Below are 54,432 nucleotides of genomic sequence, written 5' to 3' on the forward strand. Positions count from 1 at the left end.
CCCTCCCCGGGGGCGGCCGCAGCGGCGACGCGGCCGGCGGGGTCCCCGGGGGGAGGCGGCGGGGTGCGCCGGTCCTTGCGAGCCCCCGTTGCCGGGCCCTGGGGGAGACGCAGGGGCTCCCTTCCGAAAACGGGCTACCCAGTACCCCGTGCCGGAGCAGGGCGCGGTGCCTTCTCCTCCGCAGCACTACCGAGGAGGGCTCTTGGCTGAGGAAAGCGTCGGCCCGCTCGGCAAAACGAGGGCGCCCGCCCAGGGGTGCCAGCGGCCGGGTGCGCCGCCCGCCCGCCGGTAAACGCCCCGCAACGGCAGCGCCTCGGAGGGTCGAGGACATCCTCGGGCAGGGCAGGGCAGGGCCGCGTCCTTCGCCCCAGCACCGCCCAGAGCTGCCGGTGCCGGCGGTACCAGGCACGGGGCGAGGGGTAGCACACCCCATATCCCTGGCTCTGTCTCGGGTCTCTCCCGTCTCCGCGTCTCCCTCCCGCACGCCCCCAGCCCCGGCCTCTCTCCTCCCTTGCCATCCTGCCTGCCGCTCTCCTCTTCCTGCCCTTTTCTTTCACATCCCTATTTCTTGCAGAGACCCCTATGGCCTTCCACTCTTTCTGCTCCACTTTGACTCCTCACCACCCCCCATTTCCCCATTTTTCCCTTTCCAAGGGGCTTCTCTCTTTTCACAGCTGCCCCCTTAATGCTTTCCATCGCCTCCATCTTAAGACCCGAAGGCTTTTGGCGGACCCTCTCCCTGCAGGGCTGCCCTGTGTTTTCCAGCCCTGTTCCTGCTCCCAGCCGCTGGTGATGGCCCCCGTATCCCCCGAGGATCGTGTCCCTCCCAGCTCACCTCCCCATCCCCATCCTCCTGCCAAGGTCATCCAGAGGCTGCAAAAATGTTAGTGTTGGCAAAAAGACAGGGTGGGGAACAAGTAATGTGGGATACTAGAGAGTGGGACGCTGCAGCTCAGGCTTATTAAAGTGACCCTGGGACTACCTTCAATCTGTTTTTACTTGAGGATTAATATTTAAGGATGCAGGAAGCCACTTGACGTGTAATATGATCTTGCTCAAAAGTTTCACTTCATAACAAAACAAACAGGTACTTAAATAGTAGATGATTAAGTAATCTGCTATTTGCAGCCTGAGCAAAAGTCATGTCCAGTATTTATCACACCAAGGGAACATTTTCTTCTATAAAGTAAAAAAAAAAATCTCTGCAATTCTTTTGCAGTCTTTGTGCAATAGATTGGTATCATGTTTCTGAGGACGAAATGTATATGAGCAGCAGTCCCGAGATCCCACACAGGCAACCTGAGATCCCACACAGGCAACCCGATTTATATCGACAGAGGCACATGAGAGAGGGAAGCGTTTGGCCCATCGTCATCCGATGGGACTGGGATGGATGCTGCAGCATTTGCGTCACTTACCGATCTAAAAGGGATTTCTACTTGAAAAAAAGAAACTGCAAATCTGCACTATCAGATTGGAGAGGCATTGCAGTGAAATCTGTGGCAAGTAAACCACAATCAGATCAAAGCAAACTGTTGTTTGTACAGCAAAGACCCACGCAGCCGTGGCCAGGGGATTGAATGCTGTTCGTACAATTTCAGGTAGCATAGTTCACAGGGCAGTAACATTTTCATGAGGCAAGAAGAGAAGGATAAGTTTTCCCATTTTTCGGAGAAACTAGATGAACTAGAGAATGGGAAGAAATTTCACAGCTTTTCCCAATGAAGGCTTCGCCCTGCTGAAATCAAGGGGGACAGTCCCTAGTGGAAGCAGCACAAGGATACAGAGGTATTTAGATGTCAAAGGCTGCAGATAATTTGATACCATATGGGATTTTCAGAAGGACCAATGGACTCTCAGGACTCGGGTTCCTAATTGCTTTTGAAAATCCTTCTGGGAGCTTGATTATGTCTTGGCATTTAAATACCTCAAAAAAAAAAAAATCTGCCCCTTGGTCCTTAGCCAAACTCTTATCCTGGCCTTATTCAAGTGATGAGCCAGGCAGTGCAATGGGTAGCGGCTTGTTCAGGCATTGTCTCTGCTGCTCCAAAAGTGGGAGATGATATTAGCATGGATGCAGTTTTGCATTCATTCTTTTTTCTAATGCAGTGTCTGTCTCCACTGGTTAGCAGCTGAAACTTCGCCTGGTCTCGCAAATGAGGTATTTCTCTGCGTCTTTGATGCAGACATTCAAAATACATTAACGCTTGGGAGTGGGTTTCCTTGCTATGTTATAAGCTCGAAGAAATTTATCAGAAGTGAAGGGGAAACTGTGTGCATGTCCTGACCTTCCCATCTCAAACAGGCACTGGGCAACTCAATCTCATTAGTTTTGCTTGGGAGGGGGTTGACCTTATGTGATTTCCAGACAGTTCCTTCCACAAACCTTTTAAAAATAGAGATTCAGAAGTCCTAGTGGCAAATATGGTATTTGTATGTAATAAAGATGTGGCTCCTGTGACAAAGATTTTGCAACTTGAATATAAGGTGAACATTTTTTGTTCTTGTTGTTTATTTAATACTAGATTAATTTCATGTGACTAACAAGATTATTCACGGGATGACATCCATTTTTCCACTATTAAAATAAATGCTACATTAATGATAAGTAATTCCTTGTAAGTAAGGTACGCCTTGGAGTATAAATTAGGAATTTGGATAGAACAGAAATGTTTTACATTTCATTTTACATTTTATCTAAATTACATTTTATCTGAATTATATTTTATCTACATTTTATCTAAATAACAGAAATATTTTACATTTAATCTTAGTTAGGGGCACCTTGGAGTATAAATTAGGAATTTGGATAGAGCAGAAATATTTTACATTTTATCTAAATGCAAACTCCGATAGAATAGGTCTTGGCAAAAATCCATTCCCACTGTAGAAACACCAATCAACAGATGAAGCAAGCAAAGGGAATACAGGATTGATGGCTTTATAACACAGTCAGATTTGTCTTGGTCTGTGCATGCCACACTTTTGGTGGGGTTTTTTTGCTGGTGGTGTTGCAGTCTCCTGTCCTGACCGGTGCAGGCAAGAGAGATCTCATGTGACCCATCACAACATTTTGTTCTGTTGGGATTTAACAAAAAATAGAAAATAGTTCTAATTTGGGGTGTGTGTGGTATTTATAACTTGCTATCAGTAGGCAACCAGGGAGCAGTAATTACATGAGCATAAATTTATGGGGGCTGGGAATAGCAAAACAGAGCGTTAAGTACTTGTGTGCATGCTTGTGCTTGAGAATGATTCTGCTGGGCCATGTTTGTGGGGGGGAAAAAGCAAGCAAGAGAAGTCCCATCTTTAGCAAGGCTGCCACACAGCCAATTTTTGTCTGAAGGATCGCATGTTGTTCAATCTACTGCACATAGCCCCGTGGCACCATGTGTGCAGTAGCTCCAAGTCATCTCTTTGCAGACTGCTCCGAGCCCCGTGCACCCAGATCCTGGGACGGCCATGTTCATATCAGCTGCTGCAGGATACATCCAATGTGGCTCTCTATTTTGTCATATCCAACTCTATTTAGGCCCGTTTGTGGTTTGCATACTGGTCCTTGCAGTAGTTTCTGGTACTTTTCACATCAAGTAGTCTGATGTTTCCCCCCTGCACATGAGGACGTACTGGGCTGTTTCCTCTCTGTACAGATTTATTTCCTGATGACTAGACAAATTCAGCAAGTGTCTTGCCTTCCCTCATGATGGCAATTGCCATAACAGTAATAAACATAAAGTATTAAATTTAGACTGCAGAATTAACATCTCAGTGAAATAAAGAGGGGATACTGCAAATTCACACCTCCTGAGAGACCTTTTTCAGGCTCTTTACTGAGCCAGAAAGGCAACACATCATCTATTTATAGGCTTTGTATTTGAAAGTTTTCTTCAAAGGCATAAAATCAATTTGCTGTTTGGGCTTAATAAATGCTGTGTGTACGTATGTGTGTACACGTATATGGAAAAGTTAGTATTTGTAGAGATGAGCATCTATATAGCTGCAGGATCCAGAATGCAGGTCCATTATGGGACTTTGCTTGTTTGTGATTGGTTTATATCCTAATAGCCATCAAAACTAGCACATTAAAATCTTGCTAAAAGATTCATAGGGAAGGAGCAATATTGCCCATTTTTTAAAATTCTCCATTCTACAGCATGGAAGTAAATCATAAAATCTAAAATGGTTATAGAATCATAGAATGGTTTGTGTTGGAAGGGAAGTTTAAAGATCATCTAGTCCAACCCCCCCTGCAATGGGCAGGGACAGCTTCCACTACATCAGGTTGCTCAAAGCCCTGTCCATCCTGACTTTCAACACTTCTGATCATGAGGAATCCTCAACTTCCCTGAACAACCTATACATAAGCAACCTCATCATAAAAACCAATTTCTTTCTTGTAACCAATCTAAGTCTACCTTCTTTCAGTTTAAAAACATCACCCCTTATCCTATAACTACAGGCCTCAGTAAAAAGTCTCTCTCCATCTTTCTTACATACTAAAGGGCAGCAATAAGGTCTCCCCAGAGCCTTCTCTTCTCCAGGCTAAACAACTCCAACTCTCTCAGCCTTTCCTCACAGGAGAGGTGTTCCAGCCCTCCGATCATTTTTGTGGCCCTCCTTTGGACCTGCTCCAACAGGTCCGTGTCTGTCTTGCACTGAGGACCCCAGAGCTGGACACAGTACTCCAGGTGGGGTCTCACCAGAGTGGAGTAGAGGGGCAGAATCACCTCCCTTGACCTGCTGGCCATGCTTCTTTTAATGCCGCGCAGCGTACGGTTGGCTTTCTGGGCTGCGAGCACACATTGCAAGCTCGTGTCCATTTTTTCTTTTCTCAATCTCTTATCCCCCAGCCTGTCTTGATACCAGGGGTTACCCTAACCCAGGTGCAGGAGCCTGCATTTGGCCCTTGTTGAACCTCATGAGGTTCACATGGGCCCACTTCTCACCCTTGCCTAGGCCCCTCTGGATGGCATCCCATCCCTCAAGTGTGTCAGCCTCACCACTCAGCTTGGAGTCATCTGCAAATTTTCTGAGTGTGGACTCAATCCCACTGTCTATGCTGTTGATGAAGATATTTAACAGTACTGGTCCCAATACGGACCCCTGAGGGACACCACTGGCCACTGATCTCCATCCAGGCAGTGAACCATTAACCACTACTCTCTGGATACAACCATCCAGCCAATTCCTTATCCGCTGAATGGTCCATCCATCAAATCCACATCTGTCTAGTTTAGAGAGAGGGATGTTGTGGGGGGCCTTGTCAAAGGCCTTACAGAAGTCCAGATAGATGACATCCGTAGCTCTTCCCTTGTCCACTGATGCAGTTGCTCCATCGTAGAAGGCCATTAGGTTGGCCAGGCAAGACTTGCCCTTGGTGAAGCCATGCTGGCTGTCTCAAATCATCTCACTGTTCTCCATGTGCCATAGCTTCTAGGAAAATCTGTTCCGTGATCGTCGCAGGCACAGAGGTGAGGCTGACAGGTATCTTTCACTAGATCGTGTTGCTCAAAGGCCTGGCCAGCCTCACCTTGAACACTTTCAGGGATGGGGCATCCACGACTTCTCTGGGCAACCTGGTCCAGTGTCTCACTCCCCTCATGACCAGAGGCAGTTCCCTCAGCCTGCCCTTGTGTGCCATGTGCCCTGTCCCCATACCAACTTGAATGCCCTGGGCTGGGCCCCCACCCCACTCATCAGTGTCTTTCAAGGACTGGGGAGACCAGGAGGGGACACAGGAGTCCAGACGCAGTTGCCAAAGTACCAAACAAAAGAGGAGGAAAGCATTTTTACTGTTGTTTTCTTGGTTTATTGGTGGTCTGTTTTTCTTTGATAGGGGGAGGAGACAAGGGATGGGAAAGAAGGGCTCACTCCACCCATGGCAATCAACATAGTAATTGTTGATGCTGGGAGATGGAATGGGTGAGCAGGATGGCCAGGTGCAGAGGCTGGGCCTCCCAGCTAATGGCAGGTGCTCCAGCGACGCAGGGCGCTCCTGCAACGTGGGGCACTCCTGTGACACCACTGCCGTGGTGTCATGGAGGGGAGCCCTTGCATGGTGTAGTGGTGCCAGGGGAGCTATGCTGGAAGTGGATCCACTTCCATCAGTTCCTCCTGTTCTTCGGGTGGCTCCACCTCCAAGGGTTCCACACCACCAGCCACATGGTACATGTGGCTGATGGTGCCCTCTTTCTGAAGCCGCCTCCTCTTCCTCCGCCTTCTCCATGTCAGTTGTCACTACTTCTCCTGTCTTATTTACTGTGTGCTGGTGGTACCTTTTCTTTAATCTTCCTTTTCTGTGCATTGTACCTCTAGAAGCCCTTAGTATTCTTCACATCCAATGACAAATTCATCTCCAATTAAGCTTTAGCTTTCATGATTCCGTCCTTATACATCCAGGCAGCATCCTTATGTTCTTCCCTGAATACATGTTCCTGGTTCCAGTGCCTGTGCTTTGCCTTCTTACACCAGGAGGTCCTTACTCTGCCATGCTGGTCTCCTGCCTTCCTTTCCTGATTTCTTACACGTGGGAATCAAGAGCTCTTGTGCTTTAAGAAAAATGTCCTTAAAGAGCTGTAAGTTCTGTTCAGCTCCTTCATCCCTGAGGGCTGTTTCCCAGGGGGTCCCATCCAGTAATTCCTTAAACAAATTAAACTTTATTCTCCTAAAATTCAGGGTCCTGACTCAACTCTTAATTTGGCCGATATCCCTCAAGACTGTGAATTCCACCAGCGTATGGTCACTGCAGCCCAGGCTGCCACCAATCTTGTCATCTCTAATTAGTTCATCCGTGTTAGTAAGCAACAGGTCTAGTAATGCTTCTCCTCTGGTCGGGCTGTCTGTCACCTGGATTAAGAAATTATCCTCGATGCACTCCACGAGTCTCCTGGATTGCTTCAGCTTGCTGTGCCACTTTTCCAGGAGATGCCAGGGTGACTGGGGTGCCCCAGCAGGATCAGAACATGCGAGCGCAATGTTTCCTGTAGTCAAAGTAAGAACGCTTTGTCAGCAGGCTCCCCTTGCTCAGGTGCCCTACAGTAAACACCAACCACGAGGTTTCCTTTGTTGGCTTCCCACCTAATTTTTACTCATAAGTTCTCAACTTGTTCATCACTTTTTCAAAGACAGTTCTGTGCAGTCAATCCATTTTTTTTACATGGAGGCCAATCCCCCTGCCCCTCCCTCCTTGCCTGTCCCTTCTGAACAGTTTACAGCCATCAACTGCAGAGCTCCAGTTGTGTGATTGGTCCCACCGCGTTTCAGTGATAGCCATTAGATTGTAGCTTTCTAGCTGCACAGTGGCTTCCAACTCCTCCTGTTTGTTTCCCAAAATAGTTAGTTTTATATCTCTGTACTGTCCTTTAAACCTATTGCATGTAACATGTAACAAGTTAAATGAAACTGAGAAGAGTTGAACAGGAGCTCTTAAATAAGCTAAAAAAATCAGAACAGCCTACCTCAAATAAAAATTCTGATGCAGTTACAATTTCTGTTCCTCACTCAGGTGCCCCATTTCCCAGGTTAGAAACCCACCAAAAAGAGCTCTGATTTATCTACTGATCAATTCAGTAATGATTTAGTGATATACTTCTTTACAACCAGGAGATGGTAATAGCTGGAGTGTTACAACATGCACAAAAGAGGTGAAGGCTTGTCCCGGGAAACATAATTAGATGATTTGTAAGGAAAGAATATGATGCAATTATGTGGTTAGATTACAAAACAGAATATAGGTAGGGTGTTTCATTAAAGCAAGCTGGCTGAGCATCTGTCAGAAGAATTGTACTCATGATGAGGGAGAACCTTTAAGGATGAAGAGGGAGAGGATCCCAGCCCAACCCAAAGCTAAGTGCTGGTGGCTGGTGGATGAGACCAACTTTTGGTGGCATTTTAGATTTTGGTGGGCTTATACCCATCATGAATGCATGGGTGTCACACGGGACAAGGGCCAGCCAGAAGCTGGGATGGGAGCAAGGAACTGGCCTGGAAAAGGTGCATGGTGGTCATCAGAGCTGTAGTAATCTGTTATTGTTCATCTCAGGTTTTCAAAAGTGACCAGTGGCATTCGATGGATGGTCTAGGTACGTTAAATACCTATTTTTCAGAGGGCATTTTCAGAAGTTCTGCTCCGTTCTGTGATATTTTCCAGTGGCCCACCATAAATTGCCGTATCCAAAGTCACTGATCACCTCAAAGTCTTCTCTGTGGGCATTTTCTGAATGTCTCTAAAATCTGTCTGAGTCACTAATGAGTTCAGATAAAGTTTTTTACCACTATGTTTATTTAAAGCCAATCACTGTTACATTTCCCAGAGGAAAACACTGCCAGCACTGTCAGCAAGCAATACATTGATTTTAAATCAGCAAGACTGCCATTGATCTTAGCAGCTATTTATTGCACATGTTCCCAGCAGCCACTTTCTAATGGAATTTTAACAATTCAGTGGGGTCGTTCGAAGGTCTCGAGGAAGCAAGGGAAAATTTTGTCTCTTGCAGGAAATACCTCCCTGAGATGGTGCCTTCACTCACAATCATAAGAGAGTGGTGCACTTCTTGAGTTTTGGTGAATCGTAATGATTCATTTTAAAGATATACATTCTTATTCAAGACAGTTCTTATTTTATTCAGCTTGTCCTGGCAATATGTACATAGTTTCACCTCTGTCTTATTAAATCCCTGAGCTGCTGGTTGCTGGCGGCTGGGAATATACAAAGGAAATATGTGTAGCCTCTTGGCCTCTTCTGGGGCTCCACAGCAGTTAGCTGCTGTCAAGCTTAGCGCAGACGAACCCTTAGTCTGGTGCACTACATCTACCCTTACGTTAGAAATATTGTTATCAGAACTGGTCTAAATATGCCTCTCTTTCTGCTTTCTTTCCTATAGAACATGGCCTTTTTCATTTGAGTTAAAATCTTGCACCAGAGGACAATTTTTTGTTTGGGTATAGCATTTCCAGTGGCTTAACAGCAAATAGCGCGCAAAACATTCTTCTCTGACAAAAACTATATCTTGTACCAATCTCACACTGTTTTCTTGTGTGTGCTCTCAGCTCCAAAAGTGTCACACAGAAATGCGGACAAAAATAGGAGTAGGAAGGGAGTAGTGATTGTAAAGTATTTAAGAAAAATGCTAGTTTATCATAAAAGTGAAAGGGAGCGTGCTTGGTTTGGGGCTGGAGAAGGTAGCCGGTGTACACCTTGAGTCAAGCTGGTGCCCTGCCTTTAGTGCCAGAAAAGCCTTGGCCAGCTCCATGCCACAGCTCCTTTCTGTTTTGAAATTTCAGCGCGCACAGCTGTACCTGCTGGGGCCATTACATCCTTGTGCCCCTTGGGCAGGCATCATTGTCCTTATCTGGTTGGCTGGGTCTGCTGAAAAGCGGGGCGCACCCAGAATGGCTCCACAGGCCACAGAGACCCTCACTGACATCCGTGGCCTCAGATATTCCTGAGGAAAGACATAAGTGCCAGACCTACTGAAAGGGTTCCTGAGATTTGTACAAACAGCACAACCCCACTTTTCTCTTCCTCTAAGTAATGCACGTTACCTAAAAGCTACAAGTAACATAAGCACTTGGCAGGTACCTGTAATTTTAGCTGAGACTTGACCTGTAGGAGTGCTGTGATCGTACTTCTTCTCATACTACAGACTGCAACATAATCCAGCAGATAACGAAGGATGAGGCCAAATGAGCACTTTGAATAAGTGGCAGCACCCGTCACTTGCAAACCTCCACCACCTGGCATTGAGCCGAACCTGGCGGATGTTCTGGGCCACTCTGTCACGCTTCTTATGTGTTATGGCAAGGACCAGAAGAGAAATATGATTGTTTGAGATTCCCTAGGTCCTTTTATGAGGTCTGGATTATAGGCATGGGTGGAAGTACCCCATACGATGAATAGCAAAAAGGAGGGAGGGAGGCAGCGCATTCTAGAAAGTAAGAATTAAACAGGACCTGGGCTTTTAGCCGGGCTCCTCTGCTGACTCGCTGGATGATCATGAGCACATTTTGGTTTTTTACACCAGTCTGCATCAGGAAACAATGTTTGAAATCTGTCTTCAAATCTGGCATTTCCCTTTATGGCAAAGTAAGCTTGAATACAGCTAAACCCAAACCAAAAAGCACAAGCCAGAGAGCATATCCCTTTTTTGGAAATACATCATTTTACCTGGGATTAAGTGAAGCCGTAGTGCTCAGGGGTAGCACAGCCCACAGGCAGCTAAAAGTGTGGCTGGTGGGCAGGAAAAGCGTTTGAAGCAAAGTCCCACTGTGAATACAGCAGAGGCTGGGGGCAGGCAGCTCTGGAGCTGGCTGCACTGATGAATTTCTGGCTAACACCCACCCTGGGCTTTTTGGACCTTCACAATGGTGCCACAGTTTCCTGTCACTATGGAAACTGGTTTCTGAAAAGGCACTAGTTTAAAAAAGTGAATTGAAACCAAAACTTGTACTTTGTCTTCGTCCTTGGCTCTGGGGTTCCCCTGGGAACAGGGAAAGGCTCCTGGAGGCTGGCCTGGCCTCCTCAAAACCCAAACTCAGGTTCCCCTTCATGAGAGAGCCACAGCTGAATCAGCAGCTGATTTTTCCACAGATATGGGCAGAAACCACAAGAGCTGTTAAGTGAGCAGGAAAGACCCCAAGAATAGCTCAAGAGGAACCAAAACCAGTGCCAAAGTAACACCGTGTGGTCTCTCCCTCCTGACATTACGTGGCCCGCTGGGAACCGCTGCACGGTATGCAATAAAATTCTGTACACCTCAGACAGGTTCATCTGAGAGTGCTAAATAAATTCAGGAGACGTTTCTTAAAATTACTTTGTTCTCTACAGTCTTGCCCAAGCTTAGATATGGGAGCAAATGCTACTGTGTGGTTATTGAAGGAATAGAACAACAGAATGGTGGGGCTTTCCCCTGTCTATGTGCTCAGCGTTCCTGACTGCCGGGCCTTTCACAGTCTAATTCAAACCCAGCAGAGAAGAGGGTAACCAAAAGGTAGTTTCTTTTCCCATATGTGGGCTGTAAAAAGGCCCTTACTGAAAATGGCTTTGTCTTGGAGCCTACAGTTTGGACTTAGCTGTGTTCATCACACTCTGAATGGGTCATGCTTGGCTCCAGTGAGCCAGCCATGAGGGAAAAAACCCAGCATTTTAGGCCTCTCACTGCAAAAGTCACACAAGAGACCTGCACTTGGGTGCTGGTTCCAGACTAGACCTGGTGGCACAGTCCTCATTTTAATGGTAAGTATTTATGCATTACGACTCACCATTAGAGAATCATACCTGAATCTTGACACTAACTCTGCCACCTGAGAATCATAAAGCACTTGCAACCTGTATTTTCAGCCCTAGAGGCGTCACTGAAACCTAAAAGCCCTTTGGAGAGCTTCAGTGAGGACAGGCACTTCTCTCGCTGCTATTCCTGCCCCTTTCCTGATTTCATCATTGTGCCCATGTAACTCTTTATGGGGCTCTGTTGAATTGAAAAGAAAAAACTGAGTGCTGGAGAAGTCCATGAGGGGGGAAATGAGCAACCTGAGGTGGAGAAAGGAGGCAGGGAGGTTTTTGAGTGAACTTTGACACTAGAGGAAATCCTTAACTTAACTACCTTTCTGTGATGAGTTCAGGAAGCCCTACGTAGGGCACTTGCAGCCCTTACAGACACCTAATTAGCAGGTGCCAGGATCCAGGATGTGAATCAGGGTAATTAATTTCCGTATACAATTGGCAGAAGGAAGTGAAGACTCCCCCAGGGAAGATCCAGAAAGCCAAATAATTATAAAGAGCTGAAAAGACAAGGAACAGTGTTTCCTTCTCTGTCTGAAATTTCAGCACCCAAACACCACTCCCTCATCACGTCCTGAAACAATAAATTCATGTTTAGGACAAAGAAATGCAGTACTGACCCAGTAAAAACAACCGAAGTAGGCAGCTGGGCTTGCTTTTTCCAACAAACTTAATGCTCCATTATCATGTGACCATTCTGGATTTCTTGGACCTCTCAAGCCTTTTCACCATCCCATCCCACTTGCCGTGTCAACCTTTTGCCACCAAGCCCACAGATCTGCAAAGAACCTGCAAGAAGCCCAAGGAGAACCATGAGCAAGTCCATATGGGAAGGTGCCACTGCAACGAGGTGCCTGCTCACATGCAGAATTATGGTGCAAACCCTGTTCCAGAGCAAAGGGGCAATTCCCAGCCCAAATGTCAGAGGCTGCCCCTTGTCCAAGGCCAATGCACTATGTCCAGAGCAGGCAGGACTGCCAGAGAGGAAAAAGTCAATGGTGGAAAGGGCTTTCTGAGTCCCAGGTGCCCCCAGGAACCCCTGCACCAAAGGCACGAGCTAGCAGCTACCAGCCCCTGTAAGGGAGCCTTTGCAGGCCCCTTCCACTCGCATTTATTTTCGGTCTGTTTTGCTTTCTCTCCCTTAGGGTTCTCTCTTTTCCTGGTCGTGCTGTCAGGCCCTGGGCGCTTTGCCAGCAGTGCAGTTCAGCGTTGCTGGTCATGCCATGCCCCAGCCTGGGAACTTCTGATCCCAACATCGTTACTCCAGTCTCCTCCAAACAGAACTGCACAGTGAGTTTTCAACAAGCCAACTCACCCACGCAGCCATCCACAGAGATGCTCATTCTCATCAGAAGCATGTTTGGAAAAGAGAAGAGAGGCAGGATCCATGTTCAGCTCCTCTCAGAAACTACCAGCCTGCCAACATATCAGGAAAGGAGAGACTGGAGAGTAGCTTAGGGCATTTACCAGCCCTCTTACCTGGAATAGCACATTTTTGTCTATGAGTGTCCTGGATGCTGCAGTACACAAACTCATGAGGAGCTCCTTTTTCAGCCACACTTGCCCCTGTTTTAAGTTGATAAGCTGGAAGGCATAGCCTTGAATTTGGACCAGCATTTCTTTACCATGAGTATCTGTGATAGCAGCCTCAAGGACAATGATTTTCCCCTGCCATCCTCAGTGGGTTTTTTTTTAACATTTCAGTATGCTAACATGTCATTAGACTTCAAAGTACTTTAGCGTTTGTGGTTCCCACATCTGCACAGGGAGGACAAATGCTACAAATAGAGGGCAAGAGTCTCCTGATAGGAAGGGGAGACGCTGGCACTGGTGCCAGTCCTTTCCACCTGGTGCACCGAGGCTTTACCACAGCAGCCAAGAGCAGAGAGTGAAGGCAAGAGGAGATTTTAGGTTAAGCAGCAGTGCGGTAGCACCAGCCTGGCACAACGAGGTTGCTAGAGTGCGTCCCGACCCACCTCACACTCCTGGGGCATCAGGTAGAAGAAAGACAGCAAGCTCATGTTGCCCCTGTAAAGGCTCTGTCTTGGGAACTTGGGGATGTGAGGTAATTGAATAATTATTTTTTGTTCTTGCAAGTATGGAAATATTTTAAGCTCTCCTGGGACTTTTTTCAGCTCCTCCACAGGTATACCTTATAAAAATGCCCAAGCTTCAGACATTTGCGTGTGGGCAAAATACAGAGGAACATTGGAAATAAGATCTGAAGTAGGCAAAGCTGACATTAACTGATGCCTTTGGAAAATAATTTCAGGCCCTGAGAAACATAAAAACCTCGTTACTGGTGGTTCCCTTCTTGGGGTGTCTGAATCTGACTGCCTTACCAGAAGATTGCTTTTTAACAAGCACTTTTAATTTTAGGAAAGAATACAGTGGTTGTACCTTGCTCACATGACCATAGCCAATTTGTGTGATCTCAGTTGCCCTTTCGTTTGTCCTGTGCCTCATCTTATGCAAGATTGAGATGGTTAAACTAGAATTTTTATTTACGCTATTGAAGATTTTTAGCTGAAGAACTGAAGGCTAAGACAATTATTCAGAAAGCATGTTAAACTGCACTCCAAAGTCACTCTTATTGATCAAGTAAATAATGCGTCCTTGCAGTTATCATCTTCAATATTTCTGCTAAGCACAGAGATAAGTTGGCTTTCTCCTAATCTTTCTTCCATAGGGCAGAAAGAAATGCAAACAGACGATAATGAAGATCAGTGTACCCTTTAGAAGTCCAAAGTGCTTCTCTGCACTACTATCAGTATTGTCATATCAGATAAATAGTTTTAAATTTTTCCTGTTTGGCACATAGGAAGCTCTGTGTGTCACCAGAGTTCACGTAGACTCCGAGACAGAGTCAGCAAGTGGCCAAAGCGTAACAGACAATAAATCCAGCATAAATGACTGAATCTGGATTTAGATCAAGAGGCGAATTACAAATGCTTGAGAAGCTTAAAGAGATTTGAAACTTATCTTCATTGCTAAAAATACGTTTTAAAATTTTTTTAAAGCTTTTTTAGTTTTTAAAACTTCTGGATAGTTGACATTCATTTGTTTTCCTGAGGTGGAAACAGTCAGAAGGCGACAATGTGGTTTTGCTGTGAAGTAAACGTGCTGAGATCAGCTCATATGTCTGTCCAGAACTGCTGACTTCAGGGTACACTACTAAGTGCCTGCTTTTCATCTCATGATAACTCACGTGTGTTCATGCTGCTGCTGTGAAAAAGTACAGCTCTTTTATCAGTTAAGGCTAACTTTGTAGTTACATGAGAGTATGATATACTGTCCAGCAGGGACAGTGCACTAACACCGATGTTTTGTTTTGAGTAATTAATAGGAACAAGGATTTTCTTCGACTTGACCTGGAATTTTTATGTTTCTACTACACTCGGTCACGGATGGCTGCTTTCTAGCAGGACCATATAAATGCGGCGGCAAAAGTCCCTCCAGCTCAAGCCTCTCCTCCAAGCCTGGATGCTGCAGTGCATCTGATAATGCTAAAAAATGGAATGGCAAGAGGATTTGGAAACCTTGAGCCCTGTGAGCCAAGTATGGCATGATCTGGCCAAGTATGGCATATGGCAAAGAGTCTTCTTATCAGGGAAACACTGGAAAGTCTTATTCAGCGCTGTCAGTGACAGAGTCCATAATTGCTGCTGTGCAAGCAAACAGCACTGGGGTTGATAGAAACACCCAAGGGTCAGCCCTTCCTTTTGGATTAATGTTCTGCCTCCTGTAACATTATCAGACAAGGAAATTATTAGATAATATTGCATTTGTACAGGTGCATGTGCTGTGGCACCTCAGCAGACTGAGAGGCGTAGCTGGGGGCGGGGAGGGGGACAGACACTAAACTTGCCCTTACGTTGTTTGGATTTAAGTCTCAGTTCTGCCACAAACTGCCTGTTTGGCTCTCACCATCCGTCTCTTGCTGGGTGCATGAGAGAGGCACAGTGCAACCTGTGCTATGGTTGGCATTTCTAAGTACTGTTGTAAAAAAATGTAATATAGACTTTTACTTTCTGGTGTTGTGCCTAAAGGAGTTTGCATTTCTGCATCAATATCGTTAGTCTGATGAAGCTAGCTGAAATAATAGAAACACACAGTAAAACAGGTGTTCTTCCTTTCAAGTCCTTGACCCGTGCCTACTAAAGCATTTACAGGCGGTCTGATCTGCATCCTATTCAAGTCAATGAAAGTCTGTGCGTTCACCTTCATGGGCTTCAGATCAAACCCAATGAAATTAATTACAGAAACAATTTGCAGAAAAGAAACAATTGAAAAAAAACCCATAGTGCTGAAGGATGCAAAAGAGAATAGTGGCAACAAAGCTTAATCGCTCAGAACTGCTTAAAGGCTTTTTTAGTTAAATGATCAAAAGCGTTGATGTAATTATTGTGAATATGATGACGGGAAAATGAGATTTTGTATAGAAGAATTATTAGAATAGATTAGATTAGACTGCTACACACTGACTTTTGAATAGCTGCATATAATTGACTTTATAGCAATGAACTAACCTAGAGAATGACCAACCTGTTGATAAGAAAAAGGCTGTAAGCAAAGATTTAAAGATGGGAGAGCCTTGCTAAACTACAAGTTACAGGAGCTAATTTGACTGCCCTGGTCTAAGGCAGTGGCTTCGGAAGGTACAATATTTGGCAGCAATATCAGTTAGCGATATTTTCCTTCCCAGCTCCTGGGGTTGCTTCACTTCCCCCCTTGCGCCTGCCTGCCCTCGTGCCAGCACAGACCTTGGTACAGGCTTTCCATGAACCACAGGTGGAAACCGAGCCTGCTTTCAAACGTGCACACACGGAGACAAGTGAACATATTCTGCTGGGTTATTTTTTAACCCAAATCACCCCCCTGGTCTGGCTCGGAGCATGTTTTTTCGAGCGCTGGTGTTGACGCCAGCACCAGGATAGCACAAGGTGAGGAGAGACAGGATGGCTGGGACGGGCACGGGGCAGGGGCTGGTGGGGAGCCCTGCAGCCCCAGCCAGCCGTCAGCGTTTCAAGTCAGCTTCTCCGTTGCTAAGGGGTCTGCAAAGCTTTCACATGATCTAAAGATCACCAGAAAAACCTATTCTTGCGTTTCCGTTTGTTTGCTTGTTTTAATGCAGCCAAATGGTGTTATTACCGTAACCATTTGCTTAAAAAAATGTTTAAGCTTATAGGAAGTGATGGAGTGTTGATTACTCATTCACTGAAATTCAGGAGTCTGAATATAAATTCTCCTCACACTACCATTCCTAGCATGTCATTATTCCAATTAGGAAAGTGTTTAAAATACTTAAATAATCTCCCATTCAGCTACATGTATGAGAAAATGCATTCACTCAGTACAATAATGCAATTGTGCCTTTCCTCTGAGATGGCAAAAGAGGGTTGTTGGAGCCATTTTGAGGAACAGTAACAGAAAAGCAAAGGCAGTCAGACAGACTGGGCATGAGAAAACATAAAATCAAATAGCAAACGTGTGAAAAAGCCCCTCTGCGCGCACAGACAGGGGAGAACAAAGCTAACAAATCAACCTGTGTGAGATGAGAAATCGTACCACTCCACCAGCCAGAGAAATATGTCGATTTGGGTTGACTCTCTTTCAAACTGTCCAAGAAAGGAGGGTGTGAGTGGACTGATGCTGTTCTGACTTTCACTGATGCAAATCAGGAGCAACTATGCTCAAGCAACTCATTTCAGCACAGGTACACTAATGTAAAAATGATTTAAGTGAAAGAAAGGTTCAGGCCCAAAAGAATAGGTGCAAAACCTGACAGTCTGCCCTTGCACTTCATAATAGCCATAATATTTTTGTGGCACTGACCTAAAAAAACCACAAAGTTCCTGCGACAATTATTCACAGCACGAACACTGGGACATTTACTATACAGCCAAAAGATCATCAGCAGAGGAGGTCTATGTTTAACCAAAGAGAAAAAAAAAAAAAGACATCATTACAGTTGTTTATGTTCATTTGTTCTATAAATATTGAGACAGGATTCCTTTTTGGCCAGTCTGTGGATCCAAGTAATTTGTTTTTCAGTTTCATTTTTGCGACAATAAGTTCAGAGGTGACTTAAGGTTGCAATACGCAGTGACCACAGCTGCTAAAAATAGACCACAATAACATAATACATACACCAGTGTTTGACCGCCACATTCCCCCGTACCTCAGGGTCCCTATACATAGGCAGATTAGTGTATTTGGAGGCATGTGAACCTGCTGCGGTTGTGAATTGCCATGTCCAGGGTGACATGGGGAAGGAGACAAGATGTAAACAGCCTATCCAAGAGGCATCCTGAGCTGCTGAACAGACACATGGCTGAACGCTGCCCTGCCCCGTAGGGATGGGTGGGGGAATGTTTTCCCTTGGGGAAGCTGGGATTTCAGCCTTTTCAGTGTTGCATGGCATTGATTTCAACTGCAAAGAGTTATTAAAATAGCAGTCTCTAAAACCAAGACAGAAAAGAAAGAAAAGGGTGTGACGGGAACCAGAATTATGTGATTTTGATTTGCAAAGTCACAAGCCTAGAAATAAATCTTACACAGCAAAGTAAAAATACTTCTCCTTTCCAATAGCGGGCTGTGGACGATTTTATCCTTAAAATTTTCAGACCATCAAGTATAAAACATCTCTGAAGAAGAGCTATTAACTCAACGATGGCCTCTGTTATACAGGGTTTGGCCCACCTTGGTGGGTGAGGGGAGATCCTGGTGAGGTCTGCAGTGGGTGCCCCAAACAGAAGGCAGTGCGTCACTGCCCCGGGAGCCGCTCAGCGAGCAGCCTGCGACATCTCCCGCTCGCCTGGCAGTGGCAGAGCAAATGTTTTGCCCACTCCCTGCCGCTCTCCTCTGGGTAACTGAGATGAAGAGGTGGCCTGGCTGGGGAGAGCAGCCACTAAGCCGGGGTGCTGGGCCAAGAGGGACACGACAGCTACAAGAGGTGGGGATAAGACTGGAGGAAGTCAGGAAAGGGCTAAAATTGTGGGAGTGTGACGTTTAATCTTGCACATGTGTCAAAGTAGATGTGGGAGAGGCCAAAGCAGGGCCAATTAATGGGACCCACTGCCTCAGAAGCTACTTTCTGATATTGCAACTAGGAGCAGTTTCATGACTGGCAAGCAGAAGTGACATTATCCCACCTAATGACGCAATTTATACTGTTCTGCTTGGCATGTTTGCTTTCACAGGTCAGGAAAAGAAGAGGCTTTCATAGGAAAAGCATAAAGGGTTTGAGGCTGTGCAAGGAAAGGCAATATTTATAAGCTGGAAGGATGCCAGCCAGTAGGGAGGGGATGCAGTGGAGATCTCTGCCATTAATGGTCTTCTCTCGGTTTTTTCAAGTGGTGCTTACCTGAAGTTACTTTTCCAAGTAACTTCATTGATAAAATCAACAGCAGTACAGCAGGTAGCCTGTGTTTTCTTCCTCTCTGACGGTCACCATCCTCCTCATCACTGGGGCAGAGTCAGAAATTTCTTGGCTGAGGGAGGGGAGCCCAGGGGGGCAACAGTGTCTGGCAGCCTGCCACTTATGGCAGAACAAATATCACAAGGGGCAGGCTCTGCAACTCAAGAAGTGAGCAATGCAATATCTGTCATGATCCAGCACAGCAGGACTTTATTTCTCTAACTACCTATATTTAGAGTCTTAATTTTGTATTTAGGGCCTTTAATTTTGTGCTTATGGCACAAATTTGTCATTCATGCAATACTGCAGGTTGACATCATTTCTTCATCCCCGCTTTCCTGGCACTTTTCCCATCTCTCTCTTCATCCTGGCTGTTGTCCTTGCTCTGCCAGTGCTCCAGTGGTCCCACAGGATCTCAGGGCAGCTGCTGATAGGTGGATGGAAATCCCTCACATTGGGGAAAATGTCGCCTTACCTAGATATGACACATATGACATAATGTCCCATTTCTCCCAGACAGCCCTTTGTTCCTGTCTGTGTCTCCAGCGACTGTCGGCTAAGCCATTCCTGCCCTATCACTTCCTGCATGCAGGGGATATTTGCACGAGGTGTGTTTGTAAGAACACATTGTGTGAGGTGTTTGTGCTCTGGATTAGTTTAATGGAACTGCAGTATAACCTGCAAGACAGTTTCCCAGCTGGTAAATTGTGTTTAAACAGCAAAAAACAAATACACTTTCTCATTGCTCCAGCCTTTTTGCATCCGGTTGCTTAGCATTGTTCCTATCTCATGTCCACTTTGCAGTGCTTCAGCAAGATTGCCAAACAAACTGGCAAAAAATCAATTTAACAGAGATCAGAAAAAAAAAAAATCCAAATGAGATATAACAGTCACTGATGGGATCCACAGACATAACAATTTGGCAGCTATTCAAACTCCTCAGAGCCACCAGTTGTGCTCATTAAATGTCAGAGTCATGAATTTTCCCCGGGCGTTATCAGCAAAGGCTCGGACATGGTCCAGCTTAGTTGAAAGAGATTTTCTCCCCCAAATTTCAGGTAACTAGATGAATGAGAAGAATTGTCAATAGCAATTCCATACCCCAGTTGTGGCTCCAGAACCAGATTTCTGTGCCATAAAGCCAGGTTGGAAACTTTTCCTTTTATTCCAAATAAAGATAAATAATTTCCCTAAGTATTTACAGGTACACCTCAAGCAGAGGCTCCCAAACTACACAGATATGAACTGTAATGCCAGTAAAACTGGCACCAAGTTTTGATTTGATAATGTTCATTTATACAGCAATGTCAGCATTTACATAGGCGTGTTTGGCCCAAATATTTTCCCCTACACTGCAAAAGTGATAGTGGGGTTTGGTGGGTTTTTTTGACATGGAAGATTCAAAAAGCAGCAAGCTTTCTGTAAACACTCAAACTTGGAAAGAAAGATGCTGCCACAAAACACAGTTTTGTTTACTATCACAGCAGCTCATGTATTATATGACAACTGCCAAGAGGTGACATAAAACTGAAGACAGCTAGGGTGAGGTAGAGAAAACCAAATTCTTCTAGAGATCAGCAAAGAAACAACAGCAGCTCCCTTCCCCACTAGCGCTGCTGAGCAGGGCAGGAGAGGGCATGGCCAGCACCAGAGAGCTCCCTGGCCCTGCTAATTTCTCTGCTGCGCGCATCAGGAGGTTCTTGCTGCTTTGGGTACAAAAAGCATAAATTAGAAGACCCGGTGGCTTGCTCTTTTGTATAGGCTTTGAGAAAATTTTATGATAACAGTTTCTACTGAGCAGATATCAGGAAGGTAGTCTTTTTTGCACTTGACAGGGGCCTCGACAATGATAAGTTTTAAGCCAGGTACTATTCAGATAACTCTAGAGAAATCAGTGAGGTCTTCCACCGACAAACTGGTTACCCAATGTGGCCTATGTTGTGAAACACGGATTTGGCCAAGAGCTTTGCCTCACTAAGGACCTTGGGATTTGACCTTTAATTTTGAGTGTGTGACTGTATAAACAAGTCATCACAATTTGTCTGCACTGCACTTGTCACAAAAGCCATTCGCATATGAAGGACCTGGAGATAAGTAGCAGGCAGAGGCCATATCCAAGCCTGGTGATTTCTCTGAGAGAAAGAGAACTCCTTTCCTTACCTTACCTTACCTTACCTTACCTTACCTTACCTTACCTTACCACAAAGGTGGAGAGCTGCCCAGCTTTATAGCCAAGGCCCTAAGCGCTCTGCAGGTCCCTCCATATGGGAGCCTTTGCCTGGGATCTTCATGTATCTGTGCATTTGGAAAAATGTTCAAGAGTCTAGCATTCCCCTGTTTAAAATAGAGATATCACTGCTTCTGGAGTGCAGTGTTACCATTGCATTAGATAAGAGTCACCGTCAGTGTTCTAACTAATGCTGCCTGCTTATATCACATTTCAAAACATGCAAACAAACCTGTGGCCTTTGGTCCCAGCAGAAGTGTTGTGTGGATCTGAATGGAAAAGGGGAGACTGGCTGGAGGCAGGGACCTGCAGGCCAGCCAAACCATCCACTACTGAACAAGTACATCAGGAGGTTTCTAAAGAGTGAAAAGTCTATGTTGGGCACTGCATTTCTCTAGCACTGGACCCAATGAGGATCAGCATCCATCGTTCCACTGCTCAAATGCAGCAGCACCTTCAGGAGGAAGTGGCATTTATTAAGCAAATGCTAAGTAGCATTAGCAATGCATATGAGGTGGCTACCCCCAGCCTTAATTCTCAGGAAAGAGTTAAAATTGTACCTGCAGCCTTAAAATCTGCAGCTATTTGCACCTTGTTGTTGGGTCAGCAGTTTGCCTGATAAAGGAGCCCTGACCTCCTCACCTGTAGAGGAAAGTCCAAAGATATCTTCAGAAGTTTTCGGGGTTGTTTACCAAAAAGCATAAGCACAGAAACCCACACAGGGAGGCATCCTGGGAACACAGGCCAAAGATGATGTAACACGGTGGAGGCCCCCGGCTACCAGTAAAAGAGTACAGGTCTTGACTCATAACTTTGCGATGCCCCTCAACCATTTGAAACCCCAACCAAAGGATGTCTCCTTTGAATGACATGAACTGAATCTTGCTGAATCAACAATTCAGTGCCGTAGCTGCACTGCTTCCTGCAGTCCCTCTGATGCTAAAGAAAATGACTTGCCTATTATCTTTACTGTTAAAGCCTGGATTTCCTGTACAGGGGAAGTCCTCATGTAAAAAAAAAGAGAAAAATGCTTTAAAGAAGGAGGAGGATGTGCTCAGATTGTGAAGCAGCTGATCTAAAGGCAGCGAGACCCTTAGGGAACCCTGGCCCACAATAGTTGACATTTGAGGCAGGAAATGATGGTTTATTTAACTAACTGGACTGAAAACTGCCAAGGGAGACAGAATTACTAAGAACAGCATTTAACTAAGACAGACATGAAGGCTAAAACTCCAGTGATCATGGGAAATACTAAGAGATATTTCATACCTGTAAGTGGAAGTGGCCTCTGCTTTGTGATTCATCTAAAAGACAGATCAGGCAATGGATTCCCTGGAGGGTGTACCTGCTTGCTCATCAACACAGCTTCTTGCAGTGTCTGCTGCTTCTCCACACAGTTTCCCTTCCAGCCACAGACCTGCCTTGAAGTTTCTGAGACACAATAGCACAATTCTGCAACTAGGCTATTCTGCTCCTAAATATGCGTGTTTTTTCAAATGCTTCGGTAAAAATACTTTTGAACACATTTGCTAGTTAAAAGTGATCTTTCTGTTCAAATAATGGTGTTTTTTCAGAGGTTTTGTTCACTATTCTTAGCCATATGCAGTAACACACTGGGATTTTTCACTTTCTGTGCTAGTGAATGATACCCAGGATTTTGACTTTGCTGTAGGATCTGGCTACAGACACCAGGCTGAGAGGAGAAAACCTAAGTCAGACAACTTTAGTAACAGGAGAGGAAATGGAGAGAATGGCACAGTATAAAAGCATTCATTATTCATCAGTTGATACCCAGGGGAAAAAAAATCTGTGAGCAGTTTTCGAGTTCCACAAACCAAATATGACTTTACCAGACTCTGCCTGGTCTCAAGGCGGAGATCCCGTAGGTGAAATGCTTGATCTATGAGGTCCCCAGTTTTTGCCCAATAAGGACATTACCCATGGCCCAGGTTTCTCTCCCATGTGTCCCCTCCCCACCACCATCTCCAGCTCTGCTGAGGGCCAAGGAATTGTGTTTCAGGACTGGAACCCATCGTCCCAGCGGCACTTGAGCCCATTTAACTGGGAAAATGGCAAGTAGCCGTCCTTCTGCAGAGCAGTGACCTTAACCTTCTTCTCCAGCCCGCTGGGAGAGCAGAGTTCAATGAACAACAGTCTGGCTGCACTGCTGAAAGCCATGGCCTTAGGGGAACTAACTTGTTGTTGTTGTTAGGTTTGCTTCCAGCCGAATGGTTCCCGGTCAGCTTCATTGTGCAATTGTACAAATCCTGATGCCAGCACAAATAAGGGGGCGATGGAAAAGCCAGCAGTGCAGGCAGAGCAGAGGTTTCATCTCAGCAGCTGCGCTGGTGTAGGCCATCTGCAAATGCTTGTGGGATGCTTGCTCCAAGAAAAGCTTGATGCAACCTTGTCGAATGTAAAACCCTGTGAGATGATTATTCAGACTCTCCTGCAATTCTGCACAGATCCTAGCATGGGTTTGCTCCTCCCTGTACTGCACTTTGCTCAATTTCTGTGTGCTGCATGCTTTTTAAATATCCACGCGGCACTATCTGGAGGAGAGCACTTCAAAGAGGAGCGAGTCTATAACACCAAATCATCTCCTGCTGAGCACCACCAAATCTTGGCAACCTTGGACAATCGATCAACTGATTTTGTGTTATTTATGTTGCCCTAAAGGCTACATTTCAAAACCTCAAGTGTGTGGGTTGGAAAAGCTGACAGCAATTCATTCTGCTCAAGCTGTTTAATAACGCTGCACAGACCCTGATTGAAAAGCCAACTTCCAGAGCAACTTCCTCCTCAGTTATGGTGAACAAAAAGTCTTCAAAATATTTAGAATCCGATTTAAGCTAACATGTTAAGGAAATAAGTGTTAAAACTCAAACTCCTGCTTGGCGTTGTATTTGTAGTTCATCCAGTGGTAATAAGCTAGATTCTTGCCTAGTATAAATGGGCATAAATCCACTTAAGCCATGCAAGAATGTTGATTTATGCTTGCTACAAATCTGACCTTTATTTCAGTATTTCATGGTAAGCTCCAATCCTCTTTGCACTGCTCATTTGTTGGAATGGAATTAGATTTACCAAGGTATGTTCCGACAAAATGGATTGCTTTTCCCTTAAATTTTTGTGCCAGGGATAAAATGGTGGTCTATTTCAGTGTAGAACTGTTAATAAGATAGTTTTGTAGAAGAAAAGTAGAAATTATAATATTCATTACAATGCCGCACATTTTTTATTTCTTAAAGTTACACCAAACGAGTACAATACGCTCCACAGATCACAACCTCCTTCTAAGAAATCTGAGATAAATCTGCAGAATGGAGGTTGAAATGAGTTTAGCTAACAAGTAATTGCATAAAAGTTAAACATATGAAGCCAAATGATTTGCTGAGAGTGTATTGGAATGAATGTACCCTTACCTTTGCTTAACTGAAACTACATTAACTACATTGCTCCAAATGCCCTCATGTTCTTTATTTTTAAGTCCGCAATCCCTCACTGAGGCTCGGCACACTGCACAAAGCCAGACTTAGCAAAAGATGATAATCAAGAATTTATTTTATTAATTTTAAATATAATAGTCTCAATTTTTTTCCTATGCTAACTGCATGGTAAATACAGCTTATCACTGCACAGAACCATGCTGAGAAAATTGTGTGTGAGATTACACTGCTGTGGAGTGCTCAATATGTGGGCTACAACCAAAAGATGGAGCTCATGTAGAAGGCAGCAGCCTGTTTGCTACATTCTGTTTCACATAGGTAACATCTTATGCTGCTGTCTTCAGTCTGCAATAGCTTTTAATTAGCTTCCTGATGATGACTGAAGTGTTGGTTTGCATGGAATTGTTTACAACCTGGCCACCAGGAAAGACTTCGCCTCCAACGTGATGGTGCACCCATAGGAATTTGACATAGATAGATTAAGGTTGATATGGGTGAGGTATGAATAAAATGTACATGAGTGAAAGCATCAAGAAACAACAGGAAGGGGCAAAGGAATGTTATGTGCAGATTCTGAAAGCACCTGGGACTGGAAAACCAAGGGCTGCCTCCTGGGTTGATCTCAGACTTATGTTGGAGGTAGTTTTTCTCCATCCCTGATTCCTAGATGAGCCTCAGATCTATACTGGAGGTAGCTCGTCTCCAGCCAGATCTCCTATGTGGACCTTGGACCTATGCTGTAGCTTTATCTTCAGCCCCATCTCCTGGATGGACCTTGGACTTACGCTGCAGCCTTGTTTCAAGCTTTGCCTCTGGTCCCATCTCCTGCTACTCCTGGGTGGCCTCTGGACCTGATTCATGAACTTTGCCTTGTTTGGGACTGTTGATAGACCATGTTATCAGTGTCCAGGTCTGCGTGCCATGTTTAGGGACAGCACCCAGTCAGTAAAAGCACTGCCTGTGCTGGGTAACCCTTGGCTCCTGGCTTGTACCACAGAAAGTCCTGTCGAGGCTACATGGCCACGTGCATCTCCATCCTCATACACAAGAAAGTAGTGAGAGAAAGTATGCATTAAATCAGTTTAAAATAAAATAAACTTCCCCTTCTGTGCTGTTTTGCATTGAACTTTGTTACATTAGCCAAACAGAAGCAAGGGAGACATTCAAGGTAACTCTGATCTAATAAAGAGGTGCAGGTTTTGTTGTGCCCTTGATTCTGGAGCTTGTTCCCTGATAATATGCAAAAGAGATTGGATTTGTTGATCCGGGGGGAGAGGGGCTGGGGGGGGGAGGCAACACTTGATAATCTGGGCATGAGTCTCTTCAAGGCAGGGACAGGATGAGACGAAGAGGTGCAATAGGTAGAGGAGCAGACTTTCAAGAAACTGTTCTAGGTTGCTTTCATTTGGCAGCCTATTATATTGTTTTTATTTTCATGTGTAATACGGTAGAGATCTGTAAAAGCAGCTGTGAGCCTAACTTTCAGAAGTGCCCCAAAAAATGAAGTCGATCTTCAAATCAGGCCCTCAGCACTGTTTGGGAAATAAATCCAAATATTTCTCAAAGCGTTTGAAAAGAAGATGCTTTGGCTCCAGAGCGGTATGAGAAAATGTACAATCCATTTGATCTGCTTCAGATGCCACAACCATCTGCAACCGCATGTGGCAAACACACATTTCTCAGCTTCACGGGCACGTATGATTATGAATACTTTCAGTAAAACAGATAAACCTTTGGTATGCTCTTTTTGTTGTTTACTTATGTCTTAGCAGCATTCTGTGGCAAGATCTCCTGCCGGAAGGCTCAGGGGGAGGTGGTGGTGGTGGGGGAGCTCTGCTGAGCCTTTCAGCGCAGAAGACGCTGCGTACAAAAGTGCCTGAGAAGCAGCCAACACGAACAACAACGGCTGGCGCCGGGAAAGGGTCGCAGATGCTTGTCTGAACGTGCTGTGGTGCGGTATTTCCACGCAGTGTAGGCTCCAGCGGCTGCGGTACTAAGGACACGAGTGCCATCTGCAGTCGTGAACGCAAATAACAATGAGGAGACGTCCCGCAGGCGGCCCCTTCTGCCCCTGCCCACCAGCGACCCCCACGGGCTGGCGCCTGCGTGGCTCAACTTCGACCTCGTCCTTTCTAGCGTTGCTCTCATTTCCTATGGCTTATTTATTTCTTTGCTCCCAGGTAGAAAAAGCAAAGCCCTGTTACTGGTGATATGAGCTGGCGTGCGGATCAGCAGCTGGCAGTGGCACTGCTCTACGTCCTTCTGGGGGTGCCACCCACCGTGTGACATGGGGATGAACTCCTAGTCAAAGCGACTGTACAGCCAGGACGTACGCATATATCTCTCTGTATGTACATGTGTGCGCTCACAGCTGCTCAATAGTGCTAACTATTGCTTTCCATAAACCTGAAATACCATTTTCTCAGAGTTTATATTCCATGCAAATACTTGGTCTCTTAGTTGGGAGCTCAGCTGAAGTGCAGATGGGGCGTTTGGTTCAGAGTAGTTGTGCTTGCCAGCACCGAATGATGGATCTGCTGGAAACGGCTCACTGAACTGGGGCAGTTGTCTCTCAGTCCAGGTTTTCTTATCCGGGTTGCTCTCCCCACAGGCTCACGTTTCTCCAGCAATCCAAATCAGACTAATCCCACCATGGAGGAAAGCCCTTATTGCTTTGCAGTCTGTCTTACATGTGTTGTTTAATTTCTATAATATCTGGGCACTATGGCTGCTGTTCAATGTTTAAATACTGCTTTTTCACACTTACTGTGATGGTGGTTGGGTTTTTTTCTGTTGCCTTCTTTCCATCAACATTGAAAAAGAGGTTATTCTAATAAAACAATCATTTCTTTGTATCTTATTTTCATAATTCTTATTTATATATTGCTTGCTTAAATAGTTCAACCTACTCTCTATATATCCTTATACCATGTATTATAGACGGGTTTTTTTTCTATTATTTCCCATATACGTACCTTTTTGGATTTTTGATGTGTTTAAGCAACAGGCACTTTCAAGATACTTTAGCTAACTAAATTATTGAATAAGCTAAACAGCTAAATTAAATATAAGTGTTCTCCTTTTTTTCCCATTCTTAATCTTCTTTCTTCTCTGGTTAAGAGAATACTTTGCAAATACGGCCATTCCACCAGCTGGTGTTATTCAGTATCATTATCCTCACTTTCTGGCAGAGATACTTTTTGCTCAGGTTTTGTGTTTTTTTCTCATGCAGCTGTTCATATTTTCATCACCCAATAGGTGATCCAAAGGGCCCAGGTCTTCACCTTTCTAATACAGTTCACCCATTGACTTCAGGGTGCTGCATAGCCAACTGCCTGGTGGGGTGCAAACATATTTGTTTGCAATTATCTCTGGACTAGAAAGTTTCATAGCCTTTGTTTAAAGCATGAAGCTGAAAATTGTCCTGAAAAACCCAAGGCAGTTACCTGAAGTCACTTTTAAAGACTAGAGAAGTTTATTTCTCAGTGTCTTAAGTTTGTTTCTGTTCCCAGTGTACAGCAATGTAAAAGTGATATCCTGTGATTGGTCTGGATTTGAAATATATGCATTTTAGATCATGTACAGAGGAATTCACATTCTCTGAATTTAGTTTGTCCAGTTCACATTCCTGTTTTAGGGAGCTGTATCCCTTCCATGACCAGCTGAGCCATTAAACAATGAGCTGCTTGAGTTAAACCTCTCCATCTGTTGACACATTTAAGTACCCAGAAAAGAAATTAGTATCAGTGAGATTACTTTGTCTAGAATAAATCATGACAAACAAGCTCATTTCCAGCTCTGATTAGGTAACTGCTCCTGTGTATAGGAGAAAAGCCACAGATGCCAGGTATCTTGGTTTTAGAAAGACTTGGGTGGATGCATCAAGAAGAATCCTGGCAGGAGTATCTCCATAGCACAAATTTGACATTTTCATTAAATAATTTGGATGGCAGAACAGACAACTTCCTTAGCAAACCCACTGTCTGGGAGGGGCAGGAACTGTTGGAGGATAGGGCTAGGATCTCAATGAACTTCGCAAATTACAGTTGGGGGAAAGAAAGTGATTCAAAGGACATGCTTTCACTCTCTGCAGAATTACCCACATCACAAGTGCAGGTTGTGGAATTACTGGTTTGATAGCATCACTGTATAAACAGACATGGTGGTTAGCATGGATCACAAACCAAACAGGAGTCATCCACGCCACTACAGAAAAGGCACATAGCACCAGGGGCTATATAAAAAGGAATATTGTTTGCCAGGCAAATGAAGCTACTCTTCTGTTATGCTTAGGGCTAGTAAACCTTCAGTTGGAGTATTGTATTCTGCTTTGACTAGAATAGAGAATTAGGGGGTTTATGAGGAAACACTGGAGGAATTTGAGTGGTTTGTCCTACAGAAAGGAGAGACCCAGCAGGGGGCCCTGAATATGTGCACCATATTTCTAAGGGAGAGGGCAAAAAATGCATCAGCTGAAAAGGCTCTGTGGGCAACTGGGTTAGATGGTAGAAATAGCTTTCTTATGGTGCAGATTAAAAAACAGCAAGAGAGATTACTATGGGGTATGACAGCCTTGGTTTTTGAGTTTTCAGGTGCAGACTGCACAAGTATTTATCAGAAATTACCTAAATATAATTGATCCTGGGTTTTGAGTGGCAGGAAGGAGACAATTCCTGTTCCTGTTCTTCTAATATTCCTGTTTGGAGTCAAAGGTCATAATTTAGGCACCCAAGTTAGATGTCTAAATTATACATTGTCAATACCAGCTGTGTCGATCTCATCACCCCAAGACTCTTGCTTTCCATTTCTGTTTAATAATTCAAATCAGAAGCAGCTATAAAGTAGGCTGGCACCACGCTATGCAAACTTGATTTGTTCAAAGCTGTATTTTCCAAGTCCTAGGCTTCTTTTGAGCACATGCTGCCAGCTCTGCTAAGGTCTAAACAGCTTATGATCTAGAGACCTGTTGGACATTAGGATGATCCAGTTCATTTAAGAGAGGCCATATCGGAACATCCATGTAACTTACTGCAGAAGGGATGCTGAATGAAAAGGGGAAAGGAAAACTCACACAAATATTACTCATTCAGAAAATGCTAAAACTCGGGCTCGGAACAGCCTTTGATATTTGACCTCTGCAGATGGCTTATAATTAAGACTCTAATCCTTTAAACACTCAAACACACTTAACTTAAAGTTAATAGGATTAGTCACATGCCTGAAGTGTGCATGGCTGGAGCAAAAAACTGCTGTTGGGTACAGCTGACTAAAAACTTGCAACAAAGTCGCTTTCTGGTGGAATATTTTCTTTTATTTTCTAAGTCATTTCTAAAGAATTCTAGTCCCAAGTAATTTCCTAATGTGAAGATATTCAGTAAAAATAAAACTGAACCAAGTTTTTGCTTAAAAAGGCGTATACAAAAAGAGTAATCAACCTGAACGTTTTCAGTGGAAGAAATTACAGGTTCTTGGGAGATTTGGTTTTCTGGAAGATGCAGGTTTAAATTCACTGACTTTCACAATTCTTTCAAAGCAAATTTGAGATTAAACATGCACGGAACCAGACAGATCAGAGAGTTACTGTTAAAGGAGAAGCTGCTGCCCGAGCATTCACACGCCATTCAAGAAGTCGCACACATCCCACACCAGTCTTTAACTGCTCGGACCAGGGTCCCTTCACAATGGGCAAGCCCAGTGGGCCAACAGGTTGCCCCTTTTGACTCCTCACCCACACACCCACAGGCACTTACTCTCAGGTGCGCTCCCTCCTTCTTCAGGCTCGACCTTAGTTTTCCTGCAGCGGAGTCTCAGGCATCCTATTTTATAATTTAATTTGATTTGCTTTAATTGAAAGGTACAGCAGCAAGGTCAGCCCAGGCTGGGTGCCTCTGAAAAGGGAGGGACCTCAAATAAAGAAATCCCTGGGCAATTATACCCTTGCAATCCATACAGCTGCCGCTTGCGTGCTGTTCATGCGTCTTCTAGTCCAATGGTGATTTTTGGTCTGGGGTCTTCTAACACCTTATTGGATTCTTTTTCCGGGTCCAGGCAGGCAGGCCATTGACTGCTCTTATCTTGTTGATTTGCAGGCTCCGCTGGCAGCTGTAGCCTCCTTATCTTCTGGTCTACACTTCTTGTGCACCTGCGCTCGCTGGCAAAACATGGGAAACTGAAAAGTCCAGATTTAGGGAAAACACTACCAAAACATCAGTGTGTTATCAACATTCTTCTTATATTAAAAGACTAAACACAGCACTGTACTAGCTGCAAGGAAAATTACTAAGAAAATTAACTCTATTGCAGCATAAAGGCTTCAGCAAATCTAGCTACTCATGCTAAGTAAGGCTAAGCAAACAGCATAAATCACACCATATTATAGCGCTAAGTAATTTATTCTAATTAAAACTTACTTATTTAAGCTAAACAACTAGTATCTCTCAACAGTTACAAAAAGAGGAAGAAACATTTTCTATCTTGGTTTTTATTTAACAGAAACACCGGTTTGGCCTAAAGGCACAAAAGTTGTTTCTTCTCTTGTCGCCGACAGACTAGCTGTCCGTGGGAATCCTGGCAAGCTTAGTCTGGATCAGTTCATCGCGTTGTAAACATATGAAAATATTACGAAGCGTGAACACAATTTGGGAAGTGATTTAAGATACAGGGAGGACAGAGCTGTAGGCATACACATCATGGAGGTTCCCTTTTGTTGTTGCCCAACTGCCAGAAGAAGAGACTGGACCACAAGGCACTGTGCTGACGTGTAACAGACGTTAGACCTGAGTTTAAGTGCCATGGGTGCAATCTGGGAATCCTGACACAGCTCAGCGTCGCTTGCTACTGCCCTATAAAATGCCTGCAGCATACATTTACACACTGCTATTATTTCTCCCATTGGCATTAACACAGACATAAATCCCCTCTCCTGAAAGACATGTGATATCACAGTATTGTCACATACAGGAAAAGGTAACGACGGTGGTTAAAGGTTTCCAAAAAGCGTCACACAACAAACAACTACAATGCCATCCTCTGGCTTGGTCATAACTCCTCTTTTAGATGCAGGGAGAGATTTTCTCCACTCATCTTCAGGATCAGTCAGCAGAATAAAGACCGCATTTAGCCAAGTATTCCTGCCAACTCTAACACAGACCAAAGTAAGCAAACATAAAAGCCAAAGAGCAACAATCATGGCTCTGTCAATACTGTTGTTGTCATACAGGAATCTGAGTCATACTAAAAGGCTTCTCAAGGAAGAGAGCAGTGGAGGTACAAGAAATACAGGACGGAGCAGGGAAATTCTGATTAAAGAAGCACCACAGCAGCGATGGGGTGCCAGATAAGACTACCAGAAAGTGACATCATACCCTTCTTAACAGTACCAACGGGGGGTAACAGAATGTCAAAAACAAGAGAAAAAATGGTGAACCACGCTGCCTGTGAAGAGAGACTGACTAGAAAGTCTTAAAATTAAAAAAAAATACTTGAACTGAAAATTTAAAGAAAGTAATAATATAATGAGGGCGGAAACCAGAAGAGGTGATGTAGGTCTGAGTCAGAAGTAAAAACTCAGTGCAGTGCCTTATGGAGACGAGAATTAAAAGCAGAAGAGAAGGAAAGATTAATTTCTTACAGGACAAGGGATTAAGTCAGGACCGTGGCCCAGGAGAAAGCAGTGGGAGATCAGGAGTGACTCCTCTGCACAGAGCCAGGAAGAAATACTAGAGCAAGCAGCACAGAAACAGCTTCGTATCTCCTGTAGTTCAAGAACTACAAAAGCTCTGCGAGTGAACTGGCGCAGTACCTCACTCAAATAAACTCTATGTTCCTCCCCTCAGTTAGGGCAACACTGGGCATCTTTATATAAGGCTGCAATGTGGCTTATAGCTACATCCAGAAAGGAATTTCAGATACAGAAAAAATAAAAGTGAGGGCAGGAAAGAGGCAAAAGGAGACTGGAAAAGGCAGGAACCTGGAGGAACTGAAAGAGAAGAGTTGTCTAGTAACATCAACATTAAAGAATACTTTATGTAAAAGAAGGGAAGGGAAGGGAAGGGAAGGGAAGGGAAGGGAAGGGAAGGGAAGGGAAGGGAAGGGAAGGGAAGGGAAGGGAAGGGAAGGGAAGGGAAGGGAAGGGAAGGGAAGGGAAGGGAAGGGAAGGGAAGGGAAGGGAAGGGAAGGGAAGGGAAGGGAAGGGAAGGGAAGGGAAGGATGCATCTTTTCAGCACCCAGCTTTCTATGAGAAGCAGTGTGGAGCAGACGAATTTTTGTCAGATGGATCTCAGCTAACAGTTAATAGGAAAAGAGATGACAAGTGAAGCAAGGGAAGAGTCTTCAGCCAGCTGGTGTTCTTGCACAATTTTCCGTGTTGTCAGAGACTTGGAAAAATATTTGAAAACACACGCGCACACACACATACACACACAGAGTGTTTTATTTGGCCACTCCGAAGGTCAGCATTGCTCCTGGGAGACCTGTGACAGCCCTAGAAGCCAAGCACCGCTTTTCAAGCGGTGATAAGCCAAGAGCGACAGCTCCAGAAACTGGATCCGATACACACTCCTCCCTTGCTACAGGATCGCTGGTGGGTGCAGCTGACCTCAGGAAGGCGAGGGATGGGGGCAGGTGTCCCCTCACCGCCACCGAAACAGCACCAGCTGCTCTTAAAATAATAATAAACAGCAATTTAATTCGATTTGTTGACGCGACTCTATGTTAAGGCCGGAGCCTGGTAAGGTGTTTCTCCGGGTGACGCTGAGGCGCGCCAGACCGCGGCCGGGGGAAGCCCCAGGTGACACAACCGGGCCCCACAGCTGCAGGCAGGGCGAAGGCAGCCCCGGCCTCCCTTTATTAGACCGCCGCCGCCCCCCGTGGCTCCCCGGGGGCTGACAGGCAGGAGGAGGAGGAGGCGCCGCTGCCACCACCCCTCCGCCTCCGGCCTTCCCCAGCGGCCGCGAGGCGCTCGTCACAGGGGAAGTGACGCGCGGACGGCGTGACGCCGGCGCGAGGCGAGGTGATATAAAGGGTAGGCGGCGGCGGCCGGAAGCGAGCGGAGCCCAGCGGTGCGGAGCGGAGGGGCGGGCGCGCGAGCGGGCGGTGTCGCCTCTGCCGGGCGCGGAGGGGAGCGGGGGGGAGCAGGGCGGCCGCCTCACCTTCCCCCGGCCCCGAGGCAGCCATGGATTTCCGCAATATTCTCGTCATGGCCTCGGAGCAGCAAGGGCTGAACTCGGTGCCGGTGAGCCCGGGGGGGGCTGGGACTGTTGCGGGGGGGGTGGGGGGTGTAAGCGCGAGGCCGCGGCCGTTACAGCCGTTGAGACCCCCCCGGGAGGGGACCGAGTCGTGCAGGGTCCCCGCGCTCCCCTCACGGAGTGTTAAGGGTCTCGCTTCGGCCTCTTGCCTCGGCCCCCACCCGAGGAGGCCGGTTTGCGGGCCTGCCCGGCACTCGCGGAGCCTGCCCGGCCGGGCCTTTGGCCTCGCCGTCTGGAGGTAGGTCATTTTGGGGGTTGGAGGAGCGTCTGCGTGCGGGGCGGGGAAGGAGGGCGAATCGAGGCTCCTGTCAACAGGTCCCGGCCCGCTCGGAGCTGGGAAAGGGCAGCTGGGGTTTGCCGAAAATACCGGGCTTCTGAGAGCAAAAGCGGTGTTGCAGCGGAAGGCAGTGGTTGTGGTTAAAAGTGGGATAAGTCCTTTTGTTTGCCCTGGAAACAGAAGTCTGCCACGTCTCAAATGCGGGTCGGAGACAAAGAATGACAAGTTTTGGATGAATGTGGTGCATTGTCCAATACTTTGTATCCATTGTGAAGGAATAGCCTGTAACAACTGCATGGGGATGTTTGGTGAAAGGCGTTTTGTTTATTATGAATTTATTCTGGAGTCTGTACTTCAGCAGTTTGTATTTTAACTCAAGCTATCAGTTTTATGTTGATTCAGTACGAAATAACCCACTTCATCAGCTGAATGAAGTCTGGCAGTAGGAAGAGCCTGTGGCCTTTTGGTGTATTAGTGTACCTGGTTTCATTCCTTTGGCAGGAATTATAAGTCGTATGTGCTTATTTGGATAAAAAAATATTTTCTCTTTGGTAGCCACCAGTTAGGGAAACACTTTTCCTGTTCGTTCTTTACCAGGTGCCAGGGTTCTGTTTCTACACTTAGGTTGCTTAAACCAGTCTAAATGAGAGGGTAGTTGTTTTTAGTATAAACTATAGGAAAAAGAGAAAAAGTGTAATCTTTAGATCTGATGCTAATGGAATGAAGACACTCAAGAATCTAAAGTATCTCAGTCTCCCTGTATCACTAGTAAAACTTTGGTAATGTTCACTAACATTGTGACCAGTTGATAATACGGACCAACCATATGGTAGATATGCGTAATTCATCAGATTCCATCGTGTTTTAAAAATCTTATAAAAATGTACTCTTTAACACTTAGCATGAGTTAGTTTGTCTCTGACTCTACATAGAATTATGGTTTGTAACATAAATGTGAAAATATCAAATATATAAATAAGATATTTAAATCCTTGTTTTATGACTCTTAAAACAATCTGTTCCACTAAATTGTCATTGGGTTGTTATAGTTCTTACTTTAGATAGTTAAAACTTCTTTTTACCTTCTTAGTTTTCTCATGCAGCTTTAATGTTTTGTAGCACTATTTTTTGTCACAAATAGTTATAAGCCATGGTGATGAATTGATGAAATATCTGCCATGTTCTCTATTGCAGGTGTGGTGGTGAAAGGAGGCAATCCTACTTGTTGTACAGTGGATGAGGGTTTTGTTACTCTTTTTAGAAAAGGCAGGATTAGGATTTGCTTACCTGATCTAACTCATGGAGTGAGAGTGCAATTCAATCCATAGCTGAAGCAGTTTGGTTTCCTGCTGTTCTAGCCACATTAGTGGTGCAGCTTTTAACTGTAAAGCTGATCTTAGTCTCTGAGCAAAAGTGGAGCTTCACTTGGCACTGCTTGAGGTTATCTGCAGCTGTTAGACTTCAAAAGAGGGCCTGTGGAGGTTTTCTGATCAATCAACTTCAAAGTAAGTCCACTAGATTAACACTAGTACATAAAATATGTTCATACAAGAAGAATATAATTAATCTTAAATATTTTTGTTAAAAATACCATACAGAATAATTACAAAATTTACTGGAATGTAAAGTTAACAGGTTTCCAGAAATGCTAGTTCCTGCATTAACCAGCATATCGCCCGAATTTCCCTTTGAAAAGTTTAAAATAAACTTTACAGTGCATTAAACTAAATATTCCACACCTATTGTAATGAAAAATAGAGTAATATGCACAAGTAGTATATATATCTCAAAAGGAGAAACTATAGAAAAAAATCTATTTAAGGAATAATATGGTCTTGTATCATAAAAGAGGGACCTGTGTAAAACAGATATTGCATCATGTCCCTGTAAAAACAGATCTGCTTGTTCATCTCCCTATGGAAATCCACATTCAAAAGGAATGCTGCTGAAATCAGCCTTTCAGTACCCTACTAATTGCATCGGTTTTGTTTCTAAACAAAACAGTGCATATAGGAACTAGTGTATAAGCTATTAATGGTGTGTTGCTAATAATCTTTATAGCAGTTGCTTAATAGAGCCCCAGTTTTTCTCACATGATGTTCCATAGGGGCTTCAGCATTGTGTGTATGTATCTTGTAACATGTCTTCATATTAGCAGTTCATTAGATTTCCCATGTGGTCTTGCTTTGATTAGACATGGTACCAGTTAATGAGATTTGATGCTGATTTTGGTAAGATTTAAATACTTTCTTACTCCTCCTCTTGGTGAAATTGGTATACTCTTATGCTGCAAGTTTTACATGACATAATGGATGGGATGGAGCACTTTCAGGTGTTTGTATGGAAGATATTCTTAAAAGTATGAAATTATATTGCAGATTATTTTAAAAATACTGAGTATAGTTGGAACAAAGTCATTCTTCTAATTCACCTTGTTTCTATCGTCATTAATAATTTATTAGAAATGATCTCGCATAACTCCCTTCTCCTTTTAACTGAGGATGAATCTTTGGTGTATGAAACTCCAAAGAAACCTGATACAGAATAGCATTTAACCACAGAGGGGTGACCCAAAACTGAAACAGTGTATTGTCCACGTCAGTGCTTGCTGAAGTCTTAAGTCAGAGTGATACACAGTGAGTATGAATCATTACGAAATAGCCTCCAGCAAAGTTGACAGATACATGGAGCTACCAGGAATTAAGTATTTGCAAAGTAAAACAGTAGCAAAATCCCGGAGTTTGTTCAGGGGACCCTGTATGTTACAGAGCCTGCTGGTGAAGTTGTGATTACAAACTACTGAATGATTGCCCATAGGCAAGAGAAGCCCTGCAAGAGAAATATGGAGAATGGCTGTGAAGTAGCGTGCTGTCATAGAATCAGACTCCTTATTGGTGTGCATTCATTTATTATGCGGTTAAAACTTGTCTCAAAACAGCACCTAGAAATGCTTTTGGCATCTACATGAGGCAAACTGCAAGATATACAATACAAAAAGCGGGCAAGGGGTGAGGAGGGCTTTTACTCTCAACTTGAATGAACTTGAAAGTTAAGTTCCAGGTGCTTGTAAACACTGACTAAAATGTGTAAAACTTCCAGCTTTTCCTATTCCTGGTGTCTCTTTTTGCATAAGCAGATGAAAATGGGGACCACAATACCACTGCATAAAGGAAAGCATAAAGTATGCTTTTTAGTTTTGTTCCGTGTTTTGGTGTGGGTTTTTTGTTGGTTTTGTTTGTTGGTTTTGTCTTGTGTTTTTTGGTTTGTTTTTTTTACTGTATGAAGAAAGATTTAGCATAAGAAATTTCTGCATTTTTTTAGCTAATTGTTCAGGTCGGGTCTTGTTACAGCAATTGCAGAATCGTAAGAAAATTTTAGGAGTAAAATGTATGACCCTGATAAATTGGTTTTGGGAGATGAGAACAGTATGAGCTGATAGTTAAAATACTCATTAGTAAAGCTTTTCTCTTGGTAGGGATTGTTAGAACCTGAAGAGAATCAGACAAATTTAAGTGTGCTTGGTAACTACTGCTTACTTTGTCATAATTAGATATTAATAACAGTAGTTGAGAAAGCATTACATGCACATATTCTAAGAAAGTCTAGGTGCAGTGTGAGGTGCTGGTAACCCCAGCATGGTGTCTGCAGAGTGGACAGTGCTGAGACTGTAGCAGAGGCCTTGGAAGTACAAGTTCAGGGTGAGAGCGAAGGCCTCTGGGCTGATAACACAGATGAGCACTTATCAATTTGGAAAGCTGCCTTTTGTTAGTATTAGGGCGTTAGTATTATCAGTAGTATTAGGGCATTGCGAGAGGATTGACACAAATAAGGATGTATGTGTGGCTTAACTGGGTGAATGAATTATTAGTGATGTTATCAGAAAGTTATACCCGGAAGAATATTTAGGGGGAAATGAGGACTTCCCATTGGAGAAGGCTACATGTCTTGATGAATGGTAAGGAAGGACAGGAAAAGTATTGTAACACTGGACAGGAGTCACAACTTGCTCATGAAAAACAAGCAAGCAAACTGTGAGAACCTCTGCAGGGTGCCCATACCAGATAGCACAAGTGGAATTGTCTTTGCATTGTGCGTGCAAGCCTATAGCAAAATGATTAGTTGCACAGGTGCTCCATTTGAGAATCAGGTTTGGCAGAATTGATTGCTCATATCTTGCATTGCTACCTGTGTAAATATTGATCGTTGTTAAAGGCAGTACTACCTCTGTTGCTTGTGTCTGGGTCTACTATTTGGTCTAGGCCTTTTGGGGCTTCATTTGGATGCCACAAAGCCTGCAATAAAAATCTGTTTTACAGTCACAAGATCTGGCAATTGAATGCTGATGTCAAAACAGCTGCAACTGTATCAGGATCATGTGCCACACTCTGAAGTCAGTGATTTAAGAGCAAAACCTCGGTTGCAGATTGCACAGTTAAACTTGTGACCTGGAGCTTGCCTGCTGGACACTAGATGCTGTCACTCTGCACTTAAAGAGTGTTTTTATTTACATTTTTATATATATTTTTTTATATACACACAAACTATAGGTGATACATATCTCACAAGTCAGTGTGCATGTGTGTGAACGTATGGACAGGTACAGCCTGGTGGCTTGTTTGATTTGACATATTAAGACCAATATTTAAGTAATGTTTTTGTTTTGAAGTATAGTTTTCAGAGAAAAATCTGCTGCTTTGTCAGTCATGTAACTTTGTAACCCACTGAAACAGTTTATTCTGACTATAACTTGAAAACAAGATTTTGCCCTGTAATGGACTTTCTTTCCACCATACTCTCAAAGTCCTGCTGGTCAGATTCAGGGAGAGCCAGTTATTTGGGTAGGTAGTTTTGGCAAGGTTTGCAGAGATGAAGTGAAAAAAAAAAAAATGAAAAACCTCAGGAGAAATACTACTCACTGGTAGGAAAAGACTTGTTATTTCTTGAGGGTACATAGCTGAGGGAAGGCACTTCCATGGCCTTTACTTTTTCCTTTGGATGAAGCAGTGCCCACTGTGTATCTCAGCAATATTCAGTTAGAGCTGTCACCAGGTTCTACACAGAGAGATAATCAGCGTTTACAACTTGAGTAGTGCAGTGTTTTGAGAACAGCTTGACCTGCTCTCTCCTAATGGCTAAACATGCCTGTTTCTCTGTTGATTTAACCAACTTGGCAATAGCTATAAAAAGCCAGAATAGCACAGCTGCTGCTTGGATGATAAAGTAGTGACATGCCCTGGCTTATTTTGTCTAGTTTACCTGGAATCTGATGCATGCTCATTTGCATTGTAAGTAAAACACTTTATCAGCGTTTGTGGAACATGTGCATGATTCAGTGCTTTTAAAAAGACTAAATGTAAGCTGGTTATTTTATGCTATTTCTAAATGAAGGTGAACAAAACTTTTATCAACAATAGTCATGATTCATAGTACAGAAGATGGGTATTCACTTATGAATTGTTTAGCTATGTTGTCAGTTGTTAGTCAATATCAGGAAATGCTACAGATAGGAAGACATATATCTTGAATTTCACATAATTTGCCACATTGAGTGGCAGTGAGAAAACAGCATGTCTGTCAAGCTGCTCTACAAACCTGATCCTGGATAGGACTGTTGGTTGTAGTGCAGAAAAACAAAGCCTGAAAACTGCTTCCCCATCACTTTAATCCTTTATAAGGCTTCCTAACAGGATAAATCAGGCTACATTTCTCCCTGCTATTTGGCATGCTCCTTAGGCCTAAAACTTTCAGAATCATGGAATCGTCTAGGTTGGAAAAGACCCCTAAGATTGAGTCCAATGGTATCCTCTGTTTTGAAAATGCTCTGCTTTGTCTGTTTTTGAAAACTGTGTAGAAATTGAATAATTAAACCAAGTTTTACCAAATTAGGTTACCAATGGCAAAACATGACATGTTTAACTTTGTAAGATAATTTACATAGACATTTTACTAATCTACAGAGTACCTCAAATTGTTCCTAAGATACTTGCTTTGCATCTCCATCTCTTCTGATGTAGATGGAGCATGCTAGATTACTTTGGGCCACTGAGTCATGGTCCAAAGCAAAAATTGAGCAAAAGTTGAGAGACGGTACTGCGTCATGGTTCACGTTTCCCGAACAGTTAGGTCTTGGAATACTTCTGGTGTAAACACAAGTTGGGGAGGGAAGGAACTCAGTTTTCCAGAAGAGAGAAGCCCATCTCCAGCTATCTTCTTATCCTTTAAATAGTCCTAGCTATGATGATCAATTCTAATGATTTCAATTTTAAGTACCAAAAATTGTTCAGTGTTGGGAGCTTCTCCAAGTGATAAGGATTTATAAAATCAGTTCTCAGATTGTGCTGAACTCCTGTGCAGAGGTGAATCTTGGTAAATGAGCTTGACCGTAGTAGGTCTTTAATGTGATGAGGCAACATGTCAGGTTTTACTACGGCAATGTATGTGCATGGTGTATCTTTATAATTTTGTTTTAGTCATTTTAGAAATTACTAGAGGCAACTACAAATAGCTGTTATTATAGCTGCCTTTCTTGGAGCCAGTTTTGGCTGCATTTTAAAAATAAGTCTCTGAACCTAGCTTCTTAATGCATATATATACGAGATAATGTATGGGTTTGCGTATTAGAAATTAAAGTAATCTAAGGATTTATTCATGTGCTGCTGTTTCAATGAATTACAAATTAGAATGGGCTCCCACTGGATGATATTGAAATCTGTAGGGCGTGGTGCCTGATTATTGCTTCTAAAACATTTGGATGTAGGTATCTTTACCGGATATTTTAATTTACTTTTTTAGTTAAGTTTCATAAGGCTATATGGGGACAGGAAGATAATTATGGGAATACTGTCTTGTGTGGGTTTTTTAATTAGCAATATTGGTTTTATTTGGAGCTGTTATTTCACAGCTGTTACATTTGATGAGGATCTTTACTTTCCATGAGAAAGATCTTCATTTAGGTTATAATCTATTGGCTTACTACTGAAATCCAAAAAAAGCCCTTAAACAACAAATAGAGTTGGTTTGGTTTTTTTCCTAAATGTATTCTTCTGCTTTCCATCTGTTTCTGGATTTAACTGGCTTCTATTGTATTTATCTTTGCAAGTGTCTCTGCCCTTCTCATTGCTTTGTTTATCTTCTCTAGTCTGTTTGTTGGAAGATCAAAAAAGTCTTTGTTTCTTTCCATTGTATCATCATAAAGCCCAATCTGATAATCGGTACATTTATGAAAGGTAATGTTTGAACAGGTGTAGCACACTAGTGCAAGTGTTCGTTATAGATCCCAGTAAGAAAGGCACTCAGATTCTTAACATACTGGTTAAAATAACATTTATTGGAGATAACAGGGGAAGGCAAAAGGGGGATAGCATAGGTAACTTTACATCTGTTCAACTGCCTGAACCCCGAGTTGTACAGCACTGGACAGACATCTAGGCATGGCAAGCTGCGCAGATCTGTCTGTAGTGAGGATCACCAGCATTGTAGCCTTTAGAGCTTCTATAGAAGTTCTTAGAAGTAAACAGTTCTATGTATCATTTCCACTGCCAAGCAAAAGGTTGTTATATGAAAACATGATGCTTAACTTCAAGATATACTGAGACCTGGAATCCTAGCATGCTTTAGGTTGGAAGGAACCTTGAAAGGTCATCTAGTCCAGCTCTCCTTGTCCTATTGCCACAGGCCCTACTTATAAAAAAAACGGGGACAGATTTTTTTTTTAAGCCCCCTTTAATTATTGAAAGGCTGCAATAAGGTCTCCCTGAAGCCTTCTCTTCTCCAGGCAAGTTACACCACATGCAAGTAGTGTGACTGCCAGGTGCCAAGTAGGGGCTGCATCTTCTGTCCCAATTAGTCTGCGGAGTTCATCCAGTGGTCTCAAGTGATATATATATAGTAGAGTGTAGACCTGCGCCTAGTCAGGATCACTAACTCATTGATGTGCAATAGTTTTCTGTTTAAGATCACTCCAGCAGGAACTAAAATAAATATCACTGGTTTTAGATCAACCTCATAATTATGCTGGTGAAGTCAGTTCCAACTTACTTTTGGAGTAATTCCATTTTTTAAGTCAATTCATTTTCACTGGATAAAATAACCTGAAACTGAAATAGGTGACCACAAAAAATGCTGAAAGCCCTAATGGACCTGTAAACATGCAGTCTGGGATTGAACAGACTCTGGCAGTTTGTGCTGTAGTCTGCTTTTGTTTCCTGCTTGGTGGAAGGTTAAGGCTGAACTGAAGTATTTTTATTCCATTACTGATACATCTGTTGCATTCCTTCTCAGTCTAGTGCATTTTACTCATTTCTGTTGGTTTCCCTACCTGTCTTCTGGTTTCCTGTTCATTCCTTTGGAAAGCTAAGTGCGCTCTTGTCACAGATGAGTGGAATGTACCTCACTCAAAAGAGAGAAGCAGCAATATATTTTACTGAAGTAAAATAATAATTTCAGAGTTCAATAAGTTTGGAATTTAATAAAGTTTTACCAGTGGTTTGACAAGGTTCAGTAAGTGTGATGGCAAAGTTCACCTTACTAATTACTGCATGGAAAATACATATGAAGGAAAATAGAGTTAGAATGATTCACACAGAGACTGGAGGCGCAAAGAGTGAGGAGGACCCTCCCATTGAGTCATGAGATTCAGAGTGGACCCCCTTGCTTTCTAAACTCCTTTTGGAGCCTAGGTGTGGCTGAATCCAATCATAGTCTTGGACTTGATCAACAGTTTATGTCTAATGGAATTATCCGTACAACGTTTATAATAATGAGTAGCTACATGGATTAGTAATAATATTAATTCAGCATGCTATCAATCACTTACCAAGGATCTGTCATGGATAAGGGATCTCTCCACCTTGGGTAAGGAAGGATCTCTTAGTCTCAGGTAAAGAATCTCTAACCTCGAGAAATGTCTGGGCTCAAGGGGAAAGTCACCTGGCATGCAGTCCAGATGCAGTTCGGGGAGAGCTCAATTTTGGCCCATGCCAATGGTAATATTAAAGGGTGAAGTCAATATATAGGCTGTTGGTCAATGGTATAGACAAGATAGATGTCTTTGTTTTAGCTCTGGTATCTTGTTCTGTACTTTAGTTATCTTCCACTTTTGGGTTTTGAACCCATCTTTCAAAATATTTTTCAAGATACCGTCGCTCCCTTGTACGTGAACCAGGGTCTTTCTAGCTCTTAAGTTCACTCCAAAGATGTGAGGCCTGTTGTTCCTTAGTCAGCCTGAATCAAAGTATGGCTAGGAGACAAGTGTATCTGTCACAACTTGAAGCTTCAGTCAGAATTCATTGTTTCTTTATTCTGTGCTTAAAGTCAATTACATGACTGGAGTTGGCAGACAGTCACAAGTGGCGTTCTCCAGGGCTTGGTAATGGGAACAGTTCTCTTTAATATCTTCATCAGTGATCTGGACAAGGGGATTGAGTGCACCCTCTGTAAGTTTGCAGATGACACCAAGTTAGGTGGGAGTGTCGACCTGCTTGAGGGTAGAAAGGCTTTGCAGAGGGACCTGGACAAGCTGGATTGATGATCCGAGGCCAATGGTATGAGATTCAACAAGGTCACGTGCTGGGTCCTGCACTTGGGTCACAACAACCCCACGCAGCATTACAGGCTTCAGGAAGAGTGGCTGAAAAGATGCCTGGAGGAAAAGGACCTGGGTGTGTTGGTCGACAACCAGCTGAATATGAGCCAGCAGTGTGCCCAGGTGACCAAGAACAACAACAGCATCCTGGCCTATATCAGGAACAGTGTGGCCGGCAGGGCTAGGGAAGTGATCTTCCCCCTGTATTTGGCACTGGTGAAGCAGCACCTCGAGTACTGTGTCCAGTTTTGGGCCCCTGGCTACAAGAAAGACACTGAGGTGCTGGAGCATGTCCAGAGAAGGGCAACAAAGCTGGTGAGGGATCTGGAGAACAAGCCTTATGAGGAGCAGCCGAGGGAGCTGGGTTTGTTTAGCCTGGAGAAAAGGAAGCTGAGGGGAGACCTTATTGCTCTCTAAAACTACCTGAAAGGAGGTTGTAGCAAGGTGGGGGGTCAGTCTCTTCTCCCAGGTAACAGGTGATAGGACAAGAGGAAGTGGCCTCATGTTGCACCACAGGGGAGGTTTAGATTAGATATTAGGAAAAAACTTTTACACTTAAAGGGTTATCAAGCATTGGAGCAGGCTACCCAGGAAAATGGTGGAATCGTCATCCCTGGAAGTATTTAAAAGGCGGGTAGACGTAGTGCTTAGTAATATGTTTAGTGATGGTTTTTGTCAGTGTTAGGTTGATGGTTGGACTCTATCTGAAAGGTCCCTTCCAACCTAGACAATTCTATGATTTTGACTGTTAAGCAACTCCTCAGTTTTAAAAGCTTTAAGATTTTTACATTCTTTAATTTTTCTGACATATTTCTTTGGTCTTTGCAGAAAAGGTACAGTTTGGCTGTTGGTCCTCCCAAAAAGGTTCCAAAAGTCAAAGGTGTAGAGTCTGCAGCAGTGCAAGCATTTCTCAGACGGCAAGAAGAAGAAAAAAGAAAAAAAGGTAACAGTAAAAAAATATTTCCTATGGGAGACTTTAATTGACTCTTTGAGACTTTGTCGCCTTATTCAAAGCCCTTGCAAATACAGCTCTGCATCTGTTTCTGGAACTGATACTGAGGGAAAGCCAGAACTAAGTAAGGACTAGGGATGTTTGTATGCTTTCTTAAGGAGCCAAATATTATTCAGCTACACTAGCATTTACTGGTTTAGATCGAGAAGTAGTTTAGGTGAAGAGATATTGCAAGAACTCATCTGGACTTTTGGTAACTTAACTTTGAAAAGCTTTATTTGTGGGAAGAAAAATGGTAAGAGTTCCTGTTGTGTCTTAATCTAGTGTATCAATGCAGTCTGAATTTTAAATTTGTATGGCAGAGGCTTTGTTTGAGCCACAGTTTTTCTACTGTATTATATTTCCTTTAAATAGTCCATAGAATAAACTAATACTGCATTGCTTCTAATGTTAATGTTTTGTTAAAGGTGACCAAATCTGATGGACTGGATGGCCCAGGGTATTCCTCCTCTCCTGGGCCAGTCATAAGCCTACTCCTTACCCCTGCTGCCAGGTCCAGCCAGAAGCAAGACTGAACATGAATTTAAAATAGGCATGCATTCACTCTCTATACAGTCGTGGTCCTTGACAACAGAATAACATAGGCAGGGGATGGAACCTTTACGAGCACCCAAAGCATGAGTAGCCTAATCCATTTTCTAGGAATTGATGTTTTTCCTGAGTCTTTCTGATATTTGGCCCCTACTCCCTTGGTCTCTACAGTATCTGACATTCAAATGTTATCCTATTCACCAGCTAGTTCAGCCTGAATTTTGTCAGCAGATCACATATTCAAGATAGAGAGCATACTTATGCAGAAAATAGCTAAAAACAGTTCATAAGGGACAGACTGTGGAGATAGGGCCATGAGCTCTACCAGACAGATGTGGTGACCAGCAGCTTGCTCATCTGTGGCTGGCTGCTTCTGTCTCTACCCTACACCCCACTACCGTACACTCAGTCTGTTTTCCAATTATTATCACCCCCCAATATGCTTTGGTTCCCTCCCTTTCCTCATCTTCCCTTAAATATCTAATAGTAAATTCTGTAGAGTCTCAAAATTCTCTTGCTCAGTCTCGGAACTCCTTTCATTACCCAGAGATGGCTGGGTAAGCAGCATTTCACTTAACTGTTTGCCTTTGTTGGAGTAGCTGATTCAGGTGGGTTAGCTTGCCCTGTTGGCAGAACTCTGATCACTTTCTGATCTATTTTGAATAGTTGTTAGCCAGATATCTTTAAACCACTGTCCTAAATGGTTTATCAGTTTGGAAGATTTTGGGGGGGGGGGGAAAAAAGTAGTGCTTTTGCATGACTTTCTCCTGGTTTTCTTTTACAGCACTGGAAGAAAGAAGAAAGAAAGAAGAACTCTTGGCTAGACGTATTGAACTAAAACATGACAGAAAGGCAAGAGCTATGGCCTCACGAACAAAGGATAATTTTTATGGCTATAATGGCATTCCTGTTGAAGAGAAGCCTAAAAAGAGGAAAGCTTCTGAGAATGTTGCTCAGGCCCCAGAGGCTGAGTATGCAACAGAAGATGAAACTGAGCAACTTGAATACAGTCAGACTGAATCTGAGCATGAGCAAGAATATGAAGAGAAACCATCCAAAGTTGCAGTGAAACCAAAGGCGCCTCCCAAAACTGCACCAGCACCTCTGAACTTTGCAGAGCTCTTAAGGCTTGCTGAGAAAAAACAATATGAACCAGTGGAAATAAAAGCAGTGAAAAAGGTAGAAGAGAGACCCAGAACAGCAGAAGAATTGAGAGAGATGGAGTATTTGGGACGAAAAAACAAAAGAGTAGAAATGCATAAGAAAAGTGAGAAGGAGATTAAGAATCCAGGGACATCCAGTTCTTCAAAAAAAGTGACTTCTCAGAAAGAATCTGTAAATGCAAAACTTAAAAAAAGCTCAGTAGATAAACATTCCACAACAAAAAGCGGTCTGTCGTCTTCTATAAGTGGTATGGATAAGAAATCCAAAGCACCAGCATTGACTGAAAAACACTCACGGTTATCATCTTCCTCCAGGTTTGATCAAAAGGAAAAAAACTCACAAAATGGCTCCTTAAAAAGCTCTACTGGTAGCAGTCATAGTAAATCACCTGTCAATGGTACTGGAAAGTCTGGCTCAAGCTCTCATGTGCCACCCTCAAAACCAGTGGCCAATGGGGCTCAGAGGCTACCATCTGCTAAAGAATCCAGCCTAAAAAAGTCTGCCCATACAAAATCAGGAAATGCTGCAGCCCTTCAGCATGGAATCAGCTCCAATGCAAAACGATCAGGAAGCAGCTTAGGAAAAGGAGGACCTGGACATCCGGGTGGGGGTTCAAGTGCAGGACCTGGGCGATCAAGCAGCAATTCTGGCGTGGGACCTGGAAGGCCGGGAAATGGTTTAAGCCCAGGACCTGGGCGACTGGGCAGCGGTTCAGTCGCAGGACCTGGAAGGCCAGCTGGCAGCTCAAGCACAGGACCTGGGCGACTGGGTGGTGGCTCAGGCATGGGACCTGGAAGGCCGGCTGGCAGCTCAAGCACAGGACCTGGGCGACCAGGCAGCAGCTCAAGCACGGGGCCTGGGCGACCAGGCAGCAGCTTGGGCACTGGACCAGGAAGGCCAGGCATCAGCACAAATGCAGGACCTGGGCAACCAGGCAGCAGCACGGGTACGGGACCAGGAAGGCCAGGAGTTAGGCCAAGCACTGGACCTGGGCGACCAGGCAGCAGCTTGGGAACAGGACCAGGAAGGCCAGGAATCAGTCCAAGCACAGGAGCCAAGCGACCAGGCAGCAGCTTGGGAACAGGACCAGGAAGGCCAGGCATCAGCCCAAGTGCAGGACCTGGGCGACCAGGCAGTGGCTTGGGTACAACTGTAAAACCGAAGTGTACTGTTGTGTCTGAAACTATTTCATCTAAAAACCTAGTCGCAAGACCCAGCAATGGACAGATAAATGGAATGAGATCTCTTCAAGGGCATAGACCTGTGTTTCATCCACAAGGTATAAAGTTCTAGAGCAAATAACTTTCACTTAGTTATTTGTTTTGTATTTTTAATGTATGTCTGAGTTGAGGACACTGATGGTCTTTGACAATTATAGATGCAATTAGGAAGACTTGGACAAAATACCATAGTTGCCTTTTAAAGAGTGCGTTTAATGATGGAATGCTGGTTTTCTGCTTTGCAAACTTTTGTTTATTTTTACCTATGCTCATATTCCTTGAAATATAGGCCTGGGATGTGAAGATTACACGAAAGAAACCTAAGCAGCCTGTGATGGATGTTGATATACAAATGCTGTTAGAAGGAAAAGAATTGAAGGATTCTCTTCCTGTATAGCTTAATTATGGCTAGTCTTTAAAAATTCGTAATGTCTTAAATAACAGATGCTTAAAGTGGTACAGGAAAATTAAAACCACACAGTAAACCTGTGACTGACATTCTTTGGCAAATTCAGATTATCACTAAGCAAGCAGTTCTAAAAAATTATTTCTGAACAGAAACAATCAGCATGGACTTCAGCAAATAAGTGCCTAGAAAACCCTGAACAAGAATACAGACTGCTTTCTGGTAGTTTCCTCAGGATGCAGTTGGTGATACTGAAATGTAATCTTCTGTAGCACAACTTACAGGAAGTATTTCCTTTTACTGAGTTTCTGAGAATTGCTAGTTAACTTGAGGCAGAAATTTGCCACCTTGAAGCCCAGAGCTATAAAATGGCTGAGCCCAAGGTATAGCGAGGAGAAGTACTATTATATTAATGTTACTAATTAATGGGTTTTTTACTCCCCTGTCATTTAGGTCTTGGAAGACCACCTATTAGTTACAAGAGACAAATAGAAGATGATGATGATGATGAATATGACTCTGAAATGGATGACTTCATTGAAGATGAAGGGGAACCCCAAGAAGAAATATCAAAACACATTCGGGAAATATTTGGCTATGACCGGAAAAGGTAAGAAAAATGTCAGTTTTAAGATATTGCAGAACAAACAACAGTAATATAGTTCAACAAATAAATGTTTTCGAAGTAGGGGAAGTGCTGGTATCCTGCGTAGTATTCTGTGCAGTATACTGTGTCCAGCATTGGAGCCCCCAACATAAGAAGGACATGGACCTGTTGGAGTGGGCCCAGAGGAGGGCCATGGAAAATGATCAGAGGGCTGGAACACCTCAGCTGTGAGGACAGGCTGAGAGAGTTGGGGCTGTTGAGCCTGGAAAAGAGGAGGCTCCAGGGAGACCTTATAGCGGCCTTTCAGTACTTAAAAGAGGGCCTACAGGAAAGGTGGGAAGAGACTCTTTGTCAGGGAGTGTAGTGATAGGGTGAGGGGTAACTCTTTTAAACTAGAAGAGGGTAGATTTAGATTGGATATTAGGAAGAAATTCTTTACTGTGAGGGTGGTGAGGCACTGGAATAGGTTGCCCAGGGAAGCTGTGGATGCCCCATCCCTGGAAGTGTTCAAGGCCAGGTTGGATGGGGCTTTGGGCAGCCTGGTCTAGTGGGAGGTGTCCCTGCCCATGGCAGAGGGGTTGGAACTAGAGGATCTTCAAGGTCCCTTCCAACCTAAACCATCCTATAATTCAAATATGGTTTTGCATTGCAGAAATTTAACAAGCATTAAAGCAGCTTCTGTGCAGAAGGGAGCTTGAATTTTCACACTGCCTGCCATGCTCTTCTGGGGAGCAATAAAATTTGATGCAATAGGACACAGTTGGAAAACAACACAGCTTCTTCAATGTCTCACCTGTATAATTCATAGCAACTCTTTCCTATTATTGGATTTTAAAATGCTTTCTATAGCAGTCTGCAGTATTTTAGAATTCATCAAATGTAGCTGCCCGAATATGAACTGCTAAATGCAGTAGCATTAGCTGCTCTGTAAGAGGATCTAACTTGGTATGACTAGGAACTGCTGGAAAATGAAGGCTCTTATTTGGCTTATTTAAATACTTGCGTCTTGTCTGACAATAAGGTACAAGAAAGCAAGCATTTTAAAGGCTTGTAGCTTATATTTTTTTTCAAAACATTAAACTCTGTGTATGGCAAGGAAATTATTCTTTCTAAGAAGGGATGTGAATTCATAACTCAGCTGTACATTGGCATGGTATTTTAGTGTGCTAAAAACTAATATTTAATTTCCAGATACAAAGATGAAAGTGATTATGCCTTACGTTACATGGAGAGCAGCTGGAGAGAGCAACAGAAAGAAGAAGCTAGGAGGTATGCACGAATTTAAACTTGGATAGAAAGTGGGAAGTTTGTTTATTGCCCAAGTCATGGGACTATGTTAGAGTGGATATTTGCTGCTTTTTGTGACAGAGGTAAATAAGCCTTACCATTTCTGATAAGAAAACATAGGTAAAGATGAAACTCAGCCAGCCAGTGGTGGGTGCAGTAAATAAATCTTGTATGTTCATTCTGATGGATCACAAACTTTGCTTGTAAAAAAAAAAAATAAAATAAAATAAAAAAGCAAACGAAACCCCAACTTATGATGAAAAATATTTTTTAAATACTTTAAATTTCAGCTGAAATGCTAAATCCTTCAATTTGTCCCAAACATTACAATATTCTGCTAGTGTGAGGACTAAAAGGAGATTTATTTATCTATATATGTGTGTTTTGTGTGTATATTTCTATGTATGTAGGGCTGTTACCCAGCCCTTATTTATTGAAGAGGAGATCGGTGGCTGCAGATACTGTTTTAAGTATCACTTTCAACATACTGACTTCTAGGAAGCTGAAGAAATTATGTATGCAGGGATGCAGCTAGAATCATGCTGTGTTAGCGGAGCCTCTTCCGTGGGCCTTTTCACCAGCGTCATGGCAGCTTAGATGGACTGAGGGTGGAGCAATGTTGTGCTTGTAGCTACCTGAATCATGCCTCTGGCCAGGCAGTTGGAATAAATTCTTTTGCTTCTCTAGTGTTTGACATATCCATTCTCTCCCTTGCCAATGTAAAAGGTTTAGGTGGCTCTCAGAAGTTGAGGAGAGTTAGTCCTTTTATGACTTGTATGCAAGAGTTACATTGGCAGGAATTGATGGATGTGTTTTCAGCAGCTTCTTTTTGGGGAAAAAATGACCTTTCCTATTAAAATCAGCTGTCTTCACAATCTTGATTTGTTTAACATGCTTTTAATAATTTTTTACTCAAAACATTTTATTCTAATGATAAAATCTTGATTTCTTTTCTTAAAGCTATATTCTTTCTATAGTTGAAGAAAATTTATGGTTGAACTGATGTAAAAATTTTGCTCACATCAGCTGTAATTTTAAGATTGCTTTTCTTGGGGAGAGGGGTAGAAGTCAAATTTCATGTTTCTTGAGTAGCAGTATGTAAAGCATTTCATTTTATTTGGCAGCTTGAGACTTGGTGTTCAGGAGGACTTAGAAGAATTGAGACGGGAAGAAGAAGAATTAAAACGCAAGAGACAGTCTAAGAAGCTGAGGACACGTTAACTTACTTCTGGTGTTGACCTTGTTCATGTTTCTGCTACCCTCTGCCTTCATACATCTCTTATTCTACTTAAGTTTCCATTTGCTTGTTAGAGGGCAAAAGAATATTTAAAGGGATTGAAGTACTGAAAAGCAAGGCTTTAGTTTGTCCTAAATAAGATATTTATTTTTAATACTTGCCAGGGTTGGTTTTTTATGAAGACATTAATGCACTAATGCATATTAAGTGGAATAAAATTAATAAATGTTTCCATTGATTTAACCAGTTCAAGATGCCAGCAGAAATACTGACTAGCTATGCACTGACTCGGAACTGTGTGGGCCCATATACCAGTAAACCAATTTTGCATTCACTTGAAAGAAAGGAATAGCATTCTTGTTCCCTGATATTTCTTGAGACTAAAAAAAAAAAAAATATGCTCTATATCCTGTTCTGTCTCCCAACTTGAGCCTCAAAGTATTCAAATGTTATCTTGTGTACAGAAGCAGTTTGGGTGTAAATTCAGCCGTTGCCACAGATGTTCACAGCAATAAAGTACTGTATATTTTCAGAATTGAGGACCCATAAAAATAATTTGAACCTCTTAATTTCTCAACAGAAAAGTGCATGTCATTTGCAAACTGTACAGCTATGGATATGGCCAAAAGGTTAGGTTGGCTTTTGCTGTGTCTGGAATTCCAATGCCAATCTAATTCAGTATGATAAATACGCACCCCAAAACCAGGAATTTCTAGTGTTTGTATGTAACTTGTGCTTTTGGGCTCAAGTGTATACTTGGGAATTCTTTTCCTGCCCTGTAAATCTTCACATTTGTTTAACAGCTTCTGCTGCTTTTACAAATTGTGTATGGTGCACATGTTTTTTCTTGCATTAAACATCCGATGTGTTAAATGATTTAAAATGTGAAGCAGTCATTTATCCAATTAGGCTTATATTTAGAAAGCACATCAGAACTAAGTTTCGTTAGAATGTATTTGCAGCTGTTCAATATTAACAACCTCATGTGAACTAGTTAATACTTGCGATTAATTTCATCGAACCAAAAATCTAAAATATTACATATAGCAGGAGAGTTAGTTCAGTTACTTACCTTAATGCCCATATTTGCACACTATTTCTAACTATGCACTTAAAGACTGTTTCTTTCAGTAACTGAATTTGTTTACAATCAGCACAGGTCAATGTAAGTCTGCAGGAGTTTTACTGAGAGTCTGAAGCTCAAATCTGGTGTTGCATCTCCTTTGATTTCCCCAGGCTGCCCTTCAAAGCTCACCAGTATCGCACTACTCAGCTTGCCTCGAGCTCCAGGACTCCATTGATAGTACCTCTGGCTTCAGCTGCTAAGGCTGTTATATTTTAATGCTAGAAATAATTGGAAAAGTACAACAAGGGCTTTGGGTGTTTGTTGGGGCAGGGGCAGAACTAAAGGAATAAAAAAGAAAAATTACCTTGTAGAAAAACGACAAAGGAACCTTTCCTGTCAGGGGGCTATTCTTAACAGTGCTGCTTCTAGGAAGCAGTTCCGATAGCAACCTGTAAGGAACAATCTTGGAAGCTGCTGAATTTTAAACATCTGACTCTTAATGTAAGAAAAAACACATTTGCCTTTCCGAGATGTTTTCTGTTAATGGTGTAGCATTTCACTGTCTCAGTAAAACACTGACATGAGTAAGCTATTGGGATAGATTTTGTAACCTAATTCAGTATTAGCGGACAGGGAGCCCAGATGAAGATACCATTGTTGCTCCTCTGTATTTTTAGCTTTCTGTGTTAACTAACAAAACCTGTTTCTCAGTGCATGCACTTGAGACCATGCAAGATAGTGTAACCTCACTGCTTGTCTAGAAGTGTGTTGTATTCACTCCGCTTCATTGGGACCACCTAAAATTTTTTGTTGTAGTTCCTAGAATTAGCCATTTGAGACAACGAACGCTGGGACCATGATCAAGTTACTGGATTTTTTCACTCTGTAATTTCTTTTTTTTAGCTGGTGAATGATTCTAGGTCTGTCAACCCAACAGTGAGCAACTTCCTGTCTGGTTGGGGAAAAAAAAAAGGTCTCTTATGAAGCAAAAGAAATATATTAATTCAGAATTGGTTCAGTTGGGAATTAAATCTGTATTTCAGATAAATATAGGTTAAATAAAACCTGATTTATTTAATCACTTTCTGGTTATCTAACCATGCAAGATCAGTTAAATTTCATAGTCTGTAAAGCACTTTGTTATTTGTCTTTTAGATGGTGACTGGATGTACTCTGCTAGCCTCCCTAAGACACTCTATAATTGTTTCTTCACACAGTGATCACTGCTTAAATTTTTTCTATTTCATATGAAAAATTATTCAAGGACACATTTGTAATTTTACAGTCAAGAAGTACTTTCTCATAATTGGCATGGGATGCTAATGGCTTTCAAATTTTGTACAAATGTTTGGGTTTTAATGTGTTTGGATTTGCTGCATATTTGTAAACCGGCTAGGAAGGAACTAAATTTTTGGTTTTTAATTCCTGACCTTGTATCCAAAAACATGCTTACTGTTTGCCAGATGAATAGTATTAATTTAACAAGAGTACTGAAGTACTTGTCCAAAGTGCATCTGAATGTGAAGTTAAGAAAAACTGGAAGAATGCTTATATTGGTTTATGAGGATCTGATGTTAAGCTAATGATTTAATTGTATTTAATGCAATTCTGGTTTGGTTTTTAGATTTTTACTTCACTGTTTGACAATGTGCCTTTTTTACTAAATTGTGTCAAAAAAAGATGAATGTAGGAGTATAAAAAGGTTGGTCGGTTTCTGCTATCTCAGATTCTATATCCTTAAACTTGATAGTGTGAAATGACGTACTTTTCATAAAACCCTTCCAGGTCTGGCTTTGATTGCACAATTACAGTAGCTACTTCTTTACTGCTAATGCTAAATCAAATGAAGGGCACTTTCTATTGATGACTACTTTTTGAAAATGTCTTGTATTTACACTTGAGCTGTATTTCACTTTACAGCGATGTCTTTTGGAGGCCAGGGTTTTGCATATCACAGGAAGCCTTAGTGTGCAACTCTGTGCTGTGCTTTAAAATAAAAATCTTTCAAGAAGTATATGAGATCTCTATGGAAATCTGGATTTATTTTTGTGTAAAGCCCAAAATATTGTCCAGGAAAACGAATTTTCTATTTTTTTTGCATTTTGTAACATAATCTAGTAGCTGATGCATATTTCTAGATATAGCATATTTCTGGAGACCAAAACATGTCAGAAAGAAAATAAATATATGGAGAGACTGGTGTTTAAATTGTGATGAATGTACTTCTATTTATTTTGGTGAGTGGGTGTGATGCAATATTAAAGTGTTAGTGTGTAAATAAGGGTGCTTCTAGTTTTAGCCAATGATTTTTTTTTCTTTGGGGATATCATTTGTGCACAATGTCTTTTTACACAATGTGACAAATCAGGTTAAACCCGTACATAGCTTAACTGTTTTCTGGTGCTGTCAAGAAAGTGTATACT

At 43.1% G+C, this 54,432-nt stretch overlaps 1 protein-coding gene across 3 annotated transcripts; it reads left to right on the forward strand.

Annotated features, from left to right (window-relative positions):
* Positions 1–33,257: 33,257 nt before the first annotated feature.
* SPTY2D1 (SPT2 chromatin protein domain containing 1) lies at positions 33,258–54,217 on the forward strand. Of its 3 annotated transcripts, none has more exons than XM_074585778.1 (6): positions 33,258–33,396; positions 44,308–44,422; positions 45,807–47,465; positions 48,266–48,422; positions 49,611–49,688; positions 50,831–54,217. In XM_074585778.1, the coding sequence occupies exons 3-6, from the start codon at positions 45,884–45,886 to the stop codon at positions 50,925–50,927; spliced, it is 1,914 nt and encodes a 637-aa protein (XP_074441879.1). In that variant the 5' UTR covers positions 33,258–33,396; positions 44,308–44,422; positions 45,807–45,883; the 3' UTR covers positions 50,928–54,217. The 3 variants fall into 3 exon arrangements, with proteins under 3 accessions (XP_074441879.1, XP_074441878.1, XP_074441880.1); XM_074585777.1 differs by lacking the exon at positions 33,258–33,396 and adding an exon at positions 33,400–33,606; XM_074585779.1 differs by lacking the exon at positions 33,258–33,396 and adding an exon at positions 35,118–35,401.
* Positions 54,218–54,432: the final 215 nt, after the last annotated feature.

This window comes from Larus michahellis, chromosome 4 (assembly GCF_964199755.1).
Source record: "Larus michahellis chromosome 4, bLarMic1.1, whole genome shotgun sequence".
Classification (NCBI taxonomy): Eukaryota; Metazoa; Chordata; class Aves; order Charadriiformes; family Laridae; genus Larus; species Larus michahellis.

What these genes read in the sequence shown, in the direction of transcription:
- SPTY2D1 (XM_074585777.1), top strand. Translation starts at nt 33,547, where the DNA reads ATGGATTTCCGCAATATTCTCGTCATGGCCTCGGAGCAGCAAGGGCTG. An exon ending in AAGGGCTGAACTCGGTGCCG is followed by an intron (nt 33,607 to 44,307) that starts GTGAGCCCGGGG and finishes TGGTCTTTGCAG; the next exon opens with AAAAGGTACAGTTTGGCTGT. An exon ending in ACCTGTGTTTCATCCACAAG is followed by an intron (nt 47,466 to 48,265) that starts GTATAAAGTTCT and finishes CCTGTCATTTAG; the next exon opens with GTCTTGGAAGACCACCTATT.